Genomic DNA, 72,089 nt, shown 5'->3' on the forward strand with positions numbered 1-72,089 from the left:
GTATATGTACTCTTTGTGTGCTTTGAAACTTACCTGTGGAAACAGTCCATTTGCAAATGACAGAAGGGAGTCACAAAAAAAACTGTATTTAATGCTTAATTAAAATGTACAATATACATAAATATATAGCTCAAGTCAGTGGTGGAATATTATAAACCAGTGACATAATCACACTGTCTTCTGAACTTAATGTTTTAATATTAATTATATGGCTCAACTTGCTGTTTTACTCAAATAAAAATCTCTGTAAATTTTATTGTCTTTGGCTCATTAGTTTGATCTTAAAATAATTTTGAAACTAATTTTATTAAATTTTCAGCTGTGAATCAATTTTCTTTTTTAACTCTGGATAAAACTTACCTTAATTTTTATTTTCACGCTATGAGTACAATCCAGCACTGGCCTCATAAAAATGACTTGAACTTTCTAAACTCAACATCAGGTTATGACCCAGGTTAAGACTCGAGGATTAGATCTGTTTCTAATATAATTCATCTTAAATTCTTTTTGAAACAGAGTAGGGAAATGGTACTTTCCTGGGTTAGAATGGTAGTTCTGTGTTGTCACTGATTAATGATAGGAAACCAACCAAGTCACAATTTCTCTGGGTCTCAGCTTTCTCACTAATAAACTAAGAGAATCAGACTAAATGAGTACTAAAGCCCAATGCAGTTTTTAAACTCTATGATTCTTCGTTTCAATTAAGAGTTAACGTTTCGATCAACTGATGAATGCAAAACAAACCATGTTTTTAAAAATTAATGTAAGCATATATATATGTATATATACCTCAAAAAACTTAACTATGAGGGTTTCCCTGGTGGCGCAGTGGTTGAGAGTCTGCCTGCCGATTCAGGGGACACGGGTTCGTGCCCCGGTCTGGGAAGATCCCACATGCCACGGAGCAGCTGGGCCTGTGAGCCATGGCCGCTGAGCCTGCGTGTCCGGAGCCTGTGCTCCACAACGGGAGAGGCCACAACAGTGAGAGGCCCACGTACCGCAAAAAAACAAACAAACAAACAAACAACAACAACAAAAAACTTAACTGTGAATTAATATTTGAGTTTAGGCTTAAAAAGTTTCCTTAAAAATACTTCTTACTATGAGCTAACTCCAAATAACTACTTGAGAAACCTTTTTTTTCTTTCTTTTCTTTTTTTGAGGAACTGCTTGGAAGAAATAATTGTGTAAGTACAGGCAGGATGACAATGAAGATTTTACAATCAGAAAGATCTAGATTCAAATTCAGGGTTCACGGTATCATCTTGGGTAAATTATATAATCTCCTGGGCCTCCATTTCTTCACCTGTAAAGTGGGGATAATATGTATCTACGAAGGTTGCTATAAAGATTAAATGAGACATATAAGGCATCTAGCATGGCAACTGGCTCATAATAAATACTCAAATATTATCCACTTTCTATTTTTCTTTCTAGAAGTCTTTGCATTAAGGACAAGAAATTCTTGTTTCAGTAGAAGCAAGAGTTAAATTGATAGGCTGTGAATCTCTTCAGTCTAGGAAGGCAATGTTTTATAGTGGTTACCAGTGTATACTTCAGGGAATTATAGACTTGCATTCAAATTCAAGCTCTGTACTTACAACCTTGGGACCATAGGCAATGTATTTAAGTTCTCTGAGATGTAGTTTTTCATCTGTAAATTAGTTACTGCAAGGCTTAGAAGAGAGAATGTAGCGTAGTATCTATATCATCATAACAACACAATAAATGGTGGCTATTTTTAATATGTTTATATTCTCCACACTTCAAACAGTAACGCGAACAGAGAAGGAAATCAATTAATATCTCTGAAGGAATGATTGGGCAAATAATTTTTCCTTGGTTGATGAACAACACCCAGAATTTCTGTGTGTCTTCTGGGAGCAAGGCAGGCCCTGGAATCCCATGGCTTCCTATGGAAGACATGTCATTTTCAAAGACGTCTTTCTTGACATGAAAACAATGCCATGTAAACCACCTGTGTTCTTTTTATGGAACCAACTAGGGATTCCTCATGTTTTTTGTACTCAGTTAAAAAACACTTCCATGGTATTTTTCATGGGTGTGCCCCGGTTGTCTGTAGCCACATACTTTGGGGGATGTGTGTGGTGTATGGAGCAGTGGATATGGCTAAAAACTTTGGGAAATCTGAAATAAAGGTTAGATCTGTCCCACAGGGTAATCATGAATTGGTGCATAAAACAGATCTAAAAATTGTTTACTTACATAAACATTAAAAGTTAAGAAGTACTGGCACTTAAGTAGATTTAAACAGCAACAATAACAAAATAACATTAGAGTATTTATACTTAGCTGGGTAGATATCCTAGAATCCAGAAGTTTTAATACTAGAACATTTAAAATTATATCATCATTTTAGACTGACATTTACAAAACAACAATAATGTGTGGGCTCCCTCTGCTGGATCTTTGGACTGTGAATACCAGAAAGGGGTTTTAGTACTTTATATCTGCCCAATCAACTGGATTATTCAGTGATGAAATTAACACAAAGAAGTGATGATGATCCATTTCAAAATCCACGGTAAAACAATCTGCCAAATAAAGAAGCTGAAATTGGTTGGGAATATCTTTTTCTGTTAGTGTTTTTTAAAAAGTGATTTTGTTTTAAGTAGGAGACAGCAGATTTGTTTGTTTTATGTTTTAAAAAGGAGGCATAGATTTTCTTTGGAGAGGGGTCACATGTGGTCCATGGTACCTGTTGCCAGGGTAACCATGTGCTCTGTCTATACATGTCAAGGCCAGTTGCCTCATTTAGAGACAATCAGAGTATCAGGTCAAAGGAAACAGAAAATGCAAATCATGCTGTTTCAGAAAAACTACATTGTGATTATCCTGTAACTCAACTCAGAGAAGTTTTTACTTTAATAATGAATTTCCTTAAATGTTACAAATATTACTGTCTCCTTAAAATAATTATGTTCTGGTGAATACATAGGCACTTCATGCCCTTACACTGGGGGCTTTCTCTATTTATTGAACTTGGAAAGGAGATGTGAGGACAAAATGTTCTTTAATAAAATTAGAACTTTTCTCTTCCAAGAGTCATAAAACATTTATCCAAAACTCTATAAAAATATTACCCCATTTAGCTATGAAGCACTTCTGAATAAGGTTCTTTTTTTTAAAGTGCTCAATGATCCTGAATTTAGATGCTGAATTTAAAAATTGTTTCCTGAAAGAAGACTATAATTAGTGTAACGAATACTGAATTCCACTCTGAGAATGGCAAGTTATTGGTTGGCTTTGTGTGTTAATATGAAGAACAGAAATAGAACTTGACGCAGAAGAGTGGAGTTTGATCTGTTCCTTAGTTTAGTGTAGATTTTTTTTTTTTTTTTGCGGTAGGCGGACCTCTCACTGTTGTGGCCTCTCCCATTGCAGAGCACAGGCTCCGGACGTGCAGGCTCAGCGGCCATGGCTCACGGGTCCAGCCGCTCCGTGGCATGTGGGATCCTCCCGGACCGGGGCACGAACCCGCATCCCCTGCATCGGCAGGCGGACTCTCAACCACTGCGCCACCAGGGAAGCCCTAGTGTAGATTTTTACAGTGAGATGCACAAAATGTAAATATGAAAGTGAGTGTTGATATATTCATTAAAAAGAAAAATTTATTTTACTGTTTCATGAACTTTACATTCTTATTATTCATATTTTTTAAAAAGTTTAAACCTTACTTCACAGGTATTGATAGTGGTCTATGTCCATATTGAACATAGCCACAGATACATCAATATAGCTAAAATTACCTATTTTATAATAGCTCTGGAAAGGTAACCAAAACAATTCCTTAAGTTGAAAAGTCTCACTAAATTAATATCTTCAGGGATGATACATTTCCTTATTCTGCTTGAAAAGGCTAATACATATTTCCTCAAAGTTTTAATTTTCTCTTTTATGGCACATTTTGTTACTAAAGATTTCAAAAGATATTCCTCCAAAAGGAGTGAGTGCATAGCTATTACTACTTATTTTCATACAAGGTTTCCCCTTGGACCCACCTCCCAAGGGAGCTGGAGAAACTAAGAAGAAAATGTATTTGGGGAAAGATACGAATGTAAGATGAACTATAAACACAGTGACCACATGTTCCAATTTACTGGGGACAATCCTGGTTGATGCCTGTTTTCCTGACATAATTATTAACAGTGACATTTTATTCTCAAAAATGCCTGTTTTCGAAGATAAATTATATGACCATCCTATTTATAGTCTAAATACTTCTGACTGCATTACCATTTGTTTTTTAGAATATCATTTCCAAATGTGCATTTACCTGAACTCTAATTCCTCCATGTATCAGGATTTCTACAGTTAACATGCAACAGTCTTCTTGGAGAGTCTAAGATACATTCACATATTTAAGGCTGCTCGACTTTGCTTACTCCCAAAACTCCAAAATTTTTGGACTAACTACCAGCCCCACCATGTTTTTTTGCATAATGCTTATTAATATAATGCAACATGGAGCTAAAACTATCCATAGTTACATGAGTGCTCAGATTCAATTGGCACAGGATCCATAACCTCACTCATATACTTATTTCGCTATACCCCACCTGAAGGACTAAAATTGTGGGGAAACAAAGGTACCCATTAAAATGCCAGCTCCAAGAACCCTGCAACAAAATACCAAAAGGCTCCAATTTGAATTAAAAAGTGTTCATGTAGTGCAGGTCTACAACTGTTTAGTTAGAAATTAGATCTCATTTCCCCAAGCATTCCCACTGAATTCAGTTGTTCTCTATTTAGTGTTTATTATGTTCAAAACACTTGTTATGCACTATTGAGGATGCATAAGAGAAACTGTTATATCCAGGGACTTACAATGGGTAAAAGAATCCTCTCCACTCCAATCTCGCTTACTCCATTCTACTTTATTTTTCCTCACAGCACTGTAGGCTTCTACCACACTAAATCATTTTCTAATTAATTGTATTTACTCTTTGTTTTCTGTCTTCCCAAATAAAATGTAAATTACTCGAGAGCAAATGTTTTGTCTGTTTTATTCAGTAATTTATACAAGCATCTAAAAAGAAGTTAGCACAAAGTCTATGTTTAATCAATTTGTCTTGAATGAACAAATGAATGAATAAATGAACTCCTTAAAGAAAGTTTTAGTCATGGGACCTAGCTCACAGTGGCTATATTTTTTGAAGAATGAGGAATGAATGCATAGATTCATGAGAGTACAGGGCTGGATCTCAGAGCAGGACACAAGACTGGGAAGGTATTTAGGAACAGAGCCTGGAAAAACTTGAACGTCATGTTAATGGTCTAGTTACCATCTATTATGATATTACTCTGGGTCGTGCACTGTGTGAGAAATAATAACAACATCTTCCTGTAACAAACCGAGAAGGAAGTATTATTTCCCCATGTTAGATGAGAAAACAATCTCATGAAGTTTAAGTAACTTCTAAATTACATGCAAGTTAGCGGTGAAGCTTGGATTCAAATCTAATTTTCTGTGACTCCAAGATTTATGCTTACCATGCTGCCTTTCATTAGGCAAGTAGAAAGCCATAAAGATATGTGAGCAATGGAGTAAAATCTTTGCCTTGTGTTTTTACAGATAACTGCCACCATTTTGAGTGATAGATTATACAAAAGGATGAATGTTAGATCCTAGTAGCAGGTGGATTCCAGCTCTGGTAATCAGAATTCAGGACAGGCTTGTAGATTCCAGAGTTGGAATGTCCAAGACAGTGCCTACTACTAGCCTCATGAGACTACTGAGTGCTTAAAATGGGACTAGTCCAAACTGAGATGTGCTCTAAGTGTAAAGTACACACTGGATATTGAAAGACATGGTACAAATAAAGGATGTAAACTATTTCATTAATAATTTTAATTGATTACATGTTAAAATATTTAATATGGATATACCAAATTAAATACGGTATGTTTAATTTTTCTTTTACTTTTTGTATGGTGGTCTCCAGGAAAATTAAAATCACATATGTGGCATGCATTTTATCTCTCTTGGACATTACTATTCTAGTCATTCTCATAAGGGAGCCCTTTGAAATCTTAAGGGATCAAAGAAGGATCAGCTTAGAGAAAGTAGGCCAAAGAAAGAATCTTGAGAATCTAGAGAGAAGCCTACATTTAGGTGCTGGGTAAAGAAGGAGGAGATGGCAAAGGAGACTAGGGAGTGATCCAGGATGACAGTATCAAGACGGAAACTTGGCCACAGGTTGCAGAAAGGCCAGGGATGAAGACAACAGAAAGAGGCTGCTAGATTTGCCAATTAGGAGGTTATTTGGTTTTAGGACTTTTCATAGAGTGGTTGTGGTAGAAGCTAGTTTAAAGAAGGGAATAGGGGTGGGATTCAAGATACATTTTTAAGGAAAGGGATGATGTCAACATGTTTGTTAGTTTAGTGGAGCGGAAGAAATTAAAGATTCAAAAGGAAGAAGAGACCACTGAGGTAGTAAGGTCCCATTACCAGTTTTAGAAAAGTAACTTGCATAGGAAAGAATTCAGGATACTTTTGCTCTGAGGCCACAAGGGAGGAAAAGAAATTCAGAGATTTCACATGATTTTATTTCCTATATTCTCTGAGATGGAAGAGACAAGGTTATAGTCTGAGAGTTAGAAGATTGAGGCTGAATTTGAGAGCTTGAGAAGTATGAGAAAGGCTCGGAAAGACACAGTAGTATGTCATCACTATGGAATAATAAAAGATTGGGAAATGAGCAGTGAAGAGCCAGTGGAGTTTGGATAGCATAAATATTCAGGAGCATAACTGACACAATGATGTTGCTTTCACCAACAAGCTGTTTCATGAGGTTTACCCACCAAGATTAGAAATTGACTAAGTAAGTGTGATTGAAGAACAAGGGGCCTCTTCTCTTGCTTCTGTGAAAATAATGAAAATTGTAGAACAGGATGCCCAGATTGGATAAAAAATCCTTTCAAAGCCAAGAGGGGAGATTTGGGAGGAGAAAGAGAGGCAGTAGCCATTTTGTAGCATATACACTTTCCAGTCTGGGGACTGACCTCATTGGTATGAAGCAGTACTTGGGTCAGGTATGTGTATTTAGTTCTGTAAGGCAGGGCCTCAGCTACTGCAGACTACCCATTGTCAGAAGCAGCAAGAACAAACATGGATTTCGGTCTATCCTTATGAGGTTCTAGCTCATCCTCATGGGATTCCAGTCTGCTGGTGATTGTCTCTTTCTGACTGCCTATCCTGTTAATGTCAAGCTAGCACCAGACACAAAGACAGCCCTGCAAGAACTGTTTATCTAGTCCCACAAGCTAATTCCCTGTAATTAATCCTTTGATTTGTATTATAGATAAATAAAATAAATCTATATTCCTACTCTTTCTTCTCCAGTTGAATCCTGACTGATACAGAATTAGAAGCTTAGGGAAGATGGCAAACCCTGCAGTTTATAATTGTTCTTTTTTTAATTGAAGTGTAAATGACTTACAATATTATATAAGTTTGAGTGTTCAACATAGTGATTTGATATTTTTACACATTATGGAATGATCACCACCATAAGTCTAGTTCCCATCTGTCACCACACAAAGTTACAATATTATTGACTATACTCCCCATGCTGTACATTATATCCCATTGACTTATTTATTTTATAACTGGAAATCTGTACCCCTTAAACCCCTTTAACTATTTCACCCACCCCGCACACATCCTCTGGTAACCACCAGTTTGTTCTCTATACCTATGAGCCTGTTCCTGTTTTGTTATGTTTGTTCATTTGTTTTTATTTTTTAGATTTCACATATGAGTAAAATCATAGGTATTTATCTTTCTCTATGTGACTTATTTCACTTAGCATAATACCCCCAGGTCCATCGATTTTGTTGCAAATGGCAAGATTTCATTCTTCTGACAGCTGAATAATATTCCATTGTATATTTATATAACCACATCTTCTTCATTCATCTATGCCTCAGCACTTAGGTTGCACCAATATCTTGGCTCTTGTAAATAATACTGCAATGAACAAGTGGATATATTTTTTCAAGTTAGTGTTTCCATTCCTTTTGGAAAATACCCAGAAGTGGAACTGCTGGACTGTATGGTAGTCCTATTTTTAATTTTTTGAGAAACCTCCACACTATTTTTCATAGGATCTATACCAATTTATTTTCCCACCAACAGTGCACAAGGGTTCCCTTTTCTCCACATCCTCACCAACACCTATTATTTCTTGTCTTTTTTATTATAGCCATTCTGAAAGGTATGAGGTGGTATCTCATTGTGGTTTTGATTTGCATTTCCCTGATAATTAGTGATACTGAACATCTTTTCACGTGCCTTCTGGCCATCAGTATGTCTTCTTTCGAAAATGTCTATTCAGGTCTTCTGCCCAATTTTTAATCAGGTTGTTTGTTTGTTCTTTGATATTGAGTTATATGAGTTCTTTATATATTTTGGATATTAACCCCTTATCAGATATAATTTGCAAACATCTTCTCCAATTCAGTAGGATGCCCTTTTATTTTGTTGATGGTTTCTTTTGCTGTGTAAAAGCTTTTTAGTGTGATATAGCTCCATTTGTTTATTTTTGCTTTTGTTGCCCTTGCCTGGGGATATACATCCAAAAGATTATTGCCAAGACCAGTGTCAAAGAGCATACTGCCCATGTTTCCTTCTAATGAGTTTATGATTTCAAGCCTTACATTTAAGTCTTTAACTCAATCCACATTGAGTATATTTTTGTATATGGTGTGAGAAATTGGTCTAGTTTCATTCTTTTGCATATAGCTGTCCAATTGTATGGTAGTCCTACCATACAACTGGACAATTTTCCCAACATCATATATTGAAGAGACTGTCTTTTCCCCATTATATATTTTTGCCTCCTTTCTTATAGCTCAATTGATCATGTAAGCATAGGTTCATGATGGGCTTTCTATTCTGTTCCACTGATCATGTGTCTGTTTTTGTGCCAGTACCATACTGTTGTGATTACTATAGCTCTATAGTATAGTTTGAAATTAGGGAGCATGATACCTCCCAGTTCATTCTTTTTCCTCAAGACTGCTCTGGATTTCCAGGGTCTTTTGTGGTTCTATACAAATTTTAGGATACTTTGTTCTAGTTCTGTGCAAAATGCATGGGTATTTAATAGAAATTGCAATGAATCTGTAGATTGCTTTGGGTAGTATGAACATTTTAACAATATTAATTTTTCCAATCTATGAACACTGTATATATTTCCATTTATTTGTGTCATCTTCAGTTTCTTTCATTAATGTCTTGCAATTTTCAGAGTACAGGTCTTTCACCCCCTTGGTTAAATGAATTCCTAGGCGTTTTTGATACAATTATAAATGGTATTACTTTCTTGGTATTTCTCTTCCTGATAGTTTGTTATTAGTATGTAGAAATACAACAGATTCTGTACATTAATTATGCAACTTTACTGAATTCATTTACTAGTTCTAATAGATTTTTTGGTGGAGTCTTGAGGGTATTCTATAAAAAGTATCAAGTCACCTACAAATAGTGGCAGTTTTACTTCTGCCTTTCCAATTTGGATGACTTTTATTTCTTTTTATTGTCTGACTGCTGTGGCTAGGACTTCCATTACTAACCTGGATAAAAGTGACAAGAGTGGGCCTCCTCGTCTTATTCCTCATCTCTTAGAGGAAAAGTTTTCAGCTTTTCACCATTGATTATTAAGTTAGTTGTGAGTCTGTCATACGTGTCCTTTACTATGTTGTGGTATATTCCCTCTATATCCACTTTGTTCACAGTTTTTTCATGAATGGATATTGAATTTTGTTAAATGCCTTTTCTGCATCTATTGAGATGATCATATAATTTTTATCCTTCATTGTGTTAATGTAGTATATCACATTCATTTTAGAATACTGAACCATCCAGCATTCCTGGGATAAATCACACTTGATCATGGTGTATGATCCTTTTAATGTATTGTTGAATTCAATTTGCTAATATTTTGTTGAGGATCTTTGCACCTATGTTCATCAGGGATATTGGCCTGTAATTTTCTTTTTTTATAGTGTCTGTCTGACTTTGGTATCAGGGTAATGTTGGCCTCATAAAATGAGTTTGGAAGCATTCCTTCATCTTCACTTTTTTTGGAATAGTTTGAGAATTATCATCTCTTCTTTAAATGTTTGGTAGAATTCACCAATGAAGGCATCTGGTCCTAGACTTTTGTTTGTTGAGAGTTTTTTTGATTACTGATTCATTTTCAATTTCATTACCAGTAATCAGTCTAGTTCAGATTTTCTAGTTCTTCCTGATTCAGTCTTGAAAAATTGTATGTTTCTAGGACTTTATCCATTTTTTCTAGGTTGTTCAAGCTGTTAGTATACAATTGTTCATAGTAGTCTCCTATGATTCTTTGTATTTCTGCATTATTGGCTATAACTTCTCTTTCATTTCTGACTTTATTGATTTAGGCCCTCTCTCTTTTTTTTCTTGCTCCCTCCCTTGTGGTCTGACAAATCTGTTTAGTGTTATTTGTTGTTTATCTATTGTATGGTTTACTTTGTGGTTACCATGAGGTCCATAAATATCAACCTATACATATAGCAGTTACTTTAAGCTAATAGTGGCTTAAGTTCAAATGTATTCTAAAAATACTACATTTTTACCTTCCTCCCCCACGTTTATGTTTTTGATGTCATATTTCACATCTTTTTGTATATCCCTTAACTACTTATTGTGGTTATAGCTGATTTCACTACTTTTGTCTTTTAACTTATATACTAAATGTGGCTGATGCCCTGCCTTTGCTATATAATTGCCTTTACCAATGAGATTTTTTTTCATTTATTTTCTTATTTCTAGTTTTGGCCTTTTCTTTTCCACTTAAAGGCCCTTAAACATTTATTGTAAGGCTGGTTTAGTGGTGAGGAACTCCTTCAGTTTTTGCTTGCCTGGGAAATGCTTTACCTCTCCTTCAATTTTTAATGACAGTCTTACCTGGTAGAGTATTCTTGACTGTAAGTGTTTTCCCTTCAGCACTTTAAATATATCATGTCTCTTCCTTCTGGCCTGCAAAATTCTTCTGAAAAATCAGCAGAAAGCCTAATGAGGGTTCCCCTGTATGTGACTCTTTGCTTTTCTCTTGCTGCCTTTAAAATTCTCTCTTTAACTTTTGCCATTTTATTTATATGTCTTGGTGTGGATCTCTTTGGGTTCATTTTGTTTGGGACTCGCTGAATTTCCTTGACCTGGATATCTGTTTCCTCCCCTAGATTAGGGAAGTTTTGAGCCATTGGTCTTCAAATAAATTTTCTATCCCTTTCTCTTTCTTCTCCTTTTGGGACCCCTATAATGCAAATATTATGCTTATTCATGTCCCAGAAGTTTGTTAAACTATTCTCTTTTTTCTTTAAATTCCCTTTTCTTTTTGCTGTTCTGATTGGGTGATTTTCACTATTGTCTTCCACATCTCTGATCTATTCTTCTGTATCATCTATTCTGCTGTTGATTCCCTATAGTACATGTTTTTCATTTTAGTTATTGTAGTCTTCAGCTCTGATTGGTTCTTTCTTATATTTTCTAACTCTTTGTCCTTCATTCTCCTCCCAAATTTGGTGAGCATTTTTATGAACATTATCTTAAACTCTTTATCAGGTAAATTACTTATCTCCATTTCATTAGCGTTTTTTTCTGGGGTTTTATCTTACTCTTTTGTTTAGAACATATTCCTCTGTCTCCTCAATTTGTTTGATTTTCTGTGTTTGTTTCTATGAATTAGGTGAAACAGTTACCTTCCTCTCCCAGTCTTGAAGGCATGGTATTGTGTAGGTACATCCCCCATGTAGACTGCATGTTCTGGGCAGATTTGGCGGGCTGGAGACGGAATGGGTGTGAACCAGGGCAGAGGTCCCAGGGCATGCTGCATTGGGGCTGCCTTGGTGGGATGGCTAGAGTTAGAAAAGGTGTAAGCCTGGGATTCTAGTGTGTGCCCTGATGGGTCAGCCTTGGCAAGATAGCTGGAGCTTGGATGGGCATGCGCAGGGGAACCCAGGGCATGCTGTGCCAGGGATGCCTTTGGGGGATGGCTGTAGCTGGTGTGGGCCAGGGCCCTGTGGCACTCTGGGGCAGCCTTGACAAGCTGGCTAGAATGCCTGGACTGTGTTCCCACTGATGCTATCAAGGTAGAGGAGGAATGCAAAAAATGCAGCATCTCCAACCCTGGAGAGAGTTCCAGCAGTTCCCTGCCCATTTGGCAGATGCTCTAGGGTTAGTAAATGGATTTCCTTCACATATAGTCTAGATGCCCTTTAAAACCACTGTTTTTTCACTGTTTCCCAGGTTGGCTGAGTCTGCACTCAGGGCCCTCAGTGATATCCCTCCCTCCTGCAGGTTGCAGTGTCAAAGGTGGGGTTCCCATTGATACCATATCTCTGTGTCTCCTACCCATCTCTATGTGCTCCCTCTATCTTTTCTTGTGCAGAAGTTGTTCGATCAGCTTTCAGTTACTTTTCAGGAGGAATTGCTCTTTATGTAGGTGTAGATTTGGTGTTTCTCTGGGAGATGAGTTCAAGGTCTTCCTACACTTCCATCTTGGACCAGAACCCAATTTATTCATTCATTTATCCATTTATTCTAGGTGCCAAAATCATATGTCATATAAGATATGGGTCTTGACAACTTTTCATTAAAACAAATGGGTGGAATATAACTGTCTGCATGGAGCAGAATGGGGGCTCAAGGCAGGGATGGTCATTCTGCCTGACTTGGATTTCAAATTGAGATCATTGTCTATTCTCTAGAAGGTACATTTGAGAATAAGATGAAAACCTTTGGACCCCAACATATTAAACAAGTAAAAGGAGAGACTGATGCTTGGAAGAGATTTTCAGAAAATGATGTAGGCTCCTAAGTTTTAAAACTGTAATTCCACTTCAAACATCACCTATTCATGATCCATCACTCCAAATCCACTCGTTCTCCCATATTTCACGAGCAATAATTTCCTAAGTTCCTCAAATACAAATCACTGTACTATTCTCTACTCTTTTTCCCCCCATTTCTTCCAGCACCATTAGCCATCCTGTCCTCTGCCACTGCCTCCCCAGTTGGCCATCAAAGTTTGTTACATCTACTTCAGGACTGTCTCCTGCATGAATATTCTCCTTTGCAACTCTGCTGCTGCACTGCCATAAGTAAGGCTATCGTTATTTCTCACTTGTACATTTTTGTGAGCTTTCTAATGGATACTTCTGCTCCTAGAGTTCCTACAAATCATATCCAGTCACTCTCCTGCATAACCTTCACTGAATCCCTTCTAGAAACATTTCAAACTCTACCACAGTAACTTTCAATCAAGGCTCTGACAACATTTTCTACATCTCCCATCATTTCTTATTGTCTATCTCCACTAGATTTCTTCTGGTCATTCCTAAATAACAACATGCCTTTTGGAACTTTACAGCTTTTGCATGTGGTATTCCTCTGGCTTAGAATGCCCTCTATACCCTTCTACTTATAATAAATTCTCCCTAATTCTTTAAGACAGGTTCAATTTCTCCATGAGGCAGACTCCCTCTTTGGTGTCCCAGAGCACTGCACGCTAACGTCCTCTATGACACAAGTTCTACATTAAATAATAATCACTTTACACAGATGCTTCTTATTGTGGCACTGTCATCTACTTAGGGCTATGACAACCACATACTTGGTAATGTTCTGGCTGTACATAGAAAAGTCTTCAGAAAAGTTTATTAGTTCATTAATTAATGAATATCACAGAGAACCATATTTCAAATGGAGGTTGACAATTACTGCTCGGGCCCTCAGGCTAGTCTACAGAAATCTATTTAAATCTATGCTGTAGTTAGAATACAGTGGTATAAACAAATTTGCCACATACTGCATTCTAGAACTCTGAATGCAAAAAAGATCATATTTCAGTCATTTAATGAGTTAGACCTTTATTATAGGCTGGCCCAGGAAGCCAGTCAAAATGTATTCTATTGTTTCTACAGGAAACTATATTCTTCATTTTACAGGGACAAGGGAACATAACCACTCCAGAAATGAGAGTTCCCCAGCTGCAGCCATGCAATCTGCCAGGTGACTGGGAAGAAATGGAAAGCAGAATGCAGAAACAGTTTTTATTTTTCCTTCACAAGGCATAGCTGCTGGGCCTTGGCATACAATGAGAAGTTAATAAGTTTCAAGTGTACAATTTTCTCACCATAATCCAGAACACCTTCAGCTATATGAGAAAAGGCAGAGACGTGGTATTCACAGAACAGCTCTTGCTCTTTGGGATATCCCTTTCTGCCCATGCATTCTAATGCTGTCTGTTAAATTATCTTTATGTGTGGATATTTGTAACCCTGGTTACTGATATTTTAGGGAGTGCCTCTGAATGTTAAATTAAGAGTGAAATTCTTTTTCACTGTATAAAATTCTCCTGAATTATCCCAATAATAGCATTTTTCATCTAAGCAGTCATTTGACAAACTTTGCTTGAATGTCTACTATGTATTAGCCAACATACTAAGCACTGGGGAAAGAGGTAAATTATTCATAGCCTCAGGAACAATCAGTCAATAAAAGTTTACATGAATATACAGAAGTGACAAAGATAGATTATTTCTGCCCTCACTGACTTTATATGCTAGCAGGAAAAAAATGTGTATAATTATAATGTGATTTATATATACAATAACTGGGTGAGTTTAAAGCACAGAAAGGTAATCCCTAATCCATATGTGGGAGAAACACGGGTAGGAAGGGCAGTTGTTGTGGACAAGCTAAAAAATAACCCCCAATTATTCTCACCTTTGGTATTCATATTTTTGTGTAATCCCCTAGCTCTGAGTGTGGGTGGGACCTGTGAATTGCTTCTAACCAACAGAATATGGCAGAAGTGAGGGGACTTCACTTTCATGACTGTATTTCATAAAATCATGGTTTCCATCTTTCTAGTAGACTCTCTCTATTGCAGTCTTGGCTTGCATACTTTGACAAAGGCCTCAGACAACAGGCCTCAAGGAACTGAACCCTGTCAACAATTATGTAAGCTTGGAAATGGATTCTTTCCAAGTTGAGTGTTCAGATGAGACCTCAGCCCTGGTTGACACCTTGGTTGCAACCTCATGAGAGACCCTGAAGAAGGACTCAACTCAGCAATGCCTGGATTCTTGACCCACAAAAACTAATAATAATAATAATAGTAATAAAAACATATGCTTTTAAGCCACTAAATTTGTAGTAATACTGTTAGACAGCAACAGGTAACTAGGAAAGCAAGTAAAGTATTAAAGGAGATTGATGCCTGAGCTAAGTATCAAAGAATAAGACAGATGGCATAAAATAATGAAAAGCATTCTAGGCAAATGAGACAGCATAACTAAAAGTACATAGACAGGAAGCAGTGAGGTTTGATGAGTGCACTACAAGTATTTCTATGTTACTGAGACCACAGATGCAAAGCATTGAGTAGCAGGAGAAAAAGAACCAGGGGTGTTTGAGCAGGGGTTATACTATGAAGGATCTTTTATGTCATATTAATGATTTGGATTTTATCCTATAGGCAATAAGAAGCCACAGAAACATTTAAGAAGAGAAGAAACAATGGAGAGTTTTATGTTTTACACAGACCACTCTTGAAACTCCGTGGATAATTTTGAGTATAAAAAGGACCAGAGTCACCCTCTAGTTGACAGACTGTTCCCAGTGGTAGGCCACTGCGTTAGCTAAGGTAATAGAGGATGAGGACTAGAACTATGCAGGGCTGGAAAGAGGCTGACTGATCTGAGAAATATTTGGCAAGCAAAATCAGCAGGACTTGGGAACTGATTAAGAGCAGGAAGGAGGAAGTCAAAGATGATGCTTTGTTTTCTAATTTGGATAATCATTAGTGATGGTTCCATTGTTTGGGATCAAGAAGGCAAGAGGAGAAAGAGCGCATCTAGGTCCAGGGGGTTACACTGCTGCCAGTAAATCTTCTCCAGTAACCAGACAACATGATTTGGACTCAAAAGGAAATTTACTTGTGACATGTGGGAATTAATGTTCAAATCTATCATCACTCCTTTCTTGGTGTTACATTTGTGTTCTGTGTCCTCTGGTGAACTGAAATAACTTCAGTATTCTATGTGAAATGAACAATGAGACATCAACTCTAAATCATGTCTGTTTTGTCAGAAAACAGATATAGGTACAAAAGGATGAACAAACTCTTTATCCAGCTATATAATCCTGGTTCCCCTTCTACCTATATGATCACTGCTTTTCTTTTTCTTTCATTTCCTCCTTCTAGCTTCCAAAATGGTCTTTGATATTCTAACTCTGAAGGTGTTTTTGATGCCAAAGTCTTCAATCATGCCTCTCTTCAGGTATGCCTCAGATCTCTATCACTTATTTCACCCTCTCATCTAACTGCTTGCCTTGTGTATCTATCTTGGTATACATAATAAATTTCTACCATAGATCTCACCATTGGCTCAAACAAACCATCTATAAAGCCATCTTAAACCTTTTTAGAAAACTGACTTTTTCTTCTGCTGCTGTCCCTAGTCAGTAATCACATCAGCATTATCACAGCATATAGATTTTGAAATATTCAAGTAGCTCTTTTTCCCCCTTCTCACCCCCAAAGGGCATTACAAAATTTCTGCCATGTTTTCATACAAAGTGGTTCTCTTTTCTTTTCTATCCCCACTATCTCACTCTCAGTCTTGGCCCTTTAATATTTTTGTAATCCTAACAACAAAGAATCCTAACTTACACCCCAGGGTTTTATCTATTATACTGATCTGTTTCTCTATAAAATAAATTATCCCATAAAACATAATATTGAACTACTTTCTGAAAAAAGAATTCTCAGTGGTCCTCTGTCCTTAATCTATTATTTTCAGTAGCGAAAACAATCTCCTTGAGGGCAAATTGTTGTTATTATTCCCAGTGCATAATCCAAAGAATCAGAATGTCCTTTGGCATTAACCTTAGGCTCAGTGCTCTCTGTAAAAAAACCTTAGGCTCAGTGCCCTCTGTAAAAAATTGTTGGCACCTTAATCAAGAAAGTATACTAAATCATTTGGTTAAGGGAAGAATATGATAGGAAGATGGAGAAGAAAAGGTGAGATAAGGGAAAGGAGTTTCATATAAACTCACCCAAGTCTGCTCAAGTTCAAATGAACCAAAGCAAACTGTATAAAGCAAATAATTTCTTAAATAATAGAAAAAAATTGTAATACATTTTTAATCCTCCTCTCATTCTTCTCTGACCCTTCTTTGTCCCTGCTACAGTCCATCTGCTGTCCACTCCCTAGCCATTGGTGTATCTGAAGTTCTGTTTTTAGGTCACTGATTTCCTTATTTTTCCTTTTGTTTCTGGTCCATCTCATCAAGTCTTCTGATTTCAATCCCTATCACTATGCTCCAAGACTCAGATCTATCTCTCTTTGCAGGGCTCAGCCCTAAACTTCAGACTAATTAAACATTCCATTTACCTTTTCATCCAGGTTACTGTCTTACCCAGCTAATAGCAAGGAAGGCATGTCCTACTTAGACGTGAGATTTTAAAACCACAAAAACGAATCCTCAAAAGTTTCTCAAGCTAAGATAAGAAATTTATTCTGTGACTGTTATCAGGAGATTATAGTCTTAATTAAGCTCAAATCATTTTACTCAAAATTAATCCCCACTGTAATTATAATGAAGTGATTTTTTATTGGAGAGGTTTGACTTTTTAGAATATTACACTTTAAGTAGATCAGAAAAATGTATAATTATCTACATGTTTTGCTTTGACATTTTTCAAAAATATATAATTACCAATTGATATCAACTGGTTGTATCATTGAAACCAATTTAAACCCCAGGGTTCCAATAGTCTCTAAACCTTTGGCACACTTTCATCTCTGTGTCCCTACACTATGCTGGACTAAGCTATCTTGGCAAAGCTTTCAAAAAGGGAACACATATTTTCACAAGAGTGAAAAATTTTTAATTTTAAACATTTAGAAATGTGTCAAAGCAAATGGTTTTAAGAAGCTGCTCTATATGTGGAAGAAAGCACAGTCATACACGTAACTGTTTTTGAAAACTCTGATGATGTATTTTTAAAAGATTATATTTAGTCCTATAAAACCATTTACAGACAATTGAATTATTCCAAGAAAAATTTAGAGCAAACTCTCAGTGCAATTCTGTTACGTGAACATCTGTGCATATATGTGTTTACTTTGGGATTTATAAACAATTAAAAGAATCATTGAATTGCATCTCAAAAACCAACTGAATTACTTTAAATTTTTTCAAACTTCAGGCAGTCTGACTTTTCCCTTTCAAAAGGAGTCACAAAGAAAGGAAGAAAGATAGTGGCATAATTAAACATGCCTTTACAAAGGTTTTTTTTTTTTTTTAGGTATCAGGTTTTTTCGTTTATGTTTTTTTAACATCTTTATTGGAGTATAATTGCTTTACAATGGTGTGTTAGTTTCTGCTTTATAACAAAGTGAGTCAGCTACGGTGCTTTGTGACAGCCTGGAGGGGTGGGATGGGGAGAGTGGGAGGGAGGGAGACGCAAGAGGGAAGACATATGGGAACATGTGTATATGTATAGCTGATTCACTTTGTTATAAAGCAGGAACTGACACACCATTGTAAAGCAATTATACCCCAATAAAGATGTTTAAAAAAAAAAAGAAGATATGGCACGTATATACAATGGAATATTACTCAGCCTTAAAAAAAAAAAAAAAAAAAAAAAAGTGAGTCAGCTATACATATACATATATCCCCATATCTCTTCCTTCTTATGTCTCCCTCCCTCCCACCCCTCTAGGTGGTCACAAAGCATGGAGCTGATCTCCCTGTGCTATGCGGCTGCTTCCCACTAGCTATGTATTTTACATTTGGTAGCGGATATATGTCCATGCCACTCTCTCACTTTGTCCCAGCTTACCCTTCCCACTCCCCGTTTTCTCAAGTCCTCTCTAGTAGGTCTGCATCTTTATTCCCGACTTGCCCCTAGGTTCTTCATGACCTTTTTTTTTTTTTAGATTCCATATATATGTGTTAGCATACAGTATTTGTTTTTCTCTTTCTGACTTACTTCACTCTGTATGACAGACTCTAGGTCCATCCACCTCACTACAAATAACTAATACAAAGGAATTTTAATTGTGCTTGCCCATAAACCAAAAATATCATTTATAACTTAATTCATGTAAGCTTATTTCACAGTAGAGATATAATTTAATTTGATGAGCTATGGTAAAGAATGATTTATAATTCTCAAGTCTTTATAATTGACTCAACTTCTAATATAAAGCCAGTTGTAATGTTATCATATAACACACATACATTAAAAACTATTTTTAAATTACATTAAATTTCACATGGCAAGTTTGTATTTAAGCAATTTAAGTAGTATGTGTTTAAGGAGTAAAAATTCGGCCTAAGAAAAGGACAGAACAGATTCTCCAGCCTAAGTTCTCAAATATAAAATGTTTAAGAGAGTTGAGTGATACGCATAATCCAAAGGGCAGCAAAAATTGGTATTCTATCCTCATTTTTTTATAATTAAGTAGAGTCAAGAAAAGACCAATTTGAAATATGTTGGTGGGACTCAAGAGGCATCAAAAATTTTTTAATTTAAAATATAAGCAATTTAAGACATGAATCAAGAGAACCACATTTAATTTTTTCATATGAGGTGTTCACACAGACTGTTTAAATTCTGTTATTTTTGGAGAAGTCTTATCAAAGCAAGCTGGAACATCAAAATAAACACAATTACACATATAAAGCTAAGATGCAGAAAAATATCAGCCAGATAATCGCTATGTCCAATTTTCACAATCACTTTGAAACAGAATTTATCATGAAACTAAATGCAGACAGCTGCTTTTATGGAATGAAAATAATCCCACCATAAATTTTAAAAATGTATAGAAAATAAGGAAGAGGTGGAGAAAAGATGGTGGAGCAGAAGGACTTGGGAGCACCTCCTCTCACATAAACACAAAAATCACAACCAACTGCTGAACAGCCATTGGAAAAAAGACTGCAAACTACCAAAAAAGATATTCTACATCTGAAGACAAAAAGAAGCCACAGTGAGATGGGAGAAGCAGCACACTGGCAACATAATCAGATCCCATTGCTGCAGGCTGGGCAGCCAACAAACTAGAAAATAATTATATCATAGAGGTGCTCCAACAGGAGTGAGAGTTCTGAACCCCAAGTCAGGCTCCCCAGCCTGGGGGTCTGGCATCAAAAGGAGGAGCCCCCAGAGCATTTAGCTTTGAAGGCCAGCAGGGCTTCATCACAGAAACTCCACTCTTATAGGGGACACACAAGGTCTCGTGCACATCAGGACCCAGGGAAAAAGTTGTAACTTCACAGAAGCCTAGGCCAGACCTACCTGCTGGTCGTGGAGTGTCTCCTAGGGACATAGGGGGCAGCTATGGCCCACTGTGGGCACAAGTTCTCTATTGGAGGAGGTAGCAGGGAGTACTCATTGACATGAGCTCTCCTGGAGGCTGCCATCTTGACACCAAGACCTGGCGCCACTCAACAGCCTGTAGGCTCCAGTGCTGGGAGGCCTCAAGCCACACAACCAACAGGGAGGGAACACACAGCCCCATCAATCAGCACAAAGGCAAACTAAAGTATTCCGAGCCCAGAGCAGCTTCTAAACACACCCCTTGACGTGCCCCTGCCCACCAGAAGGACAAGATCCAGCTCCAAACACCAGGAGGTAGATACCAGTCCCTCCCACTAGGAAGCCTGCACAAACCTCTAGACAGCCTCAGCAACCAGGGGGAAGACACTAGAATCAAGAGGAACTATAACCCTGCAGCCTGTGGAACAGAGACCACAAACAAAGAAGGTTAGACAAAATAAGACAGCAGAGAAATATGTTGCAGATGAAGGAGTAAGATAAAACTCCAGAACAACAACTAAGTGAAGTGGAGATAGGCAATCTACAGAAAAAGAATTCAGAGTAATGAAGGAGGAATACACTGAGATACATATTAATCAAACTGACAAAAATTAAAGGCAAAGAGAAAATATTAAAAGCAATAAGGGAAAAGCAACAATAACATACAAGGGAATTCCCACAAGGTAATCAGCTGATTCTTCAATAACAATTCTGCAGGTCAGAAGGGAGTGTCATTATATTTTAAAGTGATGAAAGGAAAAACCTACAACCAACAATACTCTATCCAGCAAGGCTCTCATTCAGATTTGACAGAGAAATCAAAAGTTTTACACACAAGCAAAAGCTAAGAGAATTCAGCAACACCAAACCATATTTAGAACACACACTAAAGGAACTTCTGTAGGTGGAAAAGAAAAGGCCACAGCTAGAAACAAGAAAATTACAAATGGGAAAACTCACCAGTAAAGGCAAACATACAGTAAAGGTAGGAAATCATACACACACATATGATTTCAAAACCAGCAATTGTGAGAAGAGGATAGTACAAATGAAGAATATTGAAAACGCATTTGAAATTAAGAGACCAGCAACTTAAAACTATCTTGTATATATATAGACTGGTATATCAAAACATCATGGTAACCACAAACCAAAAATTACAATAGATACACACACACACACACACACAAAAAGCAATCCAAACACAACACTATAGATAGTCATAAACTCACAACAGAAGAGAATAAAAGAAGAAGAGAATAAAAGAGGAAGGGAAGAAAAAAGACCAGAAAACAAATCCAAAACAATTAACAAAATGGCAATAAGAACATACATATTGATAATTCCCTTAAACGTAGACAGATTAAATGCTCCAAACAAAAGACAAGACACAGACTAGCTGAATGGATGCAAAAACAAGACCTGTGTATGCTGTCTACAAGAGACCTACTTCAGATCTAGATACAGACTGAAAGTGAGGGGATGGATAAAGGTATTCCATGCAAAAGGAAATCAAAAGAAAGCTGAAGTAGCAGTACTCATATCAGACAAAATAGACTTTACAATAAAAACTGTTACAAGAGACAAAGAAGGACACTATATAATGATCAATGGATCAATCCTTGATCATTGACATAACAATTGTAAATATATATGTACCCAACATAGGAGCAATATATAAGGCAAATGCTAACAGCCAAAAAAGAAGAAATCAACAGTAACACAATAATAATGGGGAACTTTAATACCCCACTTACATCAATGCACAGATCATCCAGACAGAAAATCAATACGGAGACACAGGCCTTAAATGACACATTAGATCAGATGGACTTGATTGATATTTATAGAGCATTCTATCCAAAAACAGCAGAAAACACATTCTTTTCAAGTACACAAAGAATATTCTCCAGGATAGGTCATATCCTGGGCCACAAAGCAAGCCTTAGTAAAATTAAGAAAACAGAAGTCATATCAAGCATCTTTTCTGAAGAATGCTATGAGATCAGAAATCAACTACAAGAAAAAAAAACTGTAAAAAACACAAACACGTGGAGGCTAAAGAATATGCTACTAAATAACCAATGGATCACTGAAGAAATCAAATAGGAAATAAAAAAATACCTAGAGACAAACAACAATGAAAACATGATGATCCCAAACCTATGGGACACAGCAAAAGCGGTTCTAAGAGGGAATTATATAGCAATAAAACCTTACGTCAGGAAATAAGAAAAATCTCAAACAACCTAAACTTACAGCTAAAGCAACTAGATAAAGAAGAACAAATAAAACCTAACACTAGTAGAAGAAATCATAAAGATCAGAGCAGAATTAAGTGAAATATAGACAGGAAAATAGTGGAAAAGATCCATGAAACTAAAACCTGATTCTTTGAAAAGATAAACAAAATTGATAAACCTTTAGCCTGCCTCATCAAGAAAAAAAAGGGAGAGGGCTCAAATCAATAAAATTAGAAATGAAAAGTGAAAAGTTACAACGGACACTAAAGAAATACAAAGGATCCTAAGAGACTACTACAAGCAACTGTATGCCAATAAAATGGACAACTTGGAAGAAATGGACAAATTCTTAGAAAGGTATAACCTTCCAAGACTGAACCAGTAAGAAACAGAAAATGTGAACAGACCAATCACAAGTAATGAAATTGAAACTGTGATTAAAAATCATCCAACAAACAAAATTCCAGGACCAGATGGCTTCACAGGCAAATTCTATCAAACATTTAGAGAAGAGTTAACACCTATCCTTCTGAAACTATTCCAAAAAGTTACAGAGGAAGGAACACTCCCAAACTCATTCTACGAGGCCACCACTGCCCTGATATGAAAACCAGACAAAGATACCAGAAAAAAGAAAATTACAGGCCAATATCACCGATGAAATTAGATGCAAAAATCCTCAACCAAATACTAGCAAACCAAATCCAACAATACATTAAAAGGATCATACACCATGATCAAGTGGGATTTAACCCAGGGATGCAAGAATTCTCCAATATATGAAAATCAATCAATGTGATACACCACATTAACAAGTTGAAGAATAAAAACCATATGATCATCTCAAAGGATGGAGAAAAAACTTTTGACAAAATTCAACACCCATCTATGATAAAAACTCTCCAGGCTTAGAGGGAACCTACCTCAACATAATAAAGGCCATATATGACAAACCTACAGCTAACATCATACTCATTGGTGAAAAGCCATTGTTCCTCTAAGATCAGAAACAAGACAAGGATGTCTACTCTCGCCACTTTTATTCAAAATAATTTTGGAAGTCCTAACCACAGCTATCAGAGAAGAAAAAGAAATAAAAGAAATCCAAATTGGAAAAGAAGATGTAAAACAGTCACTGTTTGCAGATGACATGATATACATAGGAAATCCTAAAGATGCTACCAGAAAGCTACTAGAGGTCATCAATGAATCTGGTAAAGTTGCAGGATACAAAATTAATATACAGAAATCTGTTGCATTTCTATACACTAACAACGAAAGGTCAGAAAGAGAAATTAAGGAAACAATATCATTTACCATCGCATCAAAAAAGAAAAATCATACCTTGGAATAAACCTACCTAAGGAGGCAAAAGACTTGTACTCTGAAAAGTATAAAATGCTGATGAAAGAAACTGAAGATGCCACAAACAGATGGAAAGATTTACCATGTTCTTGGATTGAAAGAATCAATATTGTCAAAATGACTATACTACCCAAGGCAATCTACAGGTTCAATGCAATCAAAATCAAATTACCATGGAAATCTTTTTTTTTTTTTTTACCATGGAAATCTTTACAGATACAGAACAAAAAAACCTCACAATTTGCATGGAAACACAAAAGATCCCAAATAGCCAAAACAATCTTGATAAAGAAGAACACAGCTGGAGGAATCAGGCTCCCTGACTTCAGACTATACCACAAAGCTACAGTAATCAAAACAGTATGGTACTGGCATAAATACAGACTTATATATCAATGGAATAGGACAGAGAGGCCAGAAATAAACGCACACACCTACAGTCAGTTAATCTATGACAAAGCAAACAAGAACATACAATGGAGGGAAGATAGGCTTTTCAATAAGTGATGCTGGAAAAACTGGACAGCTACATGTAAAGAATGAAATTAGAACATTATCTAATACCATATACAAAAATAAACTCAAAATGGATTAAAAACTTAAATGTAAGACCAGATACTATAAAAACCCTTAGAGGAAAACATAGGCAGAACACTCTCTGACATAAATCGCAGCAATATCTTTTTGGATCCACCTTCTAGAGTAATGAAAATAAAAAAATAAACAAACGGGACCTAATTAAACTTAAAAGCTTTTGCACAACGAAGGAAACCATAAACAAAATGGAAATGCAACCTACAGAATGGGAGAAAATATTTTCAAACACTGTGACCTACAAGGGATTAATCTCCAAAATATACAAACAACTCATGCAGCTCTATATCAAAAAACCAAACAACCCAATCAAAAAATGGGCAGGAAGGAAGGAAGAAAAAGAGGGGAATTCTTTTTATTTAAATTAATTAATTTTTGGTTGCATTGGGTCTGTTGCTGCACCTGGGCTTTCTCTAGCTGCAGCAAGCGGGGGCTAGATTTCCTTGCGGTGCACGGGCTTCTCATTGTGGTGGCTTCTCTTTGTTGTGGAGCACGGGCTCTAGGTGCACGGGCTTCAGTAGTTGGGGCATGTGCAATCAGTAGTTGTGGCTTGTGGGCTCTACAGTGCAGGCTCAGTAGTCGCGCCGCATGGGCTTAGTTGCTCTGCGGCATGTGGGATCCTGCCAGACCAGGGATCAGACCTGTGTCCTCTGCACTGGCAGGTGGATTCTTAACCACTGCGCCACCAGGGAAGCCCTGGACGGAAATTCTTAATTAAGAATTAATTAAGAAAGAAGGGAAGGCTCCTAGTCGTGGCATGCAGGCTTCTTAATTGACACACGTGGGCTTCTTAGTTGCGGCATGCAGACTCTTACTTGCGCATGTGAACTCTTAGTTGCAGCATGCATGCAAGATCTAGTTCAGCGACCAGGAATCAAACCCGGGCTCCCTATATTGGGAGCGCAAAGTCTTCCCCACTGGATCACCAGAACTAAGAGTCCACATGCTACAACTAAGAGCCCGCATGCCACAACTAAGGATCCCGCACGCTGCAACGAAGATCTCGCGTGCTGCAATGAAGACCCGGCACATTCAAAATACATTAAATAAATAAATAAATGTTTTAAAAAAGAAAGAAAGAAAGGAGGGAGGGAGGGAGGGAGGGAGGGAGGGAGGGAGGGAGGGAGGGAGGGAGGGAGGGAGGAAGGGACTTTTATCAAAGCCCTATGAACCAAAAGGGACCATCAAAGGGGAACATTAGTGTTCTTCAATAATAAAAGGGTATCAATGAGTCAAAACCCAAATTATCAATTTTAGTAGACATGCTACCTCTTTGAATTCAGCTGGCTTACAGATACATGACTGGTCAAATCCTGTTTGTATTTATGTTGATAAGTTGTTCCTGTTATCTATTGTTAACTCCCTCAGAATATAGTGGCTTGACTATACCATTTCATGATATCTCACATTTGTCAGTCATGAATTCGGTTAGAGATTGGCTGAATAATTCTCCCTTCCACGTGTTACTGACAGATTGGGCTACTCTGAAGAGTCATGACAGCTTCACTTTCAAGTCTGATTCCTTGGGAGAAATGGCTGGAAGGCTAAGGTTTGCTGAGGCCAGTCTTAGACATGGCCTCTCCAGCATGGAGTCTATCGGTAGTCAGGGTTTTTATATAAGGCAGCTCAGGGATCCCAAAAGGAGCATTCCAAGGGAGCCCAGGTGTAAGCTACAAGACTTCTTATGACCTAACCTCAGGTGTCTAAGAATGTCACTTCTCAAGTCTTCTATCAGTCAAAACAGACATGAAGACCTGATTAGACACAAGAGGAAGGACTTTGACATCACGTTTCAGTGGGAAGAGTAGCAAAGAATTTGCGGCCGTTTTAAATCTTCCACACAAATTCACATTGCAAGATATGTCAGGAAGATCCATAGCTCGAAGATACATATTCTGCTGATGCTTTACCAATATTATTTTTGGAAAAAAATGGTTGTTTATAGTTATGTCTTCTTTAAAACTGTTCAGGTTTAAACTAGTGTAACCAATTTTTATGACATGGAACTTTTAAAGCCTTAAGCTCTTTTTTGGAGGGTGGGGGGGTTTGTTCTGGGTTTTGGTTATACTTTTTAGAAAATTCTTTTCCCATTCCAAAGGCCTACCTTAGCCAAATATTAGGCAGATGTGAGGTAACTTTCTTTTCAGGCACATTGCCTTGGTAGGCCACAGATTCTGAAGGAGCATATTAGTCCTCGCAGTGTGGCTAACTGTTAAGAATATAAATATGGGGCTTCCTTGGTGGCGCAGTGGTTAAGAGTCCACCTGCCGATGCAGGGGACACAGGTTTGTGCCCTGGTCCAGGAAGATCCCACATGCCGCGGAGCGGCTAGGCCCGTGAGCCATGGCCGCTGAGCCTGCGCGTCCGGAGCCTGTGCTCCACAACGGGAGAGGCCGCAACAGTGAGAGGCCCGCATACCGCAAAAAAAAAAAAAAAAAAAAAAAAAAGAATATAAATGTGAAAATAACTTGTAACATAAAGTACCTACATTCCGAGTACTTCTTAGACAGTATAACTTCTACCTCATAGCCACTCACAACTTAGCAAAAATCAGTTGAAACAATTATTAAAAATAGTGAATTCCTGAGATGGTCAGTACTGCAGTCCTCCAAACTTATTTTCACTTAACTTCATCCAAGCCAGCATTGTTAAACCAAACAATTTAACTACTCATTGTTTTAATGCCGTACTGATAATTTTTTACTAAGCTGAACTTTGACATTACACCATCACCTCACATTGAAAGCCTGTATAAGACACTGCTTTTTAAAGCTCATTATTATATCTATTATTATGTGAATATAGTTGAAGCTATGGTTCAGGACACCACCTTGCCTCCTTTAGGAGAATCTGCAGGTAAAATTTCTCTCTGGCTGAGTAACAGAAATAGTTGAACCTCTCTGGAGCAACTAATTTGTCTTTATTTTGAGACTCTGAATCATGTAACTGGTTTTGGCTTCCTCTTTGCTATGTCCGCTAAAAGTCAAATTTGTTGCCTTTCGTTGGCAACTGAGAGAATATGAACTTGAATGCTGACCTCATGCTGCAGTTTAACTCATTTTTCATAGCACTACTTTACCTTTTTCTAATAACTCATTTCTTTTCTTTATCTGTTTATAGTACATGTTTTTTGAAACCTGCCTTATATCTTTTTTGAAAAAAGGTAAGGAGTAAATGATTAAATTAAAATAAATATTAAATAATTGTTCGTTGAGTGTTTACTATATTTTACAAAGAGTTTATAAGTGGTATGCTATCTTACTAAACCTTTGGACACACGTTTTACAGTTATGGGAAACAGAAACATGTATTTAATGGGTGATCCCAGCTCAGTCTAATCAGATATTGGGTGTGTGACACCATCTATACCTCCTCTAATCTATCTGAATCGAGGAGCTAGAAGAATAATTCAGGACGTTAGTAGTTGGGATTAAGAATTTTCAGGTCTTTGTAATAACCATGATTAGTGAGAAAGGAATGATATTCCTAGGAGAAAATTTCACCCTGAATAAAGACTCTGGCTTCTATGTTTGGATGAAGCATTTGCTAATGTTTTAAATGGTTGGTCTAAAATAATAGTAAACAGTATTATATGTTTTAGTTCCCTATACTTGCATATTGTAACTGTCATTTTAGGGGGCCCAATATCTTGCAATTAAAATATTTTCAGATTAAAGTAGTGGTTCTCAACCACAAGTAATACCTGAAGACACTTTTGGTTGTCACAACTGAAGGTGGCGGTAGTACTGGTATCTAATTGGTAGAGGCCAGGGATGCTGCTAAAAATCCTATAATGCACAGGACAGCCCCCCACAATGAAGAATTATCCGGTCCAAATGTCATTAGTGCTGAGATTGAGGAACCCTGGGTTAAAGTCACGTGCTGTGATGTAAGAACTTTCAGTTCTTAACCAATAACTAGTGTAAGTGTTTAAAACAATGTAAAACTTTTTAGAAAAATGATTGTTGGCTTTCCTTAATATTGGAGGCTTTTTGAAATTATATCATATTTATTTCTGTACACCCAACATCTAGCATAAGGCCTGGCCTACAAAGGCTTGTAGAAAGAAGCAAAGGATGCTACTGATTTCCCATCTTTGAGGGAGTTGGCCTTTTTTCTGTGCAGGAGGTAATAGTCTACCTGTTCAACTTCCCACACTGAAGGTCCCTTTTGCCTCTCTCTTACTTGGTTCTCGTGGTAGTCAGCAATATAGAATATGTATAATTAAGGTATTAATGAGAGGTTTTGCTTGTAAATGGAATGAAATCCAGCACCTGTACAATCCTAAAACACCTGATATTTCAGAGAGACAGTCTAATAATGTATTTGTTTTCTCATAATCTAGATTGTCCCAGTACCATCCTCATATTATGCAGCCTCAGGAAGCAAAGTGCCTGAATACAATGCCCTCTGTTTGTTTGAAGTGCTACTATAAGAACTATTTGGGGGCTTCCCTGGTGGTGCAGTGGTTGAGAGTCCGCTTGCCAATGCAGGGGACACGGGTTTGTGCCCCAGTCCGGGAGGATTCCACATACCACGGAGCGGCTGGGCCCGTGAGCCATGGCCCCTGAGCCTGTGCGTCCAGAGCCTGTGCTCCGCAACGGGAGAGGACACAACAGTGAGAGGCCCACGTACCGCAAAAAAAAAAAAAGAACTATCTGGTTAAACAGCATTTCTGTATCTCTTATGGTATTAAAGTTAGAGCCATTCTCCAGTGCGTCACATAATATGCTTTAGGCAAACCTCATGTTATTAATTCAGACTCAAGATGTGTTCCAGGAAAAAAATATCTCAGCATATTATTTCTCTTGTCAAACACACACACACACACACACACACACGCAAATATATATATACATATCTCCAACTACTTTTCTTTCTTACCTTAGCTATAAGAAAAATAAGCTGCATGAAATCACTTTCTCTTTCTGAGGCAGTGTCATGAGTTGTTAAAATGACATACCCTAGAGCCAGGCTTCCAGGATTCAAATCCCAGAACCAACACTTACTAGCTGGGGACTTCACTTCTCTGTGACTCAACTTCCTCATAGACAAAATGAAGATAATAATTACACTGACTTAAGGTTACTGTTAGGATTAAAATAGTTAACTGTTAATTACTTAAAATAGTGCCTAGTACATAGGAAGCTTTTGATAAGTATCACCCATTATTATTTCTGTTTTCTTCAGACAATTCCAAGCCTGCTGGATTTTCTAGTTGCCCTCTGACTTATTAAGCTCTTAAGGGCCAGAGCCTTAGGTAGGTTGCTCACCAATGAACTGTCGATTTGTAGCAAAATATCTAACAAATAGCATGTCTTTTAAAAAATGTGACCTGAATAAAAAAGTGGAGGCTTGTACTTTACCAAAAGACAGATTATAAAACATATGAAGCTTTATCCTCAAATGGGGACTATGTCCAAAGAACAAAGGTGAATCTTGTATGAGACTGTAAAAGTATAGACCTCAAATGCCAATGAAAGACTATTATACCTACCACATTTAAGTGTTACTTTAAGTTAAAGTTAGATCAGAAGGAAACGAGACTTCACTTAATATGTGACAGAAAAATTACTTAAGAACAATTTTCACTGCAGTGTTGCAGAATCTGACACTAGAATAAAAATTTTTGCACTCTACATAATGGATGCAAAAAAAGGTGGGTCAGAAATCCTTTCCGCAAGGATTTTATAGGCCAGTGTTTACGAGGAATGCAAAGTCTAGCTACTGGGGATTTTTTAATTTCTTTTTTGTAATTATGTGATAGACACACAACATTGGACATGTTCTTATTCCCTATGAATTTGCTAGTTTCAGTTTAGGAGCACTTCTATTTGAATGTAAGATAGCATACATCCTATTTGAATTTTGCCTTTTTGATAGAGTCATATCAGTGAGCACCGAATTAAATCAATGGGATTTATGGGTGCAAAGAAAAAGCTCACTATCTCACACTGTTCGTTCTCTTAGAGATTTGACTTGAGAATTGAATCATCCAAAACAATCTAATTCTTCAAAGGTCATTCGTCTGTAATTATCCAGATAACATGTAAATTACATCTTGCTAAGTGTTGGAAATAAAGTTTTTGATCCTGTCATGCATATGTCTAAGAAACCATATGATGTTTACTTAACTGAAAAACAAATCTCGCCTGCTACCTGTCAATTAATCAACCAATAACTTAGTTTCAGGCTTATATGCAGAGCTGAATCCCTACTTAGTGGAAGTGACATGGTGAATAAGTGATGATAGCAAAGCTATCTGAAAGGATTACACTCCTAAGGCTAGATTTCCAAACAGCCCCACATTTGACGGAAGCGATGTAGACAACAGGACAGACACTTTCAGCTAGGTGGTAAGAAGGCACTGCAGAAATTTAAAAGATTCCAGTAATGTCTTTCTAATATTCTATGATGTTATGATACAAATTTCATTTCTTTCCATTTCTCTGTGGTATCATTTCACAAAATTACAGGGCTGGAAGAGAATCTAATTTTCCAACATTCAACTTGACTCTGTTACCCAATTATGATGTGATTTTAAGTACCATTCCAAAGTGTTACACCCATCATCAGACAGCTTTAGATTATTTAAAGTTTACCAAGTATAAAATGTTTGTAATTTTTTAACATGTAATGAGAATAACTGATAGTCCTTCGTGAAATGTTTTTTGATGAGCTTCCTTTTCCTGTTCCCTTAGATGATTAAGAGAAAAGTATTTCTCCCTCTCCACCCTTTTTTTGGCTTTATATGTTCTTCTTCAAAGAACCTGAGGATTGCTTTAATTAAACAATACGATGAAGGGGGAGAAAAGGGATATGTGTTAAGATTTGGCTGAGTGTCAGGCATTGTGCTAGGTTTTTTGTAATATACTATGTCATCTAATTTCTACAACACTTATGGTTCGTATTATTGTCTCTATTTTATAGAGGACTCAGAAATATTAGATTCAAAGTCATACAGCTAGCAAGTGGCAGAAGCAGGCTTCTTCTTTAAACCTAGGTCTTCCAACTCTATGTCTAGTGCTTTTCCTAGCACAACACACATGTAGAAACAGGTCATCAGGATAGCCTCATTCTGACCTACACTCTACTAATCTAACATGTATCACCAAGGAAGTGGTCAGGATCACTCTAATATGGTTATCATGCATAAATCTTGCTTACTTTATCCTTAAAACATTCCAGGTGGAATACAGTTCACATAGAAAAACTGCTCCCAGAAACGAAAAGGCCTAAGGAAAATGATTACGTATGAAAATTCTCTGATTGAGATCTACAGTTAAAAAGGAATAGTAGCACCTCTTAACTAAGGACAGAACCCACAAGAATTCAGTATCTCATTGCACTTCTCATCTCCAGGCTCAACTTGATCTGTATGCAGAGTGAGTAAACATTATTTAATTTAATCCTTCTGAAAGAGGTATGATTATCTGCATTTTTAAGATTATCTCAAAAAAACAATATTTAAAATTAAGTAACTTGTCCAAGGTCACACAGCTAAACCTCTGTATCATACCATTAAAATCTTTCTGTTCAAGTTCTAATTCTTTTCTAGAGTTCCCGAAACATTTCTTCTTGCCATTAGCTCATTTTCACTGTAACCCTATGGTCCTTCACCATACTTTGCTTCCTGGCAGTAAACCTCCTCATTAAGTCCACTTCCTTAAATTCTCCCTCTTGCTCTAGGATCTTCAGTTTGCTCAAAGATTCCACAGAATGTTTCCTTGAGCAGTATTGCCTAATGAAAAAGCTTTTCAAATCCTTCTCTTCCATAAACATTTTCCATGAACTTGTAATAAACAGTTATATTTCACTTATTTATTGTAATGTGTACATTTTGATTCATAGACATTCTATTAGTAGCCACAAAAAATGACACATATCTTTATATATTAATCTAATAAATCTCTTTAACATTTGAACACTTCATTCACTTTGTTATTTTTGAGTTCACATTTTCTAGAGGCCAGTAATTGTGTCTGATAAGGCAATTTGGTACAAAGCCCATTAGGCCCCTCATCTGATGATAATAAATATGCCAAATGGCAAACTAGAGCACATTTATCTGCTAGGTGGTGTCCCAGGGACACTGATCTATTCATTAAACATTTGGCACCTATTATGCGTAAGATCCTGTGCTAAGTGCTCATGTGCTCTAAATGAAACATTAATTAAAACCACCTAAATTATGTGGTTTGGTTCTTCCCTAAGTTGCATGTGATTATAGGTATGTCAGGTGACCCCATTGCTTCTCAGTTTCTTCTTTTATAATAAGGGGATTAAACGATTCCCAAAGTCCCTTCTAGTGGTGTAGGTTCGATGTGGTTGTGTCACTTCCTAAACTGACAAGTCATACCTCTTAACTTTCCAAATTAGATATGGTTTCATCTTCATAGCTACGTAACTTAGAGAAAACTTCTTTTAAAAAGATACATAAATGACAAGAACTAACTTGGAGGTACCGCAGATTTCTCTTAGCAATATTTTTATTTAAGTGTAAATGAATCATAAACACAAGGATTGTATTTCTCCTAAAAATAAACATGCCTAAAATCTCATGATATTTTCTTGGCAAAATACACTTAGGCTTTTAGTAAACCCAAGACATTTGAAAATCAGATGATATACTGAGAACAGGATATTCGTGCAAGATTTATACCTATAAAATGAAGTAAATTGAGGCAATATGTTGGTTATTACAGGCTAAGGAGCTCTAGTGATTTTATTCCCCTGATATTAAAGTAAAAGTAAATTTGGGACTTAATAGTCTAGTTCAAGACCCAAACCACAAAGACCTTACTACTCCCTACATTCATTACATGGACTTCTTTGCCTATTAGTTAAACAAATTCCCCTATACCACTTGTTCCCAATTGATCATTTCTTTCAGACTGACTTAACTGGACACTGACTCTTTCCATAAGTTCTCCCTGCTTTCCAAAGTGTAGAATCTCTTTTTCCAACACACCACATATTTCGGGGTTTCCAAACAACTTTCAGCTCATGAGTCCCTCATCTTCATATAAACAAACAAACAAATAATACATCTGTTCCCTTGAAGCTCTTGCCAATTGACCATACATTTTCTTTTTTTTTTTTTTTTTTGGTCATGCTGCATGGCATGCAGGATCTTAGTTCCCCAACCAGGGATTGAACCCGTGCCCCCTGCAGTGGAAGTGCAGAGTCCTAACCACTGAACCACCAGGGTATTCCCCCCAATTGACTATACACTCTTTACTCAATTCTGACATTATCTTCTATCATCCTCCTGGTCACTTCCCTTGATTCAATAAAATCTTTGGCACCTGTTGAAACCATTTATTTCCTGCTATTGTGAGTAATGTCATCATCTACTGCATGACTCATCTAAACCTAAACAGAATCATCTTTGAACTTATCTTCTTTACTCCACTTGTTATCCTTCTCATGGACATACCCAGAAATGCTCCACTTCTGAAACTGCCCTCTATCTACTCTTGAGACCACAGTTTTCTGACTGTCCCATAGATCTTTTCAATTTCATTAGACCCCAACTCACAGGTCTTTAGACTTCCTCCTCTATTAGCCACTGCTTCCTTCTTTCTCCTCTACTTCTCTGATCCATCACTTCTAAACTTCTCCTTCCTTGACACTATCCTTGCAAACATCTCCATCCAGAAAAGTCAACTAGGTTGCGAATGCTATTTAGTAAATCACACAACTGGGCACTGAATCAAGAGTTGAGTTCTCTCCTTCCTTCCCTAACTACTAATAGGAGAGAAGCAAGTGAGTCACATGGCAATAGTAACCATTCCTTCTTCAAGCCATTCCTCCCTTACACCTCAACTCCTAATCTATTTTCTCAATAGATAAAATGCAATTCATAAGAGAGGCAGTCCCTTGATTTTCAGGGAAAGGACAGAAAGAAAGATCAGATGATCTTTCTAAACTTTCTATCCTTGGAGTGGAGGTGAAGTCCCCTCTCCACTACAGAGAGTTGAGGAGTGGCATTATTACCAATTAACTTCCTCAAGAACCTATAAGCCCTAATAGGTGAAAGGCAAGACTTTCTTGTTCTCCTTTATAAACCCAGAACCCCGCACAATGACTAACACATAGTAGGGGTTCAAACAACATTCACTTAAATCATGAATAAATGACTGGGTAATGGTCAGGGAATTTCTGACAAATATATTTGTATCTTCAAACCACCAGCTAGCTGCTTTAGTTGCACGCTTTTTATATGTGGAGACCGAGATTTTGTTTCAGCAAACTATCTCAAACCATTTTCATGTGCCTTTGGTTTTAACAAAACTCAAAATATACTCTGCCAAGTATACTTCTCCATAGATTTTAAACACAAAATTCTTTCAGAGGAAATTTAATATTAATGTTTATGATTCATTTACACTTAAATCATTAAAATATCACTTAACAATCTCATTTGGCTGTCTAATTTTGTGCTTCCCTAACTGGATAATTGTTTGTATATTTAAGACAAAATTATTATTTGCCCTTAATTATTTAGATGATTGTCTCAATTATATACTTTGTATCTTGCATGCAGACAAGCCATAATCAAACTAAAATGCACTCTGATTTCAGGATAATTAAGTCTTTCTTTATATTTGAGGATATAGTTTTTGTATGAGAGAACTGAAACAAGAAATAAGAAGTTTAAAAGTACTCTTTTAGGGCTTCCCTGGTGGCACAGTGGTTGAGAGTCCACCTGCCGATGCAGGGGACACGGGTTCGTGCCCCGGTCCGGGAAGATCCCACATGCCACGGAGTGGCTGGGCCCGTGAGCCATGGCCTCTGAGCCTGCGCGCCCGGAGCCTGTGCTCCGCGACGGGAGGGGCCGCAGCGGTGAGAGGCCCGCGTACCGCAAAAAAAAAAAAAAAAAAAAAAAAAGAAAACGAAGACTCAGAAAGTTTAACTAACTTGCTCAAGGTTATCCTGATTTGTTCTGAGGGAGACTGGCTCCCTGACCATTCTGCAGTACTGAACAATTTACCCAGCATGAGCACTCCCTTAGGCATCAACACTCTCAACACACAAAGCATGTCACTAATGCCTTCAGATAATGTGGTCCAATCTCTTAACTCTTCAAAAAAACTTCTTTAAATGAAAGGTGCGTATTTTATTACAGTATATAAATAACTTGGAAAACCTTAAAAATTATATTTCTGACCAGGGAACAGAGGACTGTTGCAATGACCAGAAAGATAAACAGATGTTAAAGCCAAATCTCCTTTGAAGGAGATAGAGCAGGAAGCACAAGGGAGTAAGTCGGAGCATTGCTGGAACCAACTGTACTAAGATCTTCAACCTCATGGTCAGACCACAGTCTACATTCTAACTGGCTATGGTTGTTTCTGTAGAGATCTGTAAGTCCCTTACAATGATTATCATATACGGATCACATACACACTAAGGCTTGACGTTTGTTACTCTGAATATGTAGATGGACATGCCTAGCCTTTGCTTTGGCCCAGTAAGTAGGCTTGGTTTCCAGGGATATGATCCTGATTTCCAGCTTCAGAGATAACAGTCAGGTATCTCAGAGGACAATAAAGAACTGAGATGTACTCTTCTCCTCTATCTTCTATTCTTTGGACAATTCCTATGATCTGAACCTCAGAGATCAAATTGCAGTATCTCCCATACTAGCTTGTTATGATAACTAAGGTTGTGAAGGAGGAAACCATTCCAAGACTTTGCCTAATAAGCGCCATTAAACCAACAGTTGAACTCCCCATCCCCTCCTTAACTGCTAAGAACAGAAGCAGTTGAGTATATGGCCATACTAACCAAGGGATAAGTGACCAGGAGTCACTACGAATAACAGCAAGCCCAGTCCTGCCAAAACTATAAAAATGATCCATACAAAAAATTCAGTGCTGTCAAGTCTATAAAATTCTATATATCATTTGCCTCTGATAGTTAGTTTTTGGCTATGACACAGAGAGACCCAGACAATCTCAAAAAAGAAGCTGAGAACTTACCTTATTCTATTCTTCTTACTACGACTATCCTTTGTTTAGAAGTCTGCACTTCTTGTTTAATTAAGAGGCAGTTGGCAATATTGCTTTTTATTTCAGAATATCCGTAAGGAAGAAACACCCGGTCCCCGTGGCACTGAGGAGAGATGGATGAGATCAAATACTACGACCAACTCCTTAACATCAGGTACTACTCAGAATAGACCTGCATTTGTAATCCACCATTTTTTCCTGCTTGGGTACATCAATCATGTTGGGGGGAATCTGAGACTCAAAAAGAGGCTTAGGGCTTCCCTGGTGGCGCAGTGGTTGAGAGTCCATCTGCCGATGCAGGGGACACGGGTTCGTGCCCCAGCCCCGGAAGATCCCACATGCTGCGGAGCGGCTAGGCCCATGGAGCCATGGCCACAGGGCCTGTGCTCCAAAACGGGAGAGGCAACAGCAGTGAGAGGCCCGTGTACTACAAAAAAAAAAAAAAAAAAAAAAAAAAGGCTTAAATTCTCAAGTCCAGAGGGTTAGTTTTCCTGGCACATTTTTCTTTAGAAAAACAATTTTTGTATGTGTGATTCATAGAAAACTAAGCTTCTCTTTTCATCAAAGATGGGTCAGTTAATTTAGCACAGTGCCATACACACCAAAGGCAAGAGGCACTGCTTTCAAGGATCATTTATACACGTCAGTAAAGGGTGATTGAAACTGAATCTTTAAAAATAGACCTTTGCTGGTTATGATTTCATAATTCACCCCGCTTCCCTCATTGCTCATTTAGTTGAAAATCATAATTTGCCAATAAAATTAGTATCAAAAGAGGTATCAGTCTATGAAAGCTATATCATTACACAAGTATTCTTATCTTAGCAATCTAGGGATTTCATAACTTCAGTTTCAAAATTTTTCTGTTAATTAGTAACTACCAAATATATCCTTTTTGTTTAATTGTTTTAAAGCTCATTTATTATTTTCCAGATCTTCTGACTCAGACCTATGTTAGGTATCTAGCTAACATGCTTACCTGAATTCTAAACAATTATTTAATCTGTATATCAATAATGATGGTCTACATAAGTGAATAAAGGACCTGAATAATTTTATAAAAATTTTATATACTGACTATATTTCTAATTTAACCAAGCTACTACCATCTCTCTCTACAAAAATAACAATTTCCTAGCTCTGACATTATTTAAGGTTGTCTCTTCTCCTTTCCTCTGCTGCTAGATGCCCTCTTACCTGATGTTGCCTATCAGAATGGAGACCGAAGATGCCAATACTGAGGGGACAAAGAATAAACCAATGTCTCTCAGGTAAAGCTCTAGGGTAAAAGGAGAGCTGGAAAAGTATGTATAAATCGTGTCTCTGCCTTTAGTATCATGACTCTCTCGACACTACAGAGTTACTCTAATATAGGCATGCCAGGCACTGGGAGGGGCAGGCAGGCTTTCTGGCTCTCCTCCAATCAAGTAGCTCCAGTTTGTCTATAGCAGAATCTATTCCAATTCAGATTGATGGTAACCATTAGAAGGCCATTTTGAATCTAAGCAAAGGAATGTTTCCTTTCTCTCGTTTTCTGCATCTTTAGCTCCTAATATTAGTTTTCTTTCTTAATCTTGCCAAAATAATGCATCTCAAAATGTGAGTATAAAACATAGCATTAGAAAAATATATGGGCCTTGGAGGAACCTCTTGAAAATTTTCTTTCAAGTTCTGCTTGCTGGTTGAAGGGTTTAGGCCAGGGTGGTACATGTGCTATCAATCTCTTTTGAATCAAACAGAATTCTTAAGTTACCTCAATCACTTTTCCTTTTATCAGATCTACATGTCTACTATTTCCCTTTAAACAGAAGAAAACAGCCAACCTCCTTCTCTTTACTTCCTCTTCTCTCCTTGCACAGTTCTTCCCTGCAGGGCTCAAAAGCCCTGGAGGAGAAATCTGTCCAGGGGTCTGGCAATAAGCAACAGTAATAAAAATGTCTAATAGAGATCATGTCATCTTGGACAAGTCATTTAACTGTTGATGCCTCTATTACCTCATCTGTCTAATCAACAAAACAAAAATCTTCTAATACCTTACATATTTTTTTCGAAGTGTTTTTAAGTAAGATATTCCCTATGTCTGTTTTAAGATTGAAATATAATTCACATACAGTAAAACGCATAGCTATTACATTTTGGATAAATGCTGACAAATGCATACACTCATGTAACCCATATCCATATCAAATGTATCAATAGCTCATTTCCATCATACTAGAATGTTTCCTCATATCCCTTCCTATTCAGTCCTGCCACATAACCACCTCCCAACCACCAACCCCAGAGGCCACCATCATTCTAATTTATTTTACCAGAGATAGACTTAGCTGGTCCTAGAACTATATATAAATAGATTCACAGAAGATATTATTTTGTGTCTGGTTTCTTTTGCTCAGAATGTTTTTCAGATGTCCATGCTGTTGTATATATCAGCAGTTTGTCCTTTTTTTATTGCTCCTTAATATTTCATTCCTTATTTCTTTAATTCTAATCCCTCACTCCTTTCCTATTATTCTTTAATATCCCATTACATGAAATATCACAATTTATTTACTTATTTTCCTGTCGGTTTTTGGGTTTTGCCACTTACAAATAAGGTTACTATATACATCCTTGTACAAGCCTGTTTTGAGAAAATTTATTTTATCTTGAGAAATTTAGGAGTACAGCTGCTGAATCAGACCATCAACATATGTCTGACTTAAAAAGAAAACGACAGTATTGCAAAATGTTTTAGGCCATTTTACATTTCCAACAATAATACCTGAGATCTCTGGCTCCTCCACACTCTTGTCAAAATTCAGTGTTAGTATTTTTAATTTTAGTAATTCTAGTGCATGTGAACTGTTATCTCATTATGATATTAATTTTCACCTTTCTAATGAGGTTGAAGACTTTTTAATATGCTTGGCTGCTTATATATCTTTGTGAAGTGTCTGTTAAAGTATTTTTCCATTGTTTTACTGAATTGTTTTTATTTCTATTTTTGATTTACAGGAGCTCTTTATATATTCTTTTTTTTTTAATTTTTAAAAATTTATTTATTTATTTATGGCTGTGTTGGGTCTTCATTTCTGTGCGAGGGCTTTCTCTAGTTGTGGCAAGCGGGGGCCATTCTTCATCGTGGTGCGCGGGCCTCTCACTATGGCTGCCTCTGTTGTTCTCTGTGGAGCACAGGCTCCAGACGCGCAGGCTCAGTAATTGTGGCTCACGGGCCCAGTTGCTCTGCAGCATGTGGGATCTTCCCAGACCAGGGCTCGAACCCGTGTCCCCTGCATTGGCAGGCAGATTCTCAACCACTGCACCACCAGGGAAGCCCAGGAGCTCTTTATATATTCTTAATACAAGTCCTATACATTCAAAATATAAATATGATTTATGCATTACAAATATTTTTCTCAGCCTGGGGCTTATCTATGTTCTTAATAGTGTCTTTTGATGAGTGTAAGTTTTAGATACTGATGAAATCCAGCTTAACATTCTTTATGTATAGATTTTCTTTTTTCGAAAAAATCTTTGCCTACCCCAAGGTTACAATCATATTCTCCCTTGTTTTCTTCTAGAAGTTTTATAGTTTTAGCTTGTATGTTTAAATCTATGATCCATCTCAAAATTTGTTTCTGTGTTGAACTAGGAATCAAGGTCAATTTTTTTTCCATATAAAATACCAGTTGTATCAGCTTATTCTGTAGAATAAACATTCTTTTCCCATTGAATAGTTTTGGAGGTTTTGTCAAATGTCAATTGACAGTATAAGTGTAAGTCTATTTCTGTACCATTGATTTACTTTTCTAACATTATGATGCACTGATTACTGTTATTTCATAATGTTTTGAAATCAAGGTAGCATGAGTCCTCCATTTTCTTCTCTTTTGATAATACTTTGGCTTTTCTGGATCCTTTGCATTCCATGTTAATTTATAATCAGTTTATCAATTTGTTACAAAATTTTGCCCTGATTTTTCATTGGGATTGCATCGACTCTATACACCAATTTGGGAATGAAACTTTTTTTAAAAAGTATTAAGGAAAATACTGATAAAAAGACATTTCTGTAGATGGTATTTCAAGAAGTAGAGGAATAAATTGGCATTTGGATTTTTAGTGTAAATTTGCAGAACTTTTCCTAAGCAAAAGGTGTATGAATAAAGATGCATGATCCAAGTGCTATGAAATGTTCCAAACAAGCGGCAGAGAAGATTCATTAATTCAGTTTAGACTCTTATTGAGTACAATGTCATAGCTGGCTAGGACCTCTGAATACATGTGAGACAGTGCCTAGCACAGAGACAAAATTCAATAACTGCTGAATGAGTAAATGAGAAAGGCACATTCCTCAAAGAGTTTGTGGTCTAATAAGGGAGACACACATACAAACAAATGATTAAAAGGTAATAAGAAAAGACCAATGGGAGGACATGAGAGGGAGTTGCTAAATCTGAGAGGTCCTCTGACTGCAGTAAAATGCAGCATAAAATTGCATGGAGTTTACAGTCCTAAAATATTCTAATTAAATCTTAAAAGGTACTTAAGGAAAGGCCACTTATATATTCTTTCTCTTTCTACTCATCCCTTCCCTATTTAAAAAGAAAATAAACTTTAAAAATGCCACAGCTTTACAAGTAAAATTTAGGATTATTAAAGATTATTTACACCACACTTACCTAAAAACAAATATACCACTTTATTTTTCTGCGAAACTTGTAGTGGATGAAGAACAATAAATCTATTTTCCTGTTTAAGGATCTTAATGTAACTAAGAAAAGAGCACGGGGATATGTTGGGTTTTTTGTGTAATTCTCGTTCACTTTAAGCATTAGTTTCTGGCTTTGTATGAAAATATTCTCCTTACACACTTTCATACTCATTTACTCAACTGTCAGTAAATACTTATTTATCATCTACTGCATGCCAGGAAAAAACATGATGATCTATAGTTTTATATACCAAGTAAAATAAAAATACTTTCTGTCAAGTTTAATATATGTGGATGTTGTCTGAAATAATTCTTGGAGGATTTTACTACATGAGTCAGAAAGATTAATCTTGGAAGAAGATATCTGGGAAATAAAGTGAATGCAGAATTTAGTAAGGCCTTTTTTCTAATTAAATGATGATCTTTAAAAATGTGTATCCTTAATAAATTTGCACTAAAATTTCATAAGATACAACAAATACCAGCATGGGAGGTAGTTTTGGGTTAACTATGCATTCAGGGCAGGAGAGACTAGAAGTTAAAAGTGTGCTGTGGTACACATTTTGTTTGGGGGAATACACAGAATCCACAGAGTTTGTTAAATTTCAGACAAAAAGGGAAATATATCCTAATAAAAGATTTCAGTAGAGATAACAGCCAGAAGATATGAAATAAATTACATCCAATGTAAAATTATAAGGAAGAAAAAAATATGTGACAATAGAAAACAAAAAATACTAAATAGATGAAAATAAGTCCTATCTGACACAAGTAATAATGATAGGAAATGGAATAAATTTGTGATCAAGACATAGATATCCAGCTTGAATTAAAAACAATCCAGTAACATGACAAAAAGGATAAAAAATTTTAAAGGATAGGTGTCTCCTTCACCGCAGCCCCTCCAATGAGGCTATAATAAAGACAATGACCCCATTTTTGATGCCTGATCATTGCTGACAGCTTTCAAGTCCCCAGCTTTCATTTACTCCTCTGCCCCACATCTGAACAACAAGACTCCGAGCCCCCATTCTGGCTCCATCCACTAACCACAATAAAAACCCAAAGCCACCAGTGTCCCTTTCTTGTTTCACTCCCAATTGAATTTCAGTTAATTCTCTTTTGGGAATCCTTTTGCTGCTTACTACAATGAGTAATAACCTCTATTTCCTACCTCATTGGTGCCTATGTGTCTTCCCTCTTATTATCCATAAATGCTTGAAAGAGGGTATGGATGGCAGCTGCCCAGCATCCAGCAGGGAATTCTGGGTACCTAAATAAAACAGAGGCCTTTCCTGACAACACTGTCTAAAATTTCAACTTACTTCCAGCAATTCTGTTTCTCCTCCACTGCTTTATTTTTCAGTAGCACTTATCACCACCTGACATACAATATGTTTTTACTTCTAGTTTTTCTTAATCTCTTATTATATGTTTTCCTACTAAAATACAAGCTCCTGACGAGCAAGATTATCACCTATTTCTTTCTTTATATCTAGGGCCTAGAACAGTGCCTGACAGCAGACATTCAATATTTGTTGAAAGCAATAATGAAAAAGATATACCAGGTCAGCATAACCAAAAGAAAGCCTTGGAAGTAATCTTAATATTAGGGAAATAAATATTTAAGGCAAAAAATTATAAGAGACAAAATGAGACATTACAAACTAATAAAATGGATGAGAGCTCAAGACGATGTAACAATCATGATATAATTATGCATCATGAAATATATGATCTTGAAATGTATCAACTAGCAACTGTGAATTACTGAGATAAGTGAACAGTACTTTTAGTTTGATATGGTAACACATCTCTCTTTAAAACTAATAAATTGAGCAGCCAAAATAAACAAGGATATTGAAGTTCTGAATAATATAACTGATCTACATATATTATAAATAGAAAGAACATATCCAAACCCCAAAAATACAGAACACACAAATTTTTAAGCAAACTTGTAGAATTTATAAAGAAAAACTGATCAGAAACTATGCATGAAGAAAGCCACAACAGATTTTAAACAGCATCAGAAAGACTATGATTTTGGTCCTTGTTGCAAATTAGAAATCAATTATAAAATGATATAAAATAAAACATCACATGTCTAGAAAACACAAAAACATACTACAAAACAGTCCACTGGTTAGTGGGAATATTGTAACTGAATACTTAGAGCTTAATTAAAATACTACATGTAAAAAAAAATAGAATACAGTAAGGTAGTATTTATAGGAAACTAACTTTGCACATTTATTGAAAAACAAGGAATATTGAAAATAAATGGACTAAGTATTCAAATCAATAAGATAGAAAAAGATGAACAGTGTAAACCCAAAGAATTTAGAAGGAACAAAATAATAAAAATAATGAAAAAATGAAATAACTGGAGAAAAACAATAACTTACAAATACAGATTATCAGTTAAAACTTAAGATAGTTATTTGAAAGTGCTGATAAGTTAGACACAAACAACTGGTATTACTGCTGAAAATAAAAGAGGAAATCACAATAAATATAGTACAATGTAAAAGAGGAAATAACTGTGAAAATACAAAAGTTTAAATAGTATTAATCCATTTCCATATATCTATATAGTTCTCATCCTATAATGTGGTCTGTCACTGTCAAAGCCTTTTTCTTCTTTGTAAAGTATGAAATTTTAAAGTATTCTCAGATTATTTTTAAAGATACACATATACACTAAGTGGATCCAACTAATAAAATCCTTGCTTCCACCCACAACAAACTCTTCTCTGAACAAGATTTCCTCCTATCTGAGGTTCTGAGAGCATAGCACACAATGCTCTAGTCTTGTAGCCTGAGTTCTCTACCCATCATTTGAAGTTATCACAGGACAAAGAGAAAGACTTTTGGTTTAGCAAACAAAGCTCTTTATCACAGGATGCCTGTGTACTTCTCTCTCATCATCTTTTCACTCCATGAATTCAACTTTATCTCACAGACATAAATATGATGTTATTGATAGTTCCTGAATCTCATCTGTAAAATGAGAGTTTTACTATTTTTATCTCACAGCTTCAAGCTTCTATAGCCTTACTTCATAACCGCACATGGACAGCACATGAAAATCATGAGACTAAGATTTATATCTGATCTCCACATCACAGTTTTTAGCTATACTTATGACAATGGAAAAATTGTAAATAAAAACATTTTATTGTGACTGTAAATTTGTATCTGCTAACTCTTCCTGTCTTCATGTTTTATCTCCCATCCAAACTAATTTCAAAGGCCTTTTGCAACACTTTTGTTACAAGACTAGAACAACAAAATGCACAAACTATGTAGTGAACAGCAAGGTATTTTAGCAGAGCATTAATTTATAAACACACTCAGCATGTATTACATATTGTAGCAGCTTCAATATAGCTTGTAAACTTTCAGCTTAGGTTTTTGTGAAAGATTTCCATTTTTCTTTAATAGTCTGTCACCCAGGCCTCCTTAATTCAAATTGTTATCACATCTTACTGTTCTTTCTGGTTCTCTTAAAGCAGATTCCCATTTAAAGACTTAGTCTTTGAAGACAGTCTCAATTATGTATTCACAGTTGGACTATGGATACCATTTTGTTTTATTCTTAAAACTTTTCGGCATTTAAATTTTGGAAAAATCATTACTACACATAACTAAGAGCATTTTTTAAGAGAGAAACAGCAGAACCTCTCTTGCAGTTATACCAGTTCCCAAGTACATATGAATTTTTATTTAAAATTTAACGCTATTAAAAAGAAAACTGAGATCATCCACTGTACTTTGGAAGATGACTGCAGATCACCACAGAAGAAAAACATGGAGCCTCTTTAAATCCTCCATAACAGTATAATTTAATTAATAATCATATAAAGAAACAAATGCTAAATTTACAATAAAAAGTCAGAGAAACAAGCAAAAGCAACATGGACTGATGTTTAAATTCTGCCCTCGTTAGTTATTAAATCCGTAGTTTTTGTATTGTCAATAAAGGTTTAAAAGACATATGATCTTTAATTGCTAGTTACTATTAACTTAGGTTTCCTTGGTAGTTCTGTGCTAATTTATATGTATTTAGCTTTCAAAATTTAAATTGACCTAGATATTCGCAATTTTTAGTTATTTTCCTATTGTCATGTGCTTTGAATTAGACAAACTGTGTTTTGTACTTTTATTTTCAAAATAATAGCTGCTTCAATAATCCCATCAAGTTCTCAAATACAACCTGAGTGATTTATTTATTGGTAAGTTTCCCACTTTATTCAATGGCTACATAAAACATGACATTACTTCTCTTTTGTTCTTCCTAATAATTATTCTTTTCTTGGAGGAAAAGAAAAATTGAAGATTGAGTGATTAAGCTTTTAAAAAGCAATTCTAATTGTTGATGAAAGATAAATGTGAAAGCATGACAAATAACTAAAAATTACCTGATTTCTCTACCTACTGTGTTAAATCTGTTTTGTCCTTACTTCCTTTAATGTATCATAGCATCAAAGATTTTCTTTCCACTGATTCCCAAAACATTTCTAAAGAGCAAAATGAAAATTTTAAATCAACACTGTCATATTATTCTTATACACTCAGGCATAATAATATGAAAACTCTATGTCTATTTTATAATATTTTACTCCTCTTTCTTTTCCCTCTCAAGTCTTCACCTACTTTTACGACTAATCTTTAGCTAGTCATTTTTGTGGTTTTGAAATGTTTATATGTTTTCGTGTATTTTTATTCTGATGCATATTTACAAACAGGAGTAAATTATAATGCTACAAAAGGATAACAGACTAATGCAACCCACTTTGAAGAAACTTATGCAAAATTATTTTTCTACAATAAAACTTAGTATACAAAACGCAATTAAAACTTGGTTTCACTATGAAGTACATAAAACTCTTAAATACAATTTTTGAAACAAAAATATAATAAATATGTCATGAGTTGAGAAGGAAAAACATTTCTCAGTGAAGAAAGAAGACAAGTGCAGTTCAAATAAATAACTCATACTTTTTAAAAGAATAATGTTCACAGTAACAATGTAAATAGAATTCTATGTGCTAATTGTCTTTTCCTGTTCATACATTTGACCTTATTAATTTTAAATACCTCAACAATATAACATGGTATAATTCTTGATAATGTAATTCTTTTCCAATCTAGATAAATAACACAGATGTTGAAGGGGTTCCTAGAAGAAAATTTGTTTCAAGATGACTGAAAAGTATAGCTTTCAAAATTTCTAGTCCTTAGGGCATTTATAATGAATGAAACACCACCTTAAGTTAGAATGAGAATCTATATTGTAATCCACTCTAGCCAACTGAGGTAATTTTAACAATGAGTATACATTCTCCAAACAGCACCTGAAAAAGAAGTCATTTATTCAACTGATAAGTATCTACATAATAGCTAACATTCAGAATGTTTGCAATATGTATATATTTTAGATTTTGTGGTAACAAAGACATACACAAAAACAACCAAAGTCAAAATTTTAATTCATTTATTCCTTTGCACCATAACCATGTATATAAGAATATTCATTATAAGTAGCTTATGAGAAATACTGTATGTATTTCCAAAAAAGGCAGAAGATAAAGTAGAAGAAAAATATATTTAAAGATAGAAATGAGAAAATAAAATAGGAATAAACAAGAAATATGCAGGGGATATATAATAATATTTTTCAATATTGAGATAAGATTCAATATTCTAATGTCAATTATTTCTAAATTAATCTATAAATTCAATTTAATATCAATAAAACCTCAAACTATAACTTTTAAAATTATGGCAAGTTTATTTTAAATTGTATATAAAAATAATTATAATGCTAAGCCTAGGTGGGGAATTCTGAAAAAGTAATATGCGATGGGGGACTCACTCTGCCAGATAATAACATTTATTATAAAGCTACAGTATTTTACATAGTTTGGTACAGGACATAGACTAATCAGTAGAACAGGTAAGAATCCAGAAATACACCCATAAGTATATGGAAAAATATTATAGAACAAGGTGCTGCTTCAACACATGATGGTTGAAAGATAGAATATCTTTTCTTTACTGTTTGAATTGTTTAGCTGAGTGTGTGCATTAATTTTTTTTAACAGCAAGTATACATAATTCTTAGAGAATTTATATGTGTAACACATATAGACATATATAAAAATAAGAGATATGTAATATATTAACATATACATGTATAAAAACTAAGTAGAATATGTGTATGCCTGCATATATACACTGTATATATACCTATATGTGTATATATACCTATATATGCATATACAATACATAAGTGTGTGTCAAAGAAGAAAAAAAATGTTTAAATATTGTTAAATATGTCATTTGTTATATTTCTAGTTTGTTTTGGGGTTTTTTTGTTTCAATTCGCCTCAAGACAATTTTATACTATAATAATATAATCTTAAACTCAGGATCTAAACAGGAAGAACAGCATTTGATGCTTTTTAATTTTCCACTGTAATTATAGCAATGGTATGAAAAAAAAGTTTCTGAAAAAATATCAATGAAAAAATTCTATATAAAATTTATTTAGAAATTTAGATATTATTATTTAAATACTATCAATTTAATCAATCAATTTAATAATTTAAAAACAGAATTTAAAATGCACTTTCTGCAATAATGAGGTATTCTAGAATTAGAAAGCAAATAAAAATAAAAGAATTTTGATAATAATTTTAGTAAGTAGCACATCTAACAAAAGAATTCTGATAGGACAATAATATAATGATAGTCCTTAACAAAATGTATATGAATGGAGACATCCCACACCAAAATGAGACGTTAATAAAATTAGCTGAAAAAATAAGCATAGAGATTGTCAGCCCTGACACGAAAAAAATACGAATAGGGAAAGTGCCTACCCTAATTTCATGGAGTTCAGTTTTCAAACAGTGTTTAGATCATTGGTCTCCAAGTTCATTTACTCTTGGAAAAACAAAGCTTTCTCTTTTAAAGAAAAAAGCCTTATTTTAAAGACAGAGAGAGAATATTCTTACATTGCAACATGTTATTGACTTCAGTATAAACGAATCAAAAGCACATGGCTTGTAAGTTAAAGGAAAACCCCTTCAGGCTACACGTTTTATCCAACTTAGAACAAACTAAAATAGGTTTAAGATGTAAAAATTACTCAAACTGTGGCCAAAAGTACCCATCCCTGAATTAAACAAAACACCATGATCATAAAATTCTGTATACACAATTCAGAAGAGAATAGCATGAGAAACTCCAATAATTATTAGAAGGTGAAATACACTTCTTCAGGAAATCCTGAAATCCTCTTCCAAAAATACATTGTATTTATAACATTTTTAGATATTTCATCCAAGCATCAAGTAATTTATGCATACAAAAAGGAATCACTCTGCAAAGTGATATTCTAATATGAAATACAGTGATAACTCTGCTTCATTAAGATGCCTTTTCTTTTATTAACACCTACTTCCTGCTCTCCCTATCCTAGACTCACAGCACCACTTCCTTGCTAATATACACAGACACAACATACATTTTAACTTCTTTAGAATATGCAAACCATTTCAATAATTTTGATGCTGTGGTGACTTTGTAATGTGTCAACCTAGCTAACTAATCCATATATCTTAGAATTCCTTTCCCTACATATTTCATTACAGTGTCCACAAGAGAGGATCTTGTGGGAGGTTTTGAAGGTAGAAGTAAAGCACTGGTCATTCTGTTGTTCAGACACATTGTTGCTTATCTTCTGGCTCACCTCATGGACATGAGGCAGTAGTGAGATTTGTACTTCCTCGTTCTCCTTTGTATTATCCTTCAGCACTTTCAACTCCTAGGACGGAGTTTGGGTTTAGTTCTATGATTAAGAGATTAGTTTTTCTATGAGAATACATAGAAGGCACCACTCTGCAAATTTTACTCAGCCATTCTTCACTCAGTATGACAATCTCTAGGTCCATCCATGTTGCTGCAAATGGCATTATTTCATTCTTTTTAATGGCTGAGTAATATTTCATTGTATATATGTAGCACATCTTCTTTATCCATTCATCTGTCAATGGACATTTAGGTTGCTTCCATGTCTTGGCTATTGTAAACAGTGCTTCAATGAACACTGGAGTATATGTATCTTTTTTTTTTTCTTTTTTTAAATGTATTTATTTATTTTTGGCTGTGTTGGGTCTTCTTTTCTGTGAGAGGGCTTTCTCTAGTTTTTTTAGCAAGCGGGGGCCACCCTTCATCGTGGTGAGCAGGCGTCTCACTTTCATGGCCTCTCTTGTTGCGGAGCACAGACTCCAGACGCGCAGGCTCAGGCTCAGGAGTTGTGGCTCACGGGCCCAGTTGCTCCGTGGCATGTGGGATCTTCCCAGACCAGGGCTCGAACCCATGTCCCCTGCATTGGCAGGCAGATTCTCAGCCACTGCGCCACCAGGGAAGCCCGAGTATATGTATCTTTTCAGACCATGTTTTTCTCCAGATATTTGCCCATGAGTGGGAATGCAGGATAATATGGTAGCTCTATTTTTAGTTTTTTAAGGAACCTCCATACTGCTCTCCACAGTGGCTGTACCAACTTACATTCCCACCAACAGTGTAGGAGGGTTACCTTCTCTTCACACCCTCTCCAGCATTTACTGTTCGTGGATTTTTTGATGATAGCCATTCTGACTGGTGTGAGGTGATATCTCATTGTAGTTTTGATTTGCATTTCTCTTTATAATTACTGATGTTGAACATCTTTTCATGTGCCTCTTGGCCAGCTGTATGTCTTCTTTGGAGAAATGTCTATTTAGGTCTTCTGCCCATTTTTTGATTGGGTTGTTGGTTTCAATGATATTAAGTCAACATGAGCCGTTTGTAAATTTTGGAGACTAATCCCTTGTCGGTCGCGTTGTTTGCAAATATTTTCTCCCATTCTGTGGGTTGTCTTTTTGTTTAGTTTATGGTTCCCTTTGCTGTGCAAAAGCTTTTGCATTTAATTAGGTCCCATTTGTTTATTTTTGTTTTTTATTTCCATTACTCTAGGAGATGGATCAAAAAAGATATTGCTGTGATTTATGTCAGAGAGTGTTCTGCCTATGTTTTCCTCTAGGAGTTTTATAGTGTCCGATACCACATTTAGGTCTTTAACCCATTTTGAGTTTATTTTTGCTTATGGTGTTACTGTTCTAATTTCATTTTTTTACATGTAGCTGTCCAGTTTTCCCAGCACCATTTATTGAAGAGACTATCTTTCCTCCATTGTATAGTCTTGCCTCCTTTGTCATAGATTGATTGATCATCGGTGCTTGGGTTTATTTCTGGGCTTTCTATCCTGTTCCATTGATCTATGTGTCTGTCTTTGTGCCAATACCATACTGTTTTGATGACTGTAGCTTTGATAGAAATGAATACTGGAAAGCACACTGAAGATCAGCCGGTTTAATATCTTCACTCTCTGGATGAGAAGCATGGGTCCAGCTAGGGGAGAGACTTCCAGGTGACAGGTCATCCCTGGAGCCAGCAGGAGGCAGACAAGGCCCAGGCACCACCAGTCAGTCCACTGCTCACTCTTCCACATGACCACATCCTGCAACAATCCCAGCACCCTGAAGAGTCTTTAATGAGATGTCCTAGTTATTTTGGTGACAAGGTATTTGAAAAATAAGGTCTGTGCTTTATATGACAAAATGCTACAGAAACAGAAGCCCATTTTATTCATCACTGCCTGTGAAGGATGATAGGCCTATTTTCTGATTTTGACATTTATTTGAAATTCAGATTCTATTGTATAACCTAATACAAGTTGTGGAGATCATTAATATAAATGTGAAAATCGCAGGGTGAAGTGGGAGAACAAAGGAAAAGGAACATTCTTAAAGTTCAAGCTACTTTCCTGTGCCACTTTACGGCATTTAGTTATCTGCTCTTCTCAAACACAAAATTCAAACACTAACCTGAAATTCCTCTCCTCTCTGAATCTCTATCACCTGTTCTGAATAAAGAACACCGTGGACCTCATCTACATCTGCATGTCCCAGAAGCTGTGGGCAAACTGCTATTTAAAGGAGCCCTGGTGTTGACCTCCTGGTGTAGAGGAGTCAAGATGCCTCCCTTATTTAATTTACCTGGAGGGGAGGTACATACTGACAAACATACTCTGGTAAACTAGCAGTTTTACAATCTCTGTGGTCCTGAGTCTTTCTGATATCTTTCAAATATCAAAATAGCAGCTTGTCTTGAAGATTTTTCACCTTTACAGCATATCAAAGAAAAACATCTCTAAAATCTGCCTTCTGTTCTACTAACATCTCTTGCAAAATGTCTGGTGGGAGAATAGATGAATTAACGCATATATGTGGAACCTAGATAAATGGTACAGATGAACCGGTCTGCAGGGCAGAAATAGAGACACAGATGTAGAGAACAAATGTATGGACACCAAGGGGGGAAAGTGGCAGGGGGAGGATGAATTGGGAGATTGGGATTGATATATATACACTAATATGTATAAAATGGATAACTAATAAGAACCTGCTGTATGAAAAAATAAATAAAATAAAATTCAAAAATTCAAAAAAAAAAAAAGAATAATCATGACCAAAAAAAGAGTACTAGTTTTTGTAAGAGACCCACACGATCCAGGTGAGAGGCAATAAGAAATGGCAAGGATTTCAGTACAAATTCATGGGCTTATTCTTGTTCTCCTTCACTGTGCGTTTTGGGTTTTCAGCTTTTTCTTGCTCTCTTTCACTTTATACCACCTCTCCTTTCCAACTATCTTTCCTTAGGACTTCAAGTTTCATCATCATATGTGAAAATAACAGCTTTACAGAGGCCACTTAACCACAATTGCATTAGATCAAATCCTTGAAATAAAATGGCTAAAACACACACACACACACACACACACACACTCACACACACTCACACACACATGCATGTCCTAGTTGTTCTGCTTCTCTGAACCTTGATTTGTATAGACACTTAGAACTTAAGGCTCACTAGAGGCAGATGGGTAGTTTATGTGAGAATCAGAAAGACCTTCAAAGTGTCCTACCATTTATACAGCTACATGCACTGCAGATTTTCAAGTTCAGCTCTGAAAATGTGTATGCAACAAGTATTTCTTCAGATGCAGATGTTTATTTGAAATGTCCTTGAAAATTCTAGTCAGTATTCTTTTGATTGCAAGTGACAGAAACCTATCTTCAACGAGCTTAGGTCAAAAGGTTCATCTATTGAGTTATGACGGCAAATAATAGGAAAGGCAGGAAAACTGGAAACAGGAATTGAGCAACCATCTGAACTTTCACTGACCTCTAAATTGCCCCCTCTCTGTTTTAACTTCTGTCTCTCAAACTAATCTTTTGAGAAGAAGCTCAAAAAAGATCCTGGTACTTTCAGGCTCTATTTGCCTAAATGTAACCCAACAAAAGAAAGGGGCACTTTCCTTTAGCTTCTGTTAAAAAAAAAAAAATCCTGGTGGAAGCTTCTAATCACCCTCTGTGATTAAGACGCAGATAGGGAAGAAGAAAAAAGCTAAGTACTGTTTGACAGACTCTAGTGGAATCATAGGATTCAGAAAAGGAGTGTACTTCCTCAAATAAGACAAGGTATGGCTACCAAGAAAAGGTGGGAAGGAAAACAAAACAAAACAAAACAACTACAGATATCCATGACACTGGGTTAGTTCAAATTTCCTTCAAGGTTTTGCCTACTTTCTCTCACATATAGGAATCATTATAAAATATATCTTATCCAAAAAGGCAGTATTATCTATGATAATGCAAGCATTTAAAAAGGGTCATGGTTGGGCTTCCCTGGTGGCGCAGTGGTTGAGAGTCTGCCTGCCGATGCAGGGGACACGGGTTCGTGCCCCGGTCCGGGAGGATCCCACATGCCGTGGAGCAGCTGGGCCCATGAGCCGTGGCCGCTGAGCCTGCGCGTCCAGAGCCTGTGCTCCGCAACGGGAGAGGCCACAACAGTGAGAGGCCTGCGTACCGCAAAAAAAAAAAAAAAAAAAAGGGTCATGGTTAATGTCAGTTTGGTGGAAGGTCTATGCCCACTGGACTCTGTTGACAGATACACCTTGTTCAATATATGTATCAAGCATTTGAACCGGGGCAAAGATATGGGCTTGTTAAATTTATGGTCAATAAGAATCTGAGTGGGAGAGAAAACGTGCTCAATGACTGAATACAGATCTAAAAGTACATCAAAAAGGCTGAATAACTGTTCACAGTCAACTAGTTAGAAATCAAAAATGATATACAGGAAGACTTTAATTTGTTTGAAAACCAACTAACCAACCAACAAATAACAGCAATTTTAAAATAGAGAAGGCCTTGCTTAATGGCAGCGCTATAATAAATATTTAGAAAGTATATTTTTATGTGGGCCTCTCCCTCTTTCTATCTATAGCAGACTCTTCTCTTTACTCAAAGGATGTGTTTTCATTGAATTTTAGGTAAAAAATTAGCTACAAACAAACACAGGTTGAAGAAATAGAAACAGAGCATTAAATTAAGAGGATTGTGTCTAAGATCAGAAACAAGACAAGGAAGCCCACTTATGCCACTTTTATCCAACATAGTTTTGAAAGTCCTAGCCACAGCAATCAGAGAAGAAAAAGAAATAAAAGGAATCCAACTTGGGAAGGAAGAATAAAACTGTTACTGTTTGCAGATGACATGACACTATACATAGAAAATCCTAAAGATGCTACCAGAAAACTATTAGAGCCCATCAATGAATCTGGTAAAGTTGCAGGATACAAAATTAATATACAGAAATCTGGTGCATTTCTATACACTAATGACAAAAGATCAGAAATAGAAATTAAGGAAACAATCCCATTTACCATCACACTGAAAAGAATAAAACACCTAGGAATAAACCTACCTAAGGAGGCAAAACACCTGTACTCTGAAAACTGTAAGATGCTGATGAAAGAAACTAAATATAACACAAACAGATGAAAAGATTTACCATGTTCTTGGATTGAAAGAATCAATATTGTTAAAATGACTATAGGCAATCTACAGATTCAATGCAATCCTATCAGATTACCAATGGTATTTTTCACAGAACTAGAAAAAATTCTAAAATTTGTATGTAAACACAGAAGACCTTAAATAGCCAAAACAATCTTGAGAACGAAGAACAGAGCAGGAGGAATCATGTTCCCTGACTTCAGACTATACTACAAAGCTATAGTAATCAAAACAGTATGGTACTGGCACAAAGACAGACACATAGATCAATGGAACAGGATAGAAAGCCCAGAAATAAACTCATGCACTTATAATCAATTACTACAACAAAGGAGGCAAGAATATACAGTGGAGAAAAGACAGTCTCTTCAATAAGTGGTGTTGGGAAAACTGGACAGCTACACGTAAAAGAATGATATTAAAACATTCTCTAACACCATACACAAAAATAAGCTCAAAATGGATTAAAGACCTAAATGTAAGACTGGATACTATAAAACTCCTAGAGGAAAACATAGGCAGAACACTTTTTTTTTTTGCGGTACGCGGGCCTCTCACTGTTGTGGCCTCTCCCGTTGCGGAGCACAGGCTCCGGACGCGCAGGCTCAGCGGCCATGGCTCACGGGCCCAGCCGCTCCGCGGCATGTGGGATCTTCCCGGACCAGGGCACGAACCCGTGTCCCCTGCATCGGCAGGCGGACTCTCAACCACTGCGCCACCAGGGAAGCCCAACACTTTTTGACATAAGTCACAGCAATATTTTTTTGGATCTGTCTCCTAGAGTAATGGAAATACAAACAAACAAATAGGACTTAATTAAACTTAAAAGCTTTTGCACAGTAAAGGAAACCATAAACAAAACAAAAAGACAAGCTGTGGACTGGGAGAAAATATTTGCAAATGATGTTACTGACCGGGGATTAATTTCCAATATATATAAACAGCTCATGTAGCTCAATATCAAAAATCAAGCAACCCAATAAAAAAATGGGCAGAAGACCTAAATCGACATTTCTCCAAAGATATACAGATGGCCAACAGGCACATGAAAAGATGTTCAATATCACTAGTTATTAGAGAAATGAAAATCAAAACTACAGTGAGGTATCACCTCACACCAGTCAGACTGGCCATCATTAAAAAGTCTACAAATAATAAATGCTGGAGCAGATGTGGAGACAAAGGAACCCTCCTACAATGTTGGTTGGAATGTAAATTGGTACAGCCACTGTGGAGAACAGTATGGAGGTTCCTTAAAAATCTAAAAATAGAGTTATCATATGATCCTGCAATCCAACTCGTGGGTATATATCTGGAGAAGACTAATTCAAAAAGATACAGACACCCAAATGTTCACAGCAGCACTATTTCCAATAGTCAAGACTTAGAAACAATCTAAATGTCCATTGACAGATGAATGGATTATCTTCTCATGCAGTTTTCACAACTAGGAAACTCCAACCCTATACATTATGATGAACACTAACTTTATCCCTGATTCAGCTTTACTTTAACGTTTTTGTTCTCTCTTTAATCTTTTTCGCATTTATCTTCTATCTTCTTGACTTATATGTATTTTTATAAGCCACTTAAAATCATTTTTTGAAGATGAGTTTACGTAAATCAATCACTAAACAAATTCTTATAAATATTTTATTAAGAAAGATCTTCTTCATGCATAATTGAACTTCTCCCCATTGTAAATTAAACTGATTGAAAATTTGGCCTGCAAAGAGAGTAAATTTGAATGGGAGCCATTTTGAAAAAAAGAGTTCAGAGTTTTGTTTTCAACTTAGACTAACAAGTGACATTTTCCCTTTATAACTTTTTTAAAAAGACCCCCTAGTGTAAAATTCGTTACATAGCCTCCATTCTAGAAGCAGAGTCACTGATTATATAATTTCTTGAATAATAAAATGAACAATGCTATTCCATTTATATATTTATAATGTTTTTCTTCATATGTCATGACAGACTGATATTGGCCATGTCTGAATAAGGATTTGATTAAGACCAATAACTGTGTTTAAAAAATTGTCCTTTGATTTTTGACAACAGCTGCTCATGCTTTGGTTAAACCTTTACAGTCTGTAACGTTGGTCTCCCATGTTTGAAGGGCTCTTATTGGGGGACAAAGACTTGACTTGCTCTGCTCTTCACCCAGTGACTCATAACACTGAAACAACCTAACTTTGTCTTCATTGTGACAGAAATGTTCTCATTTAATAGTTGTTACAGACCACAGCTCATTCGATGAGCTCCACTTAGCTGTAACTCTGTAAATACATTTCCTATAATTGGTGCTGATACGGGAGAATTAACCTTTCAGGCCTCTTTCCATTTGATCCTACCTGTTGACATTTGTATGCCAAAAAAAGAATATGTCAGTGGCATGAGAAAGAGTAGATATGAAGTTCCAAAGTGCTTGTCTGCCAAATAGACAGGTTTAACTGAGTAAGGTGACTGGGAAAAGTGTGAAGATCATGCCAGACATTGGGATATATGTTTAGAAACAGGAAAAAAACTGACTAGCAGGGAAAGCTGATGGGAAAAAAATCTCTGGGAAGAAAGCAGATGATGGCAGGTGACAAAGTGGACCATGAAGAGGTGAATAGAGGAGGACAATTTACAGAGATACATGTAGTACTCAACATGAAAACTGGGCAGCCGGTCAAAGAAACATCAGCCTTGACCAGTCAAAAGCACATTTTGATTTGACTATTCACATCTTGTTGTTTGAGTGAGAATTTCCTTGATCATCTGGGAAAGTAGGGAAGGCCAACACACAAAACACTTGTGGAGGCTTATAGAGAGGATGAAGGTGACAGAAAAATGACTTATGATTATAATACTGTGGGGCCACATAACAAAATGTTCACTCTAGGTAATGGATATCTATGTTTTTAATGAAGGAGTAGGGGGGAAATGCTACTAAATCTACCTGTATACAATGACAGGTGCTTAAATCTTGCTCATTTATTTTCTAGCCTTGTGTAATTACATTTCTTTATTTTTGTTTAAAGAATGCTTTCTTCAATTGGCTGTATAAGTCCCAAGAGGGCAGGGATCACATCTACTTTGTTCACTATTCAGGATACAGTAACAAGCACAACACCTGTCATATTTTACCAAATAAATAAATAAATATTTTACCAAATAAATAAATAATAAATAAATTAGTATATGAATTAGTATATAAATATCCAATTTACATGGATGTTTACTGGTGTGTGGCTGACTTCTAAAACTATGACCACTGAAAACTAGAGTTTTTGGCTTCTGTGTCGACAAAATATCAGTATATTTGAAACAGCTAAATGAGCACTTTTGTGTTTAACTAAATATTTATCTTTTTATAGGAATTGTGTTAAAGAAGTAGGACTTAGCAATACTTTTAGTGTTTACTGGCTCTGGAGAAGTGAGAACAACCATAAATAGAACTAGAGTCCTGTTTTGGTTTTGGGGTTTTGTTTTTTAATTTCTGGAAGGTATGGACACCACTGAAAATACTAAATATTTAAAAGCTGGAGAATTTAGATTAGTTTTAGGATCATACGATAGGTTCAGTCTTTCCTCCATTTGGCTGTCAATCTCTGCACTCAAATTAAGAGGATATTTGAATCTATTTGTCACCCCTCTCTGCTTACACTTAGATTTGAAAACTAGATAGCACTTGGGTAATAGAGTGACTTAATTTAGACAATGCCATATTTTAAGAAGGCAGTGATTGATATATATATATACACACATACACACAAATAAATTTCCCAGAGCTGAAAAAATCTCAGTCCATCTAACCTCTAACTTCTTTTCCTACAAGAGAATCTAAGCAAAATCTCTTTTGTGGTTTTTTAGGAAGCAGCATGCTCCTCATCACCAATGATACTGGTAACATCTCAGGAGAAACAGGTGCCTGTGCATATGGGTCTCTGAGCTCACAGGGTCCTGCTGAACCCTCTTGTTGGCAATCCATATAGTCCCTACTGAAGGAGTGAGATTTTGTGGAAAAAAATCCATCTTCAAACCCAGCAGTAATAAAATGTCAATAGCAGGAATAATTATATTCCCATGTGGAGCGGTTAAGGAAAATAGAGAAAAGGGGTAACCACGTAGGCACTGGCAACTCTACAGTTTCTTTTTGGCAATCTTGTATTGAAACTCTAACAATAATTTACTTTCAAGACCATGAAACTGAGTTTAACTCACTAAAGCCTGCATGAGAATCTCATTTTCAGAAATCTTCAATTGATTACATCTTGAAAAGTCTCACCAAAGCCAAGATTCCTCTGCATAGATTATTACCTTGTGCGGTAGGAACAAAGAGAGGAGCCTGCAGGAAAACATGTTCCTTCCTGAAGAAGCATGCCTTTGAGGACAATAACCAACTTAGGAATTGGAGCTTATAATTTAGAAGGCATCTATTTTATTAAATAAACGTGCCTGCTGGAAATTGATCTTCATTTATCCTTGTTTTTTCCTAAGAGGTCATACCTATAAACAGTAAGATATTTAAATATGTAGACTTGAGAAGCAGCAAAACAAACAAAAAAAATTGTGTAGATTGGGATAGTGCTGTAACATCTTTTTGTAACCCCTCCAGAAATACATAAATATGAGATTAACCTCAGCCAAGTAAGTGTTAACGTTGCTCTGTTCTGTTGCCTGGAATATATAGGAAGTTTAAACCAAAGGCAAAAATATATTTTACTACCTTCTCATCCTCCACTCCTCTTGGCTTTGTGTTAAAAGAAATGTTTTGTTGTTAGAGGGCAAAGCAGAGGCACACAATCCCAGACAACTTCTCGTATGGCTTGCTGAAAGCAGACTAGTACTTACGATGCTCAGCTCCTACGTCAGACTACCAGAATTGGGTTCCAGACCCACCAACTAATAGCTTGCTGATATGAGCAAGTTATTTAGCTTTTCTAAGCTTTATCTAAAAATGAAAACCTACTCATCACACAATGTAAGTGTTTAAGATGACTGGTATGTGCCTAAGCATCAGAAATGTCAGCCATTATTATGATATTGATTTCCTATGAAAGAGTGTGTATGTGTGTCGTCAATCTCTGTACTCCTATACTCTAGCAGTAAAGGAAAAGGTATATAAGTGAATATTTTGGTTTTGTTTTTTTAAATACACTATTTTTTAGAGCAGTTTTCTTTTACATCTTTATTGGAGTATAACTGCTTTACAATTTTGTGTTAGTTTCTGCTATATAACACAGTGAATCAGCTATACATATACATATATCTCCTCCTTCTTGCATATCCCTCCCACCCTCCCTATCCCACCCCTTAGGTGGTCACAAAGCACCAAGCTGATGTCCCTGTGCTACGCAGCTGCTTCCCACTAGCTATCTATTTTACATCTGGTAGTGTACATATGTCAATGTTACTCTCACTTCATCCCAACTTACCCTCCCACCGTGTCCTCAAGTCCATTCTCTACATCTACGTTTAGAGCAGTTTTAAGTTCACAGCAAAACTGTGGGGGAAGTATAGAAAGTTGACATATACTCTCTGCCCCCCAACACGCACACACTCCCACATTATCAACATCCCCCACCAGAGTGGTACAGTTGTTACAACTGATGAATCTACACTGACACATCATTATCACCCAAAGTACACAGTTTATACTAGGGTTCACTTTTGGTGTTGTACATTCTATGGGTGTTTATATAAATGATTTTTATTTCCAAATACGCTGAGTAATAGTCCTTTACCAGTATACATAAATAATTCAGTGACTATTAATGAAACCCATCTTATTTCATTAAACCCGCAGTTGACTGGGAGATATAACAAAAGAGCACTAAAAGACATATCTTTCACTGCAAGGATTTTACTATTTTAATGAAATAATAAGTGATACTATAATATAAAATTCTTAACCAAGTGCTTTTCTGAGTGTCTACATGAAAGGCAGTATCCTAGAACCTTCTGCAGGAGAGGAGACAGGGAGATAAAAAATAATTTAGATGTATATAAATATGTGTAGATATATATTAAGCTTTTTATTCTACTGAGCTTTAAGTTTAATAAGACATACATCTAGATAATTACAATTAAAAGATGAAAGTGACAAAATGATGTGATCGAGAACTGCTGGAATATAAAGACTTGCTGGAACTCACAAAGGGGAGAGATTTATCCTGACTAATCTGATGTTGCTTAACAAGACTGTTAGTTTATTAACAGGTTCTGAACAAAGCCTGAACCTTTTTTGGGGGGAAGAGCAGAGATAAAGTTACAGGGTCAAGGAAATGTGAAAAAAGGTCATTTAGTCATTCAATCAGTTCAGCATAAATTTATCCTGTGCCTACCTGGAACCAGTTACTGTTGTTGGTGCTGGAGATACGGCAGTAAACAAAAGAGGCAAAAATCCTGTCCTTGAGGAACTTACTCTCCATTGCAGGGAAGCAAATTTTCAGACAGAAACAGAGACAAACAATCAATAAATAAAACAAAAAAGTTGGGGAGGAGAGAGAGAAAATGTTTGGGTAGGTACATTGACAGTCCTGAAGGTCAAGCCAGAAAAATCAGACTTTTGTTGTTTAGACAAAGGTAAGTCATTAAAGTTTTTTGAGCAGCAAAATATCCTAATCAGATCTGTACCTCAAGATTAACTAGGTAGCTAATTAGCAACATAAAGCCAAGAAGAGAGGAATGGGTAGACATCACAGCAGTTCTGCAAAGTAATAACATGGATAAGGAGGTCAAGGGAGAGATAAGTCAGGTACTTGAAGAGAATATACAAGGAGTCTGTAGAGGCAATGTTAAGCTCTAAGGGCACAGAAAGTTTGTGTCTTCCAAATAACGCAAGGCAGTGCCTTGCCAGCACTTCATGGCATAACTCTTCACAGAAGAGATTAAATTTGAAGTGTTCCCTCTTCCTGTGGCAGATTAATTCTCTTCAAAGTGGTCAATTAACTTGATCTTTACCGCTTTACAAATATTTCCTTCTTTTGCTGAAAGCAATGACTGCTGAGGTAGAAATACTCGGGCTCCAGATAATCAGAAGAGGCCTCCCATCATTAAATGTCCCTATTCTGAAAGGAACTGAGGAATTGGGAAAAAGGGACCTCATCGTTGGAGTTTAATTCTATTGTCTTCCTTGCTACTCATCTGTTTAGCAAATGAAGAGAGCAATTAACTATGACATGAATGAAAAGCAGAGGGAAATGTGTAGGCCAATCCACAACTGTCTCCAAAATGAGCTTGATGCTTATTTTCCCAGTGTTTAGACCCCCCGCCTTTATCCTTGACTTTTCGTTATTTTTCCATTATTCTCAAAAGCACTAATGTACAAAGTGGGTCTCTAGTCAACTTGCAACAAGGTGGGGTAAATAACTGTCTATTAAATTCCCAGCTCCAATCTGCAGGAGCTAAGACTTCTTCAAATATTAGCAACAAAATGGATTACAAGAGTGACATAGAAATATAAAAGTACCTCAAGTTACCTGAACAAAACACACATTATCAGTACTCACAACCTTTTTGAGGACCCAAGAAAACTGGAAAATAGGAAAACACACACATACACAGTATGCACATACAGACACACAAAAAAACCCGCAAGTAAACACACATACACACACAATATACCACTAAGGAATACTGAGAAATAAAGGACTTAATTGGCACCTAAGTACTTTTTGTATCATCTACCCCCACCTCGCCAACCACACACACTTTTTTTTTCTTCCTTTGCCATTTGTGTATTCTAAGAATAAAGAAATATAAAGTCCAGGATCTCAAGTCATGTGATCCTGGGAGCAAATTCAATTTCACCACTTATGTTCTATTTCCGTAGGCATTTTACTTAAACTTTCTGAGCCTCAACTTTCTCATCTGTAAACGGGAGTAATAATAATACCTACCTCTAGGTTCTAACGTATATTCAGTGAGATCATAGAGATAAATGCTTACGATGCTGGGTAATTAAGCAATCAATAAATGTTATTTATCATTGTTTATTTTGTTGTCATTGTCATTATTATTAAACCTCATAGACGAAGGGAACCACATTAGTAAAAGACACAATTCCTTGGGCATGCAACGCAGTTGAAACACCAACGTGTGCCAGCAAGTCTTGAAAGTGCAAACTCACTTAAAACCCAGGCGTTCTGGGTCAGCTACTATCACCTCTAAGAGTGAGATACTTACAACTCCAAAACTTAAAATAGCTCTGAAGTGTTGGCAAAGATATCCTTGTTGTGAAGGTATAACAAGTGCCCTTTGTGAATTTCACTCCCCAAGTGTTAACTGACATACAGCATGCAACACTTGACAGTCTCTTTCAAAGGCAGTTTAAAAGAAAGTGCCTGAAATACGGAGAATTTGGCTGCTCATTATAGACACCACTTTGGCAGACATGTTGAGGCATCAAAGCTTTTCAAACATTGGAGGACCTAACTCAGACTCAGATAAGCAAAGCTGATAAATAAACTGTCCCTAATTCCAGGGTATATCTGTTCATTATAATTGTTCTTACCAGCTGAAACTATAGGCTTAGTATAATTGAACAGTCCAAACAGAAAACTAATTTTAAAAAATTTCTATGTGGTTTCTTTTATCCTTGACTTTTCTGAAGTAGCAAGTGTGAGGATGGCAAGTCTTCCACCAGCAGATCCTAACCCCTCCCTTATGTGAAACCCTCTCTTTCATTGCATTCTAGCTTTCTTAAGGGTCCCTTAATTTCCCAGTCTATTTAAGAAGTCATCTCTAGTACTGTGAAGAGACAAGGGCTCTCACTTCTTCCTGGAACTGTCCAAGCTCTGTCTATACTACTAAAATGAAAATGAATTTTTAAAAGAAATTTAGAGCTATATGTGATAAATGTCCTATAGTTATTTGTACATACTGAAAATTTTGGATACATCAGTTGTGATATATTCATAGTTCAGGTATAAACAGTTATAGAATGTGGATCATCTTAGGAGTTGGTATGTTGTACCTTCCCCTTTATAAGAGCTTAAAATTATGTCCATCAAGAGCATAAATGTTGTGCTAGGACACAGATAGGTGTACAGGCTAACAATCAAACTATTTATTTATTTATAGCTGCTTTTTTCAGGACTAGTTTCAAAAAGGCCTTTCCTCCTTTACAAATAACTTGGTTACCTTCAGTTTGCAAACTTCTTGAGCACATTAATTCAGAAAACATTTCATGAGCATTGGCTATGTACCAGCAGCACTGTGGTGGGCCATGGGACAAAACCATGAAAAGTATAAATTGATTTTTTCATGCAGCATGATAGATACTATCATAAAGATCAACTGGGTGGAGGTGGAATTAAGGGAGTAAAAGTGCCCAGATCCCAGTTCCAACTCATGGGGGGAAGGGTTTCCCCACCACTACCAAGCAATACTACCAACACCAACTGCATGCCCTACAATTCAACTCAACTCTGACATTATGTACTCTGAGATAGCTTAGCTTCCACAGGTTAAGGGTTCAGTCTGATGGGGTTCAAAATGAGCCACCCCGAAATGTGCCACTTTTGCATAAGGATTATTTTGAACTAAAGGCAACTGAGACCCTGTGAGTTGAAGAGGAAAATTTTGCCCCTCCCCTAACTACCTAGAAGAATTTAATTGAGGGTTTTTCCCAGAAAAAGAGTTATTACCAGAGATAAATTTTTTCTGAGTGGCCCATCCGTATGGCAGGGCAAACATCTAATTACCCAACATCTGATCTTCTTCTTATAGTCCTGGAATTACCTTCCAGTCCTTGGAAGCCCCAGGACCCTATACCATTCCTTAGCTTAGAATGGTCTGATCTTTCTGTCTTTGAACCTCTCTTATATGTGGGGTGGGGTTCCAGGGTGTATAAAATTCAATTTGATTTTCTCTTGTTAATTTGTCTCATGTCAATTTAATTCTTAGAACAGCCAGAAAAATATAGAAAGTTAGAGGGAAGTATTTTTTCCTCCCCCTCAAGTCCTACAAGACTGCCCTCCCACACATATTTTAGAGGCCAGTTGCAAGCCCAGGTTGTTACCTATACTTCTGACCAATGGCTATAAGTTAGAGGTTTCCAAGACCCTCTTCCTTAGGTTTGATTAATTTGCTAGAGCAGCTCACAGAACTCAGGAAACGCATTTACTCACTAGATTACCAATTTATTATAAAAGGACATAACTCAGGGGGGCTTCCCTGGTGGCGCAGTGGTTGAGAGTCCGCCTGCCGATGCAGGGGACACGGGTTCGTGCCCCAGTCTGGTAAGATCCCACGCACCGCGGAGCGGCTAGGCCCGTGAGCCATGGCCGCTGAGCCTGCGCATCCGGAGCCTGTGCTCCGCAACGGGAGAGGCCACAACACAGAGGCCCACGTACCGCAAAAAAAAAAAAAAAAAAAGGATATAACTCAGAAACAGCCAAATGTTAGAGATGCGCAGGGTGGTACAGGGAAAGGGGACAGAGCTTCCACGCTCTCTCAGAGCTTGCCAATCTCCTCAAATCTCCACTTGTTCACCAACCCGGAAACTCTCAGAACCCTGTCCTTTTGGGTTTTTATGGAGGCATGATTGATTAAATCATTGGCCATTGCCAACTGAACTCAATCTCTAGCCCCTCTCCTCTCCCAGAGGTGTTGTGTGTTTAGGGGGTGGGGAGGCAATGAAAAGTTCCAACTCTCTAACTATGTGGTTGGCACGGTTGGTTCTCCAGGCAACCAGCCCCCATCCTTTAAGTTACCTAGGGGTTTTCCAAAACTCACCTCATTAACATAACAAAACACATTTTCTATTGCTCTTAGCACAGGAAATCCCAAGGGTTTCAGGAGCTGTGAGCCAGAAACCAAGTACAAAGACCAAACATATATGAAAAATATGTTTTGGTCATCTGAATGACCAAATATGTATTTCTTATAAATCACATAAGCATAAAGAGAGTGCTTATTTAAAGACAGGAAGATACTGGGAAGGCTTCCTACAGTAATGAAGCCTGAGCTGAATGTAAGTATTGATTAGTTAAGGTGTTCTCGGTGAATTTAAGGTTCTTTCTTCATCGCAAAAGAATTCAGAGACAAAGTGACAGGTAAGAATCAGATTTATTGAGAGAGAAACACACTCCACACAGTGTGGGCCATCTCAGAAGGTAAGAGGCAAGAGGTCTCGAAATATGGTGTGGTTAGTTTTTATGGGCTAATGAGTGGGAGGATTATTCTAATTATTTTGGGGAAGGGGCAGAGATTTCCAGGAATTGGGCCACTGCCCACTTTTTGGCCTTTTACAGTTAGCCTCAAAACTGTCATAGTGCTGGTGGCTGTGTCATTTAGCATGCTAATGTATTACAATGAGCATATATAATGAGGCTCAGGGTCTACTGGAAGTCGAATCTTCCACCATCTTGGACCTGGTTTGTTCTCATTAGTTGTCGTCATGTACTATGGCTATGTCATTCTTTTAAAGGTTGTCCCCTGCCCACTTCCCTCCTGCTTCAGTGGTATGGGTAGAATTGGGGTTGAGGTAGGTAAGAGATGGTGTGAGAGAGAAGAGGGAAGAAGGTACAGGCTGAGGCAGAGAAAAGCAAGGCCAGAAGACAGAGAAAGCAAGAATTTATACAAGCCAACTCTGAGCAGTTTAGTGTTGGTGGAGAGCAGAGCATAAAGCACAAAGTTCAGATTTAAGGTAGGAGATCTGAGCAAGATTTGATCTTAAAGATGCTTAGAGACAAGGCTGAGGAATTTGGATTTTATCCTAATTGCAGTGGGAAGCTGTATTAGTTTCCTATTGCTGCTTTAACAAATTATCTCAAACTTAAAACAACACAAATTAATTATCTTATAGTTCTTGAGTTCAGAAGACCAAAATTGGTTATCAGTGCTGTGTTCCTTCTGGAGACTCTAGGAGAGAATCCATTTCCTTTTCTTTCCCAGCTTCCAGAGGTTGCCCACATTCGTATTTCTTAGCACGTGCACCCCTTATAGAAATTCCATCACTACAATGTCACATCTCTCTCACTCTGACTCTTCGATATCCCCCTTTCACTTTTATAAAGTGATTACATTGGGCCCACCAGGATAATTTCCCCATCTCAAGATCCTCAACTTAATCACATCTGTGAAGTCCCTTTTGCCATATAAGGTAACATATTCACAGGATCCGGGGATTATGATGTGGAATCTTAGGAGGGACACTATTCTGCCTACAACGGAAGCTATTTCAGGTTTTAAGCCAGGAGCTGAAAGATCTGAGTTAACATAAAATTAACTGAAAATCAATTTTATAACTCATGAGTTTCTATATTCTAGCAACATCAGGTAATCATGTTAAAAATCTTTTTTAGGTATCCTACTGTTTTATAGCCAGTATTCCTCCTTTCTTTTCTCTTCCCCACTCAGGGATGTGTGTGTATTTATAATTATATGGCCAATAACAAGCACACAGAGAATATGTGGGGATGAGGGCTTCTATACCTAAAAAAAAAAATTACTCATGTTCGATACGTTTGGGTAATTAGCCTGAATTCATAACCCCATGAGAAGTCAAGGGCAACCCATGCTGCAAAGACAGGCAGATCTGGATATAAACCCTGGCTTTGCTATTTCACAGATGTGTGTTCCTTGGACAAGCTGCCTGAGCTTTGTGTGACCGAGGTTCCTCACTTATTAAAGGGGCACAACAATCCTTCCCAGCAGTTTTGTTGTAAAAATTCAATAGTATAATACTGGCAATAACATTTTAGTATTCACAGCATTAGGCTTTTATAATGGAAAGGTATCATACACCTATGCACATGTCCTGTGGTATCTTCTCAAATACAGAAATTATACATGAATAATATAAGCCAGATATGGCAGTGTGCAAAAAAAAAATACTAGATAGAATCTCTCACATTTAGTCTAACCTGACAAAACAGTATTTTTTAAAAAATAGTAGTCAATAACTATTATTGTAATTATTCATCTGTTCATATACAAAAAAGAACTGTGAAATATTCTCACTGTGGATATTTTATAAAGTTTCCTTCAAATTAACATCTTTTTAGGAGCCACTGCTAGCCTGGAGCTTCCCAGTGCATTTCCTCAGGCCCAAGCTGGAAGCCTTATTCTTTTTCTTCATTATCATTACTAACAGCTACTAAAGAACGGAAACTGGTAACATTCATGCTCCCAGGGTTCCAAAGTAATTTCCAATCTTTTTTCTTTCTCCAGACTTCAGTCACCCCAAGGGTGTGAGTGCACAAGATATTCAGAAATCTGAAAGAGGCTTAAAATCACATTTTCTTTGAAATAAGAAATTGGTCCTCAGGCTACTTTAGCATTCTGTCCATTAGAGGATGTGCACATAAACTAATGCTAGGACAAGCAAAGGAAGGCCCAAATTAACGAAATGCGTTTGCGGATGCTCATCACAGCCAATATCAGGGCAGAGATACAAACGAAGTCACCTTCAGATGACAGACAGAAAATATACTGGGCTTGAAGTCAGAAAGCCTTCATTTTAATCCAGCAGCTGGAAGGGCATTTACAAGTCATTTATTTCAACTCCCTCATCTTGTTGATTCATTCACCCAGAAAATATTTATCCAGGCCCTACCATGTGTCGGGTACTGTGCTAGGCACTAGAGAGAAAATGAGCCGAAGTGACAGTGAACATATAAAGCTAACAAGGTTCAGAAAGTGCAGGCCTCATGGAGACATTTCTGATATATACAAATTCTTTTCTCTTTTTTTATTAGAATCTTTCATTCCAAGGTTTGTGACATAATCTGCTTTTGGAAGATAATTCAAGAGAAAGGTAAAACATCTGTAAAATGAATAACTATTCAATAAATATTACTTGAGTGTTTTTCTTTTGCTTTTACACTTAAAAAGTCCTTGGTCATCCTGAGTTCAAATGTTCATATATAACTCCTTTTTAAAATTTACTTTTTGACATTAACTCTTTAATACATTTAAATGAATCCAGTTCAATGAGAGGAAAAAGTCAAATATTGTATTACTCAATGAATAATCTATAATAAATTAATGAGTGATTCTTAAACCCTTTTTTAAAAAAAATCACTGTTTATTCTGTTTTAGCCCTTCCTATTACTGTACTATGCCTGCTGAATCTAGAACCATAACATGTTGTTATAAATGTCTCAAGTTTTAACAAATTTTCAACTGGTAAGATGGTATCTGTCTTTTTGCTCTATTTTCCTGGGTTTAATTAGCACTTAGAAGATATGTTGGTCTTCCTAAGGGATTTTCAGGGGGTAATTTTGATTACATGTAACTTTTATTTTAAATGCTGATCTTAGAGTCGAACGGCCCATGTTTCTTATAATTGGTTGTTTCTCACTGTGTAAGGGCTATTGACCATGGTTTCTGGAGAAAGAACTTACTTTAGGTACAAAACAGGGTAGTAACTAGATGAGTCTGGAACAGCTGTACTGCCAGACAGTAAGAAAATAGTTTAAAAAAAAAATGATGGGTGTGTTATAAGGACACAGGAACCAGATGGAAGAGGTTCCTATTGGCCAAATCTGAGACAATTTGAGCACCAATATTAAGTTCAGTAATGAATTATAAACCAATGAAAAATAGGAATTGACAAATCCACACCAATAATAATCAGATAAATAATTAAATGGAGGAGGAGGATGGGTTTTGCTTATAGGAGAATGACTAGCACTGACTGAAGAATATGGAGGGAGCAGTGGAGGGGAAAAAAATCATTATTTTGCAACTATCTCAGTAAAGACTGAACCAGGAAAGAAATGTTAATGGAGGCTAAATGCAGGAAAATATTTTGCTGAGAAGAAAGATATTTGCATGGTCTTAAAATGTGTTCCTACGGACTGCTTATTTGTCTTATGGGGGGGTTAATACTTATTTTTATTTATTTGGCTGTGTCAGGTTTTAGTTGCGGCACGCAGGATCTTTGTTGCAGCATGCGGGATCTTTCATTGCGGCATGCAGGCTTCTCTCTATTTGTGGTGCATGGGCTCTAGAGTGTGCAGGCGCAGTAGTTGCAGCACACAGTCTCTCTAGTTGTGGCACGTGGGCTCTAGAGCAGTAGGCTTAGTTGCCCCACGGCATGTGGGATCTTAGTTTCCTGACCAGGGATGAAACCCGCATCCCCTGCATTAGAAGGCGGATTCTTAACCACTGGACCCCCAGGGTAGTCCCTGCTTATTTGTTATAAGGAGGGAAAACAGTTATTACAAAATAGAGAAATTATCTCCACAAGCGATCAAAATCAGTATTACCAATGTGGGGCAGATGTACATGGGGTGCCTCCAGATGCAATGGCCTGTAAAAGATACAATATCACCTATGACATATTCTGACTGAGAATACATAATCTGAATCTAATCATGAGGAGACATCAGACAAATTCAAAGTAAGGAATATTGTTTAAAAAAAAAAAAGGAAGGGACTATATTCTTCAAAAATGTCAATGTCATAAAAGAAAAGAAAAACCTGTGGAAATGTTCCAGGTTAAAAGAAGTTAAGAGAGGACTTCCCTGGACTTCCTTGGTGGCACAGTGGTTAAGAGTCCTCCTGCCAATGCAGGGGACACGGGTTCAAGCCCTGATCTGTGAAGATCCCACATGCCGCAGAGCAACTAAGCCCGTGCACCACAACTACTGAGCCTGTGCTATAGAGTCCTCATGCCACAACTACTGAAGCCTGTGTGCCTAGAGCCCATGCTCTGCAACAAGAGAAGCCACTGCAATGAGAAGCCCACGCACCGCAATGAAAAGTAGTCCCCACTCGCCACAACTAGAGAAAGCCCACGCACAGCATCAAAGACCCAATGCAGCCAAAAATAAATAAATAAATTTATTTTTAAAAAGAGACATTAAAGAGTCATGACAACTAAATATACTATATGAGCCTAGGCAGGATCCTGTACTAGAAGTAGAGGGAAAGTATTAGGACATCGGACAGTATTAGGTTAATTGACAAAATAGGAATAGAAATACTAGTTTAGATAAAAGTGTTTCATCAATGTTAACTCTACTCAAGTTGATAACTGTACTATGGTTATATATGAGAATATTATTCTTCTTGAGAAATACACACTAAACTATTTAGGTTAAATGGCCTGTGACAAATGGGCCTTAAATGACTCAGAAAAACAAATGATGAAGAGAGCTAGATGGTTAGATACAGATGGATAGATAGATAGGTGTAGATGACAGATTTAGAGAACATGATAAAGAGAATGCTATAAAATATTAGCAATACACAAATCTGAGAAAGTACACACGTGTTCTTTGTACTTATTTTTGCAATGTTTGTAAGTTTGAAAGTATTCCAAATAAAAATTTTAAATAATAAAAAATAAATAGAAAATAGAGAAACAGTGGGAGAAAAAGTCAAAAGCCCTTCCTCTGAACCATCCTATCAAAGTAGATTTTCCCATTATTTTCTGTTGCTTCATCCAGATAATTCCTTTTGTAGTAGTCAAATTATTTAAATTATTTATTTGTTCATTATTTGTTGATTATCTCCCTGTGAAACAATCCTTGAGCACAGGAATAATGCTTGTTATTGTTTACCATCACACCAGCATCTAGTTTAGTTAGTTGTTCAATGTAGACAGAGAATAAATATCTTCTGATTAGATGGGGGAAAAGCTATTGGTTTTATATATTTATCTTAATATCTAGGTACTTTCAACTTTATCTTTTGTTTCGAATTTTTTAATAATGCGATGTGATACTTTCACATTGTTGGGCTGAGTGGGGTGGAGAATGCATACACTGAATTTACTTACGTAAAGTATTGTGAAGAATACTATTAGAGTATTATTATTAAAAGAATGTGATATCTACATTCAAAGTACTTAATTTAGTCAAGAATAAAGCAAATTATTTTATTTATTATGATCCCTAGAATTCAAAACTTTGGCCTAAAGGTTATACAATAGTATAAATTGTTAATCTCAATGAATGAAAATACTGAAGTAAACTAAAACTTGTGTAAATATTTCTGGCTTAGTATCCGTATCCATGTACGTAGATTTTGGAACACAGTCATATAATGAATCAATTATACAGCTAAGAACCTGAAAATCCTCATTTTTAGAATAAATACTGAAATTATGACAGCTTTTTAAACACTGAAGTGGAATAGCAAATTTGAAACTTAAGAAAAACAAACCATTGAAAAATGCCACACTACCCAAGCTATATTAATAATGACTTCACCTACAGTAGAAACTAACACAACATTGTAAAACAACTATACCCCAATAAAAAAATTTTTTTTAAATAATAATGACATCACCTAATTAATAGTGAGTGACTCTGGTGTGTAGTTACTTTTGGTTATTCATTAGTTACTACTTTCATCTTTCAAATACTACAAAATATCCAAAATCATATATAAGAAATAAAACACATTTTTGAAATGGTTTTATTTAGTAAAAATAATATGTATAACCACTTGATTCTGATATAAAGTTCTAAACAACAACAAAAAGTAAGAGTTGCTAAGTACAAAATAGCCAACGTTTTAAATCCTGAAATAAATGTAGAGAAAACATAATAGAAAAATAAGTTTTTTCCAACTTTGAGCCTGACAGAAAACTAACTACATAGTTGGACAAAACTGTCAAAAACAATCATTTAGCTTTGCCCATTCCCCCAGAATGGGTTCCTTTGATATGAGGTGTTGACATTTAAAGCGGTGACCCTGGTGGGAGGCAAAGAGTGACAGACAGCAGCTCCGCTAGTCTAAGGTTACAGTCCTGCATGAGGTAAACAACAGACTAGTGAACTAGCCAGAGACTTTAATAGAGAGTTTTAGGATGGGAGTCAGGGGTCTTGAGTAATCAAAATTAA

Source organism: Phocoena phocoena, chromosome 17 (assembly GCF_963924675.1).
Source record: "Phocoena phocoena chromosome 17, mPhoPho1.1, whole genome shotgun sequence".
Classification (NCBI taxonomy): Eukaryota; Metazoa; Chordata; class Mammalia; order Artiodactyla; family Phocoenidae; genus Phocoena; species Phocoena phocoena.